The sequence below is a fragment of the Ochotona princeps genome, chromosome 9, assembly GCF_030435755.1.
Source record: "Ochotona princeps isolate mOchPri1 chromosome 9, mOchPri1.hap1, whole genome shotgun sequence".
Classification (NCBI taxonomy): Eukaryota; Metazoa; Chordata; class Mammalia; order Lagomorpha; family Ochotonidae; genus Ochotona; species Ochotona princeps.
This window is the reverse complement of record NC_080840.1, coordinates 24,562,719-24,634,807: the sequence shown is the minus strand read 5'-3', so window position 1 is coordinate 24,634,807 and position 72,089 is coordinate 24,562,719. Positions and strand designations below refer to the sequence as shown.

Genomic DNA, 72,089 nt, shown 5'->3' with positions numbered 1-72,089 from the left:
TTTTCTTGCTCTTTATAGAATTCAATGCACCTCTTAAAGTGAACGAATTTCAAATCCCTCAGAGATAGGCACACCTTCGTGAAGATTGGGAAGACATTTATGGTAGACTACATTGGGATGCTTGGAAATGGAAACAAATTTCAATGTATTGTGCCAGGACACAGGACCTTTAACTTTGTGCTGGGCATGAAGGAAGTGATTTGAAGCTGGAAGTTGGAGCTGCCCAGCTGAGTGTGGGTCACTGAGCCAAACTGACCATCTCCCACATTATGTCTATGGTGTTCAGGGCACCCAGCACCGTTTCTCCACATGCCACTTTATTTAATTAAAGATATATTTATTTATTTTGGAAAGGCTGATTTAAAGAGAGAAGGAGAAACAGAGAGAAAGATCTTTCATCCACTGGTTCACTCCCCAAATGGCTGCCACAACCAGAACTGAGCTGATCCACTGCTGGGAACCAACAGTTTCTTCTGGACCTCCCAACTGGATGCAGGGTCCCAGGATTGAAGCAATCCTCTGCTGCTTTCCCAAGCAACAATCAAGGAACTGGATAGGAAGTGGAGCATCTGGGACATGAACCGATACCCATATGGGATACCGACACTTGTCAGTGCAGGATTAGCAAATTGAGGCATGCCACTTTCATTTTTGATATGAAGCTTCTAAAACTAGAATGTTAAGCCACTTGATTGTGGTCAGGCATTGTAGCCTAATGGGTAAAGCCTGAGATGCCAGAATCCAATATGGGAGATAATTCACATATAGGCTATTCCACTTCTGATTCAGCTGCCTACAAATGGCCTGGGTAAAGTAGGTGAAGACTGCTGGAGTTCTTGGGCCCGTCTGTCTATGTGTGAGACCAGGATGAAGCGGCTGGCTCCTGCCTCTGACCAGCCCTAGCCCTGTCTGTTGTGGACATCTAAGATATGAACCAACTAATGGAAGATCCATCTCTCCCTCTTTTTCTGCAATTCTGACATTCTGATAATAAATAAATCCTTTAGTAATTAGTTGGTTCTATTCTGTGTAGCACACAGGAAGGTAGGATGAGCTTGAGATAGGCTTGTTTTTATCAAAGTACTGAATGTCAGTGGTGATCTACATCAAATGAATCTTTCTTTGACAATAATTATAATAACATTCACCAATTAAATTCTCAATATCCAATAAAATGATATATCTCAATTAATGGCATGTTTATACATTCTGTGTCCCATTCTGTTTCTCATTTTGCTTTTGTTCAATATGTATAGACTCAATACATTTATTTTTTTTTCTGTTGATTTTCCCTCTGGAATTTTACAATGAATTCCCTGTTTGTTGGATTGAACACGTTTACAACTCCAATTACTTTTGTTTTTTTGTAACTCAGCTTCAATTTCAATTTTCACTTGAAATGATGAGAAAATGCTGCATGTATAAATATTTAAGAAAAACATAAAAGATTTTTCTGAAATCTAAGGTTAAAAACATTCCATATTTCCTAAATGGAATTGACTTTCTGTAGAGAATTAGTATGCATGTGTCTTGATTAACTGAGGCTGTGAATCCACTAAACTATCACGCAAACCTCAAAAAGTCCGTGTCAAGAAGGCAGCAACTCAAGTCACAGTGTGATTATTCAATGACAGATCCTGAAATAGCTGCCTCAGGAGACGCTTCCGGAGATGATAGATGGATTCTGTTTCTTGGGTCACTGTTCGTGACCAGGTTATGTTTGTGATCCAATGTAGGAAATGACATTCCAGAAGAGGGGAACTTTAAAAATGCTTTTGAAATACTCAAAATCCCCTTTGATTAATTTTATATCTCTGGGGAAAGGTCTTTGTTAAAATATTCTGCTTTGTATCATATTGTGTTACAAATAATTTACAAACAGTACACAGCTGTTGGTATGTACTGTCACGTTTAGTAGAACCAGTAGTTGTGTAGCAAACCCACGTGTTATTTCCCTACACATACAAGGCTTCCTTAAAAAGATCATACAACATATAAGCAAAAAACAACATGCATTATTGCAAAGGTATGTGAAAAACACACAAATTCCAGTTTTCCTCAAAATTTTTTGAAGAATCCTTATATTTTTAGCCAGTTCAGATATTCCTGTACTTTATATGTGTCCACAATAAAGCTCATTTTTTCTTACAACCTGTAGGTATTTAGCTTTTCTCTTACATCACTTAATTTTGAACTATTTTTTACAAGCAATAAAGTGGCTGGGTGATAAGCTGTTTTGGTCTAACATCATGTATGTTACCCTGCACATACAAGCAGTGGGAGGTCTGTAGCGTGTTTGGGGCACCTTCACCGCCTGCACAATCATGCGTGTTTCTGTACATTTGTCTATGCAGAGTTTGTACTTGGTTATAAAAAGGACAGAGGGAGATTTTTGTTTGTTGTCTTGGGGTTTGTTCCCTATCATTAACTTGATGCTGATTTTCCTTTGTTGAATCCATCCAGTTTACTTTCCCATCTTCTCCCCAAAAGCCTTTGCAAAGGGTGCCATAGAAGTGCTGGTTTCGACTTGAATGTGTTGCTGGTTCCTTTGTGGGTTCTTGCACCGCTTGACCCTTCTTTGCATGGGTTTGTTTGTGTTGTCTGTCCTTGTCTGAACCTACTCATTTGTTCTGCTTTCCTACAGAGAAAAAAAAAATCATAGACTGATCTTACCTGGATTTACACATCTTTACTGCTTTCCAACAGATCTCCAAAATACAGGAACTTTGCTTAATTTGACAGAATTTATTTTTTTTAATAAGTAAGTGCTATCTACTTATATCTTAAAATTATTGCAGTTATTAAATGGAAATTTTTTAAAAATCCAAGTAAGAACCAGATATGAAAAAAATCTTCAGCTTATGGAAAAACTGAAAATTTCCTAGTACAGTTTTTCAGAAACTTTCTGGCAGGCATGACAGGCATCTTTATTAAAAACATGTGTTTTAAAGTTTAATTTTTAAAATTTTTAGATATTTTGCTTTCTTTTTTGTTATAATCGGGATTAATGCTCCATTAAGTAAGATGTTTAGCAAACCAAGAACAAAAGACCATAGTTCAGCAGGAACAGAGGTAAGGGCCATTAGCAGCAATCAATGAAAAGACATCAACTTTAATAATATACAGTAAGCTTCAAAACAGTCACACATCATCAAAACTATAGTAATATATAACTTCTTGCTATTTTTCTGAAAAAAGATTTATAAGAAAGTTTGACAAAACACTATTTGTAGCAAAAGTAATAGATGCAAGGTTTTCTTTTTTGCTGTTTAATTTTTATTTTAGCTTCAGTGTATGAGGGAGAATATGTATAGTTTGTCTTTCTGTGTCCATCGTATTTCATTCAGCATAATGTCCTCCAGTTAGAGCTATTTTGATGCAAATGGTAGAATTTTATTCTTTCTATGGTTGAATAATATTCCATTTTGTGTATTTTCTTTATCCAATCATCTGACGGTGGGAAACTTTTATATATATATATTTAAACTGACATTTGCTCATTATATGTATTTTAGGATCCGTGTGATAATTCAATGAAGGAATACAATTTGTAGGAATCAAATCATTGCAATTAACTAGTTTCATCTCCAGGCACCAAAAAGATAAATATTGAATTATCTTATCTACCTGTGGAAGCTAAACAAGCAAAAATATACATAGAAAATTTGATAGAGCATTAGTAATAAAAGGCTGAGGAGCCCAGGAGGTTCAGGAAACAGAGGCTATTGGATGGTAGACATTCAAATACGCTTAGGTGAAGCAAGTTCTAGTGTTCTCTATTCATTGTAGAGTAATAATAGTTTACAACTTACAGATTTTTATATTATATATTCTTATCGTCTGTAACAAAGATGCAGATACCCAGCTGGAGGTACTAGACTGATGGGCCACCTGCTGGAATAAAACCCTCTTCCAATTAGCAAATTAACAGGCAAGCAAGCAGGGCAACACATACTTATTTCTTACCTTGTCAGCATCCTTTACTCCTCTGTGTGATAACACAGCCTGTATGTACAGGGGGAGGCACCTCTTCTTCATGGTTACAGTGCATGTATGTCAAGTTCCCAGGAAATTGCACATGAGGGCATACATGCTTTAAGTCACATTGTGATCCAATTAAAACAAACAGACGCATGCAAGACTGAACTAGTTGAAAAGAGAGCTTTTTGCATTCACCATTCCCATTCCTATTATGCTATCACACCCCACTCACTCATCAGTGCCTGGAACTGCTGCCCAAATTTTGAAACTCGAAGGAAAAAATACATCTGAGAGTAAAATCAGCCAAATTGAGAGAACATGGAGGGGGCAGAATGGAGTTTAGGTGCATTGAAGTTCTGTATTATACTGAACTTGAAGATATCTTTACTCGAGTATTCAATCTGAATTTCTCAGGTGCTAATGCAGGAAGCTAGATTCGGGTCAAACAGTGAGCTTGGAGACATTTGTCATCTCCAGGTCCTCTTTTATTTACTTTGCCTGCATCACAGCCACTCCTCTTATGTCCCTTGTTCTGCTTTTCCAGGAAAAGTTTTGTTAATAATGAACAGACATTTGGAATTAGAATCTACTTGTCATGGGCTGAAACCCATGAAAAACAATGCCATTTACCCAAATATCCAATGTTCTTCAGGAACTGATAAACTCTATTTAAATATAGAGGTATCTTTTATTTTTAGATATTGGAGTGAACTACTGGTTTTCACATCAACATTTAAGAACTTTCCTAGCTGGTGTTAAGATTTTGATCCACAAAGAGGGGGCCCAATGTCATTGAGTCTGTAGCTGTGGAACAATTACAGTTTCTGCCTGTTATTCCTAGCTGATGTCAGATGTGGTGAGAACCAGGATAAAGATGTGCAGGGAGGGACCTGCAAGTCTGGTGGGGAACAGACCTGGGCAGAGCTTCAGGGGAATGTATATAAATTTTGTCCTGCAGAATCTAAGCAAACACAAGGAGATTTGTCATACTATAATAGTATCACATGGTTAAAACTGAGGCTGTCTTTTATTGATCAGCAAAGAGAGCACATAAACTTTAGTGCAATGGTCATTGTGTTGTTCTTGTGCCTGGATTTTTCAGGTGGGTGGTAGGGACTCTAATACTTTTGGCGTTTGTTTCCTTCCAGTCGTAGAAGCAGAGAGCTGGTTTGGAAACAGAGCAGCTGGAATTTGGAGTGGAGCTCCAATATGGGATGCCAGTTTTGCAAGTGATGGCTTAACTTGCTGTATCACAAATGTGGCTGAACACTACAGAGGTTGTAATATTTTTCCATATTCATTTAGCATGTGGATATTTTATACATCTGCAGTGTGATATTTTTTCTTGAAAACAGTAATATTAATACATAAAATGAGAATAAATGATAATGATCATATGTGAAGAAAAAGCATACTGTCACAGAGATGATATAATCTGATAAAGACAGTATGTGTAATTATACACCAAATAATATAACATCTATACAATTTCTATGCTCTTTATTATACCACAGAAAAGAAAAAATACAATGCTTGTCTTTCTGTGTCTGGTCTATTTTACTCAGCATCATGATCTTGAGTTTTGTTTTTTCTTTGTTATGGTTTAGTAATATTCCATGATTCATATTTACCGGGGAGTAAAGGAAATTCAAAGTTTCTCTCTGGAGTCATTGATGAGTCTCACGAATTCACAATTTGGCTCAGAAATTATGGCTTGCTTTAAAACATTTTTTGATATTTCATAGGTAATTAAAATCTTATTTCATCACTTACAAAGTTTTTATGTGTTTAAAAATTTTACATATACCAGGAATAGCTTGCTTTGTGCTTGAGAAGAACAAATATAGGCATTACTCATTCTACATTAGATATAGTGTTTGTCAAGGAGAAACATTTGATATTAATAAACATCAAAATGAAATATTCACTTTATGTTTTTTTCTCATTGATATAATATATCTTCATTCAAGATTGTTGATGTTCCAAACATGCACAATGTAATGGTTGCAATCTTTTTTGGGAAAAAAAAAGCCCATGTTGGTTACTTCTCAAATCTGGATGTACTGTCTTAGAATCTTAAAGTTGTGCTAGTGTGTTGAAGGAGATTTTGGAAATGATGGAAATTCAAAGTATTGGATCACATATCTTTATTAGTACATTAGGTGCACTATCCTTCAAGCATCAGAGGAAATAAAAATATGGAGAATCATCAGAACCATACTTGGTAAAACGGGAATCCTTTCAGTTCAACATTCCTTTGGCTCATGGTGGTGACAATGATTGCCTTTGTGTAAACTTTTAGAATAAGAATCTCTTGAGTCTATTCTGAGTGTTTTTCTTTGTTTGGTTTATGTGTATAGGATTGTGTTTATCTGATTGCTGAATGGTTCCAAAACAACAGTTAAAAAATCTCATCAAGATATCAATTAACTTATTTGCTTGGGATTTTTCAAGCACCATAACACATAAATTGATCCTATTCTTTGTTTTTCAGATTGTCCTTGGAAAGCAAGAAAGTAAGACACTTGTGATGAGCACTGGAGTTATTTCCAAGGAGTTAGAAGGAAAGCAGAAGAAAGCTACAAAATTGGATTTCTTGGAAATTGTTGAAAGATGTGTTTCTATGCTTTGATTTCTGATTATATAAAAAAAATTTCCCTAAGAACACTCACACATATTTAAAATCTGTTTTCCATTTATTCATGGGAGACAACATTATCAGAGGTTAGCTTTTTCTACTACATAATTGTAATCACTAAATTGGGCCTATTTGGAATGTAAGCAGGCTGAATATTGTATCCCCTTTCTTCTGCAAAAGTAATTTTAGGTCCATTAGATAATGTATTTTTGTATAATGTGTGAAAACATAGCATTATCAATTTTCTACTTATAAGCAAATGTTTTTCAGCCATCCTGAAAAAGTTATATTTATTCTGAGGAATAAAAAAACTTTATTAAATGTTTGGCTTTTATTTTTAATTTGAAAATAGTATTTATTTTTCATTCATATAGAATGTATAGATGTCACATTTTATAGTGCAGATTTAGAAACATGAAGGTTCCTTCCTACCCCTCCCTCTTTTCCCTAATTCTTCTCTTATTATTTTTCTCCCAAATTATTACAACAGCATATTCATTCAGTTAACACTAAATTTCTGATATAACAAGGTATCATGACATAGCAAGTAGAGGAAAAAGAGAAAAAGTGTCCCAAAATAAAAACAGAAATTCTATTTATTATTATGTGTATTTTGAGCAGTGTGAATCAAATAAACTGTTTTGAAAATGTTGACATATCAGGATTGCTTATATATATCTTAGATGTATTAGGTGTGTTAGATCTTCGCAGTTCTAAACATAAAACTTACACTACTTTTACTACTAGAAAATAAAATAAAATTTTTATTTTTTATGATGCAGTTGCTTAGGCTCAGGGATTCCCCCCTCCACCAATGATATTTTAAATATTCAAAATTCCTTACTATTTCTTTTGACACAGGAAAAAACAGTCACAGAGGCAAACATATCTTGCTCTTATTCATTTGATAGAGGAGAAAGAGGACCGAGGGGATAAAAACAAGGAAGAAGGGAAGAGGGTGGGAAGAGGGGCAGGGCAGCACAGAGAGCTCCCACCTGTTTGTTACTTCATTCTCAAACACCTGTAGAGGTTGGGATTAAGTGGGACTGAATCAAGGAATCAGTAACACAAAGGATGTCTGCCAAATGAGTGACAGGAACCCAAGTCTTTGAACTGTCATTGCTGCCTCTTAGGGTGTTCAGGAAGCTGGGATTAGCAGGTACCCTGATGCAGAATGTGGATATTTTAAACGCTCAGTTGAGCCCTCAAGCCCATAATTCCTTTTCTTGAGAATGTTTCCTTCCATATGAGCACAGTGGGATTCAGAGTAAAGTACTGTGAACTGTTAGAACTTTGGCTTTCTGGAACTAATTTAGGTGCATATACAATTTTATATAAAGGTATAGAGATCTGCTGTTGAGATGATCAGGTTGTAACAAAGCTAGAAACAGGCTGTGGATGTGTCTTTTTCTCTACTTAGCTCTAGAAGTTGCTTTATGTAGTACATATTCATATGAGTGAATACATTACTTTTTAAAATGGATGTAGTTGTTTTGGAAGCATGGTTATCTTAAATGTTATAACTCACTTGGCTATACAACTTACTTAGTGTTGGATTAAACATTTTCTAAAGTTGGCTAGATACATAGGGATTTCTATATTTGGTTCCTCTGAGTTTGTAACATCTCTTGTTTTCTAGTTCTTAATTTATGGTTGTTAGTGTTTCTGTTATTTTTACTCCCTGTCTACTGCTCTTTGTTAGGGCAATGTAATTCTTCACAGAGACTTGAATATTGCTTCTTGTTATTCCTTTATTATCTGAAATGGTATGTGCTTACTCCATACACTATGAATAAATGGATAAAGCTTGCAGGACTTAACTGGAAAAGTCATTTATGGCAAATGGGTACAAATCAAGGCCAATGAAGGAATGTTTTTGTTCAAATAAATATCCGTTTAAAATTTTTTGGATCAAAACAATTGACATACAGTAATTCAGTCTATTTTATATAAAGAGTATATTGTTAAAGAGCTTATGGTCTGCAGTGATATTGAAAGGGGAGATGTACACACAGTTTTTTCTGTGAATTTATATAATCATACAGATGGGCATTCTCCAAATAAGCTTAACTTGAGATGATAACAAACAGTATACAAGCAAAATGATAAATATAACATTAAATACTAATCATGCAGTATCCATAACAAATTAGGAAAAATCATTAATATCACGTGGCTATGGCCACTCACGGTGATATACAGATGGAATTTATAAAACAATTGGTAACTATTTTATAGAAAAATAAATTATTGTTAATGCTTATTTAGTCATGTAAGTAATTTATGACAGGTGTTTGATTCTTAAGACATGTTATCTGGTTATCTGATCACTATTCCATCAGTATTTAATACAGCTGTGTTTACAAATTTGTGTAGTCTAGATTAATGTGATTGATTAATTTTATAAAAGAAACTTCCTTTCTGTGTGTGTGTGTGAGAGAGATGCTTGTACTACATTGTCAATAAAACAGTTTGAAGAGGTTAATCTCACTGTTGTGGTCATATATTCTCCCATTCAAACTTGGACCATAACCAAGAACAGTTTTACAAAATCCATCATTAGAAATAAGAATATGGTACCATATTGTATCAAGGAATTCATTAGTCTGGCCCATACAGAAGAGAGCAAAGAAGCTAGGAAAAACAAAGTTGTCAACGTCAAGCCTCTGACAGGTAAACTAATCCAGTTTAACAACATCAGAAATTCATAGTTCTTGAGGGTTTTTATTCTTGCCCATCAGAAAGTTTCAGTATTGTAGATCAAATATCTGGTGGGAGAAAAGTGAAGATGATCATGAAAACTCATTAAGACTTTACTACTGCTTTACATGAACAGATATTTTCCAGTTTCAAAAGGACAAGTTATTCAAATGTGTAGCATATATCCAAATTAAAGAGAAATATGCATAATGAAGGGCACAATTTGATTCTAATTGTTCAAATTATATAGAAAGATGGCACAATTTTGCATAATTTATAAAGTTGATGAGAAAAATACCCATTAGGGTACATCATCAATTAACCTAACAGTATGAGATTATTACTGCAGGCTCACTCTTAATGGTTTTATGAGGCCTAACTTTACATCATCTAAATTTTTCTGGTGCTTTCTGCAGATGGTGCTGAACTTCCTCAGTATTTCTTTTCCTTTGTGGTTTTTCTCTGTTTTGTGTCTTTAACACCAGTACTTAAAATGAGAGTAGATAATTCTTAGTGGTGAGGACTTTGAGCTCACCATCATTATCTATTCTTTGGAGTTCTATAACTCACTTGTGATAAGGCCTAGAGAATGAATAGCACCCTGGCTTTTAAAACTGTTGGAACATTGAACTTACTGTTTCATTTAACTTTTTAACTCTGTGGTTATTAGATTTAAAGAATATAACTTGATCATATCTGTGCCTTTGGTATTTTAAACATTTTTATCCTATAGATGATTTAAAAAGTGGTTTATATATAATCAAGAGCTAAACTTCAGTGTTATACAATGCTAAGAGTCAGGAAATTTTGTTAGCAAGATATCCATTTAGGGTTTTTAAGATGAAATAAAAGTAACTTCAATTAAAATAGAAGTTTGTTCAAATTATTGCACCCTAAGATAAGCCTGAAAGTGTAAAAAAATGGTAGATTGATCAAAGCAGCATTTCAAAAAGATTGTGCATGAATAGTTAAGTATTTTAAAGAAATTTAGTTTTAAAATCTTTGGTGTCTGTGAAAGCATACTCTATTGACATTTAAGAAATCTAGAATTTTAGTATCATGGATAGGTTATGTTAACTTTGATCTCCCTTACATTTATTTGTAAAACACAAGTAGCCTTGGGGTGGTGTATTTATCTAAAAAATAATGAGGTATAAACTTTCAAAAATTCACATTTAAAAAAGTTAGAGTTCTAGTTTTATGATATTATTACACACAGCTAATTCTCACAACCTGGTTCTTTATCGTGAGCTGAAAACACCAGACACAACAAGGTATCTTAGGAGGTTTATTCCAGCGGGGCAGGAACTGGACAGGGTTGTGGGGAGGAGAGGAATAAGGAGGAGGAAGAGGAAGGAGGGGAGGAAGCCAGAAGGAGAAGAGAGAGAGCCACACCTGGGGGTCTTTTTGTCAGTCAGGTGGGCTTGCAAGGTGTTGGAGCAGGAATTGGGAGGGATTGAGGGCAGGTCCCAGGGGATTGGTGCCTGAGACTGTTACAGGTGATTGCCTAAGGATGATTGTTGAGTGGGCGGAGCTGGGGAAGGGGCTGGGAGATTGGGGGTGGGATTCTTAGGTGAAATGCCTGATTGGTGGATGGTTGGACTGGTGCGAATTTTGTGGGCTGTGAGGAAGATGCAATGGCACCAGGTCCAGGGTGGGATATTTGGATAACTCCTTTCTAATTGTGCTACCCAAGATTAATTGAAGTGAGTGTTAGTTTTCAGATGAGATGAATATTTTGATTACAGTGTGTTTCTGGGATTAGAAGTGACCTTAGTCTCCTAATTTGGTAAATAAGAAGATATTCTTATAGATATTCTTATAGATACTTTTTAGGGCCATCCAATAGCTACATCACAGGAAAATTGGAATTTTTGTGTGTTTATTTCCTTATTTTCATCTTAACCACTCCTCACTAGTCTCTTAATCATATAAATTGGTCTTTTTTGAAATGAAAATGTTGAATGTTGTGTTTTTTTCCTTTGAGTTGTTAAGTATTTTTGAAACTTTTTCACAAACATTATAATCACATAATTCAAGGATGTATTTTGAAGATATGTCTTTCAAAGATAAATCCTTCAAATGAGCATGCTGTGATACCATTTTACTGACATATAATGGGTTTTTACAATTTCATGCATTTAAAGAAAGAACATACTGTCAAAACTCCGAAACTACAATGAAGTGGAACTCAAATGTTTAATACTTGAGAGAAAGAGCTATAGTTTTTTAGTTTAGTTTTCCTTTTCCTCTATCTGCAAGGGCATGTACCATTTGCCATTTGAAAATTCTCACTACTCACTGAATAAAATTACACATTTTCTGTATTTGAGGAATAATCCTGATATGCCTTTTATTTGTATCAGAATTATAGAAAATAACCAAAGCAAATGAACCAAATAGAGCAGTGTTAATTTGTTAATTATGCAGTTTTTGTTTTCTCAATCCTTTTTTGAAGTTGGGCAAAACACTGTCCTACTAAAAAAGATGAAATGTAAGTTGATGTTCACTCAGGAAATGTGAAGTTTAAAAGATTTCATTCAACTGAAAGGATAACAAGTTAGCATACAGGTGCATTTTATCAACAGAAGAAGTTTAAATTATTTTTTTAAGATTTATTTTATTTTTATTTGAAAGGCAGTTTTTGCAGATAGGAGAGACAGAAGGGAAAGATCTTCCACCTGTTGGTTCGCTTCCCAGTTTGCTGCAGCAGCTGGAGCCAAACTGATCCAAAGCCAGAAGCCAGGAGCCAGAGGCATCTTTTAGGTATCCCAAATGGATGCATGGTCCCAAGGCTTTGGGCCATCCTCCACTGCTTTACCAGGCCACAAGCAGGGATCTGGATAGGAACTGGAGCATCTGGGACATGAATTGGACCCATATGTGAGTCCTGCACTTGCAGACTAAGGATTAGCCTGTTGAGCTGATGCTCCAGCCCCCACAAATTTAATTATGGCTAATGGTTTTGGAGACTCAAAGTGTAAAGGGCACAGCACAGGCTCTGATTAGGAGTCCCCTTTAGAAGTCAGTGTCTCTCACACAGAAGAACAATAAATGTCCTTCAGGACCAGGGAGGAGAGCTTTCTCTGGTCCGAGCCTGGCTCCACCTCTGGACCCCCGCCCTCCCTCGCAATGACCATCGGGATCGCTTCGAAAACCCCTCACAGCAAACAAACAATCATACAAACTAAAAAAACCTAAAATAAATAGACAAACAACAGAAAGTAGAGCTTGAAATCTGACAGGAAAGAGCTGGCATGGATTGGCTCATGCCTCGCTGGGTGGACACAAAGATTAGTCACTCCTCACCATGGTGTTGAGGATTTTCCTGCACACCCCGCCCCCCCCAAAAAATGTTCTGCACCTTAAATGTCGACAAATATCTTGTTAGAGTTACAAGCCAGTCTAGATTATCCCAAAATCTGCCAAGATCAACAAAATTATACTTCAACACAACAAATGGCTAAATACTAAAATGAAATAGACACGAGACAGCTGAATGGTACCCTATAGCCATTTTAAGGTATATAGCAGCCGATCCAGTCCTGTATATAAACTAAAATTGAGATGTCAATGAGCTAATCATAGGTTGTGGTTAGGACTTGCTTTTTTTTTTTTTTAACATACTGGTTACTCAAAACCATGTCAATTCCATAATATTGCAAATTGCTGTTGATGTTATATTGGGACTCTTAATTGACTGGGATGATATTCTACCAGCTCTGACTTCGGACCAGAAATGGTCTCCCCAAGAAACTGTTCAACCCATCTGGACAATAAGTAGCTGGACTCCATGCTTGGTATATGTTTGCAAGGAAAGAATCTTGATTGAATTTGAACTGTAATGCTGCATCAAGGTGGAGGAATCCACCAGGGGGGAGGGGAGGTGGAGGGGTGGGGGGATTCCCAGAGCCTATGAAACTGTCACATAATGCAAAATGATTAATAAAAATATATATTAAAAAAAAAAGAAGTCAGTGTCTCCATGACAGAAGGCACATATTTCTCTGCCAGTCCTGCTGGTCTTGGAGTTTTGAAGTTCTGTTATGGGGGGGGTCCTCTTCTCAGGGAAGGCTTGCCATTGTCAAAGGATCCTGAAACCTGACTTGTAGGCTCTTCAAGCTTGCGTGACCTTGGAGAATCTCCAGACTGATTTTCTTTTCTCTTCTTTCCAATGTTACTCAGTTCATATTGACTCTCTCTCTCTTTTAAGGTAGAACATAGCATTTTATTTAGATCTTCATTAAACTGTCGGAATTGAGAACTAGACATCCATAATAAACCTCCAAAAATAGATCCCGAAGGGCACTTTCTGCTTAGGGCAAGCAGTCATGAAATAAGCATGTAAACAAGCTGGCTTCTCTGTACCACACCAGCCAAGTGCATTCTCTCCATGGCCAGCTGCACCAGCTCTGTCCTCCCTTCTATTGACATCAGCCAGTCCCCTGTATGTCTAACCCAAGGTTTTTCTGTAGGACACCTTGGCCTAACTGGAAAAGCTGCAAACATGTTGTTAAAAGAATCATGGTGTTGAGAGAAAAAAAAAACCACTTAAAAAGCTGCCATCTAAGGTGATGGCTTCTCTGTACTTAAACCATACCTCAGAATTCAACAAATAAGCAATTAAAAAATGTTCAAGGGATTTCCTCCTCCCCGCCAACAGCACTGATCTCTGAAGAAAGCTGGTTTTGCTGTAGCCACACCAGCCAAGAAGGTTATCTGGTATCAAAGTGTGTACAAACCCTCAGGTACTACCTTGTAACTTCTCTGTATGACATTACAGGAGTGCCAAGTGCCTGTTTTTCTAGAGCTAGAAGTTGGTGAGGTTAGGCTAGTGCTGAAATCATGTATAGGATTGGTTGCTAAGTCAAAACCTTATTACATAGTCCTCCAAAAGACAGCTGAAAGTGGAGAGATTTAATTTGGTGCTGTTAGAGGCAGCCATCAGAGCATAAGCACCAGGGAGATGGTTTAATAGTAACTGTCTTTTTTTGTGTTTGGCTAGAGCTCCAACTGGAACTTGTGTTAGATGCAAGATTGATTGGATATGGACACTCCCTGACAAAGAGCTATATAATTAGAAATGGGTTGAGTTACAGGGAGGGTAAGGAGGGGTCATTATCACATTCATAATAGAGCTCAAGACATCACAAATTCATGCAGACAGGGTTGTGTCTCTGCCAGACAGAAGCTATAGTGAACTACAAATACTTCATGTGCACAGTGCAAGGACTTTTTTAGCATCTGGTGGGTAAGTCAATGCAATTAAGACTTTGGAGGGTTGGGTATCAGGGCACACAGATTCAATTTCAAAGCATTACTATTACAGTGTTGTTTCTAGGCAATTACATAGATCACCTATGCTTACTAAATTCATTATAGTGGTGGACAAAACACCTAGGGACAGACTAGCAAGCTGAATTTACAGTCCCCCACAAAGGCTAAAATTCATGTCATTGATTAGAGTGACTGCAACTTAGCAGGAGCTGAAAGGGGACAGGAAAATTTCCCTTAGAGCTTGAAGATTTCTCTGTAGCCTACACTAACAAGTCTGAAGAAAAATGGCTAACACTTTCAATATTTTGGTTTCTTGGGCAGTTCCCATGGGAAGCTGTCCTTACCAAAGTAGCCATTGGCTTCAGTCCTCTGATCAGTTGACTTGTTTAGATGCAGGTCCTTGACAATGACCCCTTGGTGAAGATCAAAATTCTTCACAATCTCTAATAGCCCTCTCTCATTCTTCTGAGAGGTACCATAATGGAAAATGGAAATGGACAATGAATGAGAAACTCCAATAGCATAAGAGGCCTGAACAAGCACCCTCCTCTACAGACCTCCTTTAACAAGGGATTTTGCCACACAACGAGCAGCAAAAACAGCTGAGTGGTGCACCGTGGTATAATCTTTTCCTGAAAAGGCACCTCCTTCATGAGCTCCCCAAGCATCATAAATATCTACAATGATGTTCCGGCCAGTCAATCCTGCATCTCCCTGAGGCCCACCAATGACAAATCTTTCACTTGACTGTAGGTGGTAGATTGCATCTCATTTCAAGGTATTTTTTCAGGCACAGCAGCTTTGATGACCTACTCATTTAGGGCAACCCTCACCCATCAAGACAAACTTCCTCATCATGCTGAACAGAGATAACAATTTTGTGGACTCTGATGGGAAGCACAGCACCTTGATCCTGCATATACTGCACCGTCACTAGAGTTTTAGAATCTGGGCGTAACCAAGGCATACACTCCTTTGTTTCACCAGTGGCATAACCAAACATTAAACCCTGATCTCCTGCACCAATGTCTTCCTCATTCCAGTCAAGATGAACACCTTGACCAATATTGGGTGACTTGTTCCAATGCTACCAGCATAATACAAGTCTTATAGTCAAATCCTTTGGAAGAATCATCATATCCAATGTGTTTAATGGCTTCCTGAACCACTTTCTGGTAGTCAATAGCAGCTCTGGCTGTAATCTCCCCAGCAGGAAGGATCATGTCAGTTTTAGCAATAGTTTCTCAGGTTACTTTGGCATCAGGGTCTTGCTGAAGGTATTGACTATTATTGGATCTTTAGCTTTAAGTTTCTCTGGTTTTTTTTTTTTTCTAATTAAGTAAGCTATAGCTTGTTTTTATTTTTTACAATTTATCATATTTTTATTTGAAAGGCATGTTTAATGAAAGCGAGAGAGAGAGAGAGAGAGAGAGAGAGAGAGAGAGAGAAACAGAGACAGAGACAGACAGGTTTTCCACCTGCTGATTCACTCCACGATGGGTGTGAATGGCCAGAACTAAGTGGACATGAAGCCAGGTGCCTGGAGCTTCTTTTGGGTCCAAGAACTTGAGACATCCTTTGCTGTTTTCTTAGGCCATAAACAGGGAGCTGGATTGGAATCAGAGCTGCTGGGACAAGAACTGGAACCCATATGGGATACTGACATTGCAGGTGGAGGATTAGTGTGCTATGCCACTGCACCAGCCCCTGAGTGAGCTATACTTTGTATTCAAAGAAGATTATTACTTTTTTATCAGGTTATTTGTAACTATGCAGTGGAAGACATCATATAGCTTCTGAGTACATAAAGGTGAACACATTATAGTACCTGCATTAGAGAAGTGATTGTCTACAGTAGAAAGACAAACTAAGAAAATGATTATCATGTGTTATAAGCATATGCTTGCAATCTATACAGATTGAAACCAGTGAAATGATTCAATTCTATTCATGGGTCAGGAAAGCCTGAAAAAGAAGAAATTGAGTTCTAAAGATAAAAGGTTATAGAGCAGCTGGATCTGGAAATGGTGAAATAAAGAGCATACCACGGTGGAAAAAATATTGTGAATTGACATGTAAAAGCAAAACTAAATGTGTCATGTAGACAAGCATTAATAACTCACTATGCAGGGAAATATGATTTGAAGAGAAGTTGGATTGTAATACCCAGACATGGTTGTGTAACAGGTTATAAAAGTTGCAAGCATCATACTAGGGAATAATTCTGTTTTTACAGTGACCAACAATTTTCACACTTATTTTCTCAATAGGGAAATTTTTTTAAATGAAAAGCTTTCATGCATTGAATATTTGTTTATTCACTTGAAAGACAGGTAGGAGGAGGCACAGAAAAAAAACAAAGAGACGGATCTGTTGTTGCTGGTTCACTCCCAGCAAAACCAAAGAGATGGATCTGTTGTTGCTGGTTTACTCCCGGCAAAACTGTCAATGGCCAGGTTTGCCCAGACTATAGACAGCAGTCAGAAAAATCCATTCAGGTCTCCCACATGAGTGTCGGAAGACCCAGCACTTGACTCTTCTTTCTCTGCTTTCCCAGGTGTGCTAGCAGAATCTGGATTAGAAGTGCCGTGATTGGGAATAAAATCAATACTCAGACATGGGCTGCCAGCATTACAAGCATCAGATTAACCCACTGCCTTATAATGCCAATCCTATCAGTTGAAGCTAATTGCTTTGGGTAATAATATGCACAAAATGATAGTGTGTTATGCCTCATACTATCTGCACTTATTAATGATTAATCTAAGAATAGATAATAGATGGAAGAAGTAATTCTGCAGAGGCATCAGCAGTGGCAGTTGCTTCAGGAGAGAATTAAAGAGGACCTAGGATATTAAGGCAATATTTATAGGAACAGAAGGTATGAATACAGATATATTAAGGAAGTACTATTGGAAATGGAGTCATTCAAATTCTTATAATTGCTATGGTATGTTTACAGGATAGGTACATTAATGGAGCCTTTCTCCAGATTATTAATAAGGGTGGAACTATACAATCCATAACTATTACAGTTATAAACATGATGTTCTTTTACTGAAGTAGAAATTTACTTGGTAAATGAATAATGTTTGGAACAAAGAAGAGAGGTTTTTGCCATGCAATAAAGAATTGGAAACTATTCCTATAGTCTTTTTGTGTTTCCTGATTCTTTCATTTCAGAAATTGATTAATTTGAAAGGCAGAAAGACAGAGAGAAAGGGAGTCAGAGAGAAAAAGAAATCTTTCACTCCTTGGCTCACTCCCCTGATGGTTGAAAAAGCCAGGACTGGCTGAGGCCAAAGCCAGCAGCATGGAATTCCATCCTGGTTTCTCACATGGGTGGCAGGGGTCCAAGTACTTGGGTTGTAGTCTGCTGCCAGCCCAGGTGCGTTAGCAGGTGCTTGATTGTAGGCATAGTAGCCAGTATGCAAACTGGCATGCTAATGCAGGATACTGGCATCACATATCACAAATGCGTCTTAGCACATTGTGCTGCATTCCAGTTTCCTTTCCTGATTCTAACTGGATCTTACTGTTTCTTAGTTTGAATCCCCTTCTCTAAATAACTCAAATTATTATTTTGAAAAAAAAATGTTTTTATCTATTCTATTTTAGCGAGAGGGAGTCATGGGGACTAAAGAGAAAGCTTTCACCCCTAATTCATTCCTCAAATGTGGGTTGACAGGGTTGAAAATTTGAAATTCAGTCTGAAACTTGTATATGGGTGAAAGTTACTCAACTACTTGAGCCATGAATTGCCACATTTCAGGTTGTGCATTCTTGGGAAAGTGATGTCAGGAACAGAGCCAAGACTCAAATTCCATTATGAGTATTAGCTGTTTAATCAGTGACTTTTTGCTAGGACAAGCACTTGCCTCTTAGCTCAAATTACTGTTGAAAGACTCTTTGTTGGAAATTTTTATGCCAAAATAATTTTTCCTCAAAAGTGGGACTGAAATAATTTCATATTTAAAAATGAAATTGAAATGCTTTATGTAGTTTATTGAGGGATAGGATGTGAGAAAGTTGATGGGTAGGGATATGATGTGATTGAGAACTCAGAGCTATAATAAATACACTTAAATCCTGTCCAGTTTAGGTGCCAATTGGTGGAGAATAGCTATAGAATCATGTTTATTGTTGCCTTTCCCATTTCAAGAGCTAAATTTTCACATCTAAAGAATTAGATGGGGAGAGTGTATCATTGCTGTTTCCTTGAGGATCAATTAAAACCTCATAGTGGGAGAACAGAACTTTTTGAAGTTGAAGCATGCAAGGGTGATTGTTCAAGGGTGAGTGGAATGATGAATGGGATGTCAGAATTTCAGGAAGGCATGGGTTGATCAGAACACACTCAAGCAAGTATGTCGTGACTACTTTGGCAACAGTGTTTTGAGATTACACAGCAAAGCTGAAATTGATAGAAAGAAATATAATTGACGAGCTGTAGAGACTTTTTTAAAAATGTAGGGAAGGCACTGTGCTTTCTCTAAATTCAGGAACCAGTTAAAGCCTGGACGAACGGATCTAGAGCATCTCTGCTATTTTCTCAAGACACAGAAATCGACAAAACACCCTCTTCTTGATAAGTGATTCCGCCCCGCTCCCCACCATAGAATCTGAGTAGTAGCAGAGCCTTAACACAGAGAATTATTCTTCAACACCTTTAATGCCATGATTTGAAAAAAATAAAGAAAATAAAGGCAGTAAGTAAGATGAAAGCTACACTTAATTTATTGAAAGTTAAATGCTACATGAACCATAAATGATGCATTTTTGGAAAAAACCCAAAATACTTTGGTAAAAGAAGAAAGCTTTTTTTTTCTTTTTTGCACATCTTCTGCTGCTTTTCACTGTCAGATGAAGATGGAAACAAGCAAATTCTCTTGAAAAGGTCAGTTAAAAAATAGCTATCATTACATAAACTAAATACTCTGACATAAAGTCATGCTAAATTTTTTGACCTTTATAATCTAAGTGATCATTTTTAGTTGAATTTAGAACCTTCTGTTTGATTTGTTATGCATAATCAAGCTCCTTGCCGTTAAACATTTATTTTTAAATTCAAGATACAGGACAGAATGGATGCCTGTGCCTACCTTCAGAGCATCACATGGCAGTTGACTTTGAGGGAATTTCACAATAAACACATGGTGTTATTTGAGTGTGACATTTCCTTTGAAGAAATAGCAACCATTTTGAGAAGTTCATCACATCCTAATGCTTAGGTGGTAATATAGTAACAGAAGAAGCATATATGTACTAAAGGAACCAATAAAACTGATTTCCTTATTTTTACTTCGGTATTCCCAAATAAAGATGTCTTAAAGGTATAATTATTGCCCTTGCAATTGTATAACAGGTCATTCAGACTAATCATACTACTGGTCCTGATGCTAATTCAGTACAGTACCTGAGTTAGACTTGTACTTGTTAGAGTTCCTATTTTTCATTTTGGGAAACAAACAAATGTTATAGGCAAACAATTACTTGTGAAGAAAGTGAAAGGGAGACTTTTTCTTTTTCGTTTTAATAGCATTTGACTGGAAAAGGAAGTGTGAGTTTTGGTTGCATGTATGTCCATTTTTAGTGCAAAATAAGAAGCTACCAAAGATGAGATATGGCATTTTGCACCTGAAGAAAAATTTAATTGGTATAAAACGTAAAGTGAATTTCAGATTGAACATTTATTTGGAGTATGTGAGTAATGTATGCATTTCTTTGTAAAAAAAAAATAGGACAACCAAAATTACAAGGGAAAGCTTTGGGATTTGGAACAATAGTGGTCGCTTATGAAGAAAATCATTTGAAGACATGCAAAATTTAAAATACTTTAGTAAAGCATTTATTAAATTTTTAAAAATTTATTGGCATTGGAAAGTCAGATATACAGGGAGGAGGAGAGAGAGAGAAGATCTTTAGTCTGATGATTCATTCCCAACATTACAGCAATGGCCAGAGCTGAGCTGATCCGAAGCCAGGAGCCTCTTCCAGGTCTGCCATGTGGGTGCAGGGTCCCAAGGCTTTGGATTGTTCTTAACTGCTTTCCCAGGCCACAAACAGGAAGTTAGATGGGAAGCGGTGCCACCGGGATTAGAACTGGCATCTCTATGGGATCCCAGCATGTGCGAGGCAAGAACTACAGCCGCCAGGTTACTGTGCCGGGTCCAGCATTTATTATCTTTATATTAGCAATGATAAGAGTGCAAATCAATCTAATATATTGTTTTGTTTCTGACTAGTAGAGATGCAAACATGTATAGGAAATGTTTATGCTTATAACATTGATGAATTCATTTATAAGTGTTAGCTGTATAAATTGCTTCAGTTTTTAAAAAGATTATAACAATTATTAAAATTATTACCTGACGCATACATTCATTATTTCATTCTGCATAAATTATATGCTTACTGTGCTAGAAGAGAATTTACTGTGTAATGCTCAGTAGTAAAAAAAAGATGAAGAGAAACTTGAAAATCAAGAATGCTTCTTGGTATTTGTGTAGGTTCATGTCTAAAATATACAGTTACATAAATAAAGTTGTACATATTAGATTGGTCTGGATAGTATTTTGCTGCGTGAATTTTTTAAAGGATGTTTATTTTATGCATAGAGGATCTGTGAAAGGACACAGGAGAAATGAAAGACACTGTTTGCATTGGATCACCTGAAGGCCAAGCTTTAGAACAGAGTCATTCACCCTTGTGAATTCAGTAAGTTCTTTAATAAGTTAACTATAAATGAAAGAAACCATAAATGGAATGAATCATAGGCCTTTATACTATTTGAAACAAATAGAAATTACCACACATGATCATAAATACGTATAGGACTGTAGAATATAGCTAACAATTCCCTTTTACATTTGTGTTTTGTTATGTGTAGAAAAATTGTGCATTTAGACTTAGCGCACCTTCCCTACAGCATTTCAAGGTTTCACAAACATAATTTTTAATTATTGTGAATGCTATTGTATACTTGCTGAACAATGCACTTAACTGTTTCAGTGCTCATCACTTAATATATTTAATTTTTTACTCCATAACTCACATTAATCAAAACATTTTGCTTGCATTTAGATTGTGTATTTACAACTGACTTCTTATAAAAATGTGTGCATTTAGTTAGCATATTGACAATATATAAAAATACAGTGTTCAACCAAAGTCACCATTTCTAGCACTGGTAAGCAAAGTGTGATATTTCATGCATGTATTTTAATATTACCAATTAGATTACTTAAGTATTTCTTCATCTGCTCAGTTAAAGATGGTATATATACAACTGAAAAATGAAAAAAAATGGACATATTTAAACTGTAGACTAAAAATCTTTTATTTGTATTGATTTCAGTATCACATAAAGGTTAATTTAACTTTCAATTTTGCTGTTTAAATCAATATAGTTAACTTATTATAATATATAGCACATTTAATTTACATAGCATTTTTATTCCAGCAAATCATGTACAGACTCACACAATCTGTCATGATATTTTATTTCGAGATAGGCATCCTTGGGAACTTCCCCTGCATCTCAGATTGGGAAAGTGGGACTGGAAAGATTTTTGCTGACAATGGTATTATATTGCTGTCTATTAACAATAGGTTTATACAGTACAAAATATAGAACATTGATGAAAATATTTTTTTCAGAGGACAATGGTAAAACAATCTGATTTTCATACCTATCTTGGGATAAACAAGTATTTTTTTATACTTTATTTTATTTTATTATATTTTTGACAATCTTTACATAGTTAATTAGGGTAAAAAGGCACAAGGGCCATAGGGAAGTGGGTAAGACTATTTCCATGTTTCCTTCTTATATCTGAGGTAAAGGGAATATTGAGGGAGAAGCCCCACCCAGTCTCCCACCCACCCCAGGTCCCAGATGTGGGGCATGCTCTGAGATACTTGCTCAAGTGGTTTTGATACTTCACCAGTTATGAATTGCTGCCAATCTCGCCACTCCAAGACGATGAGGTGTTGAAGAATCCACTGATTGACATAGTCCATCATAGTCTCCATTTGTCTTGTATGTTCTAGCAAGTTCGGGTCCGCCACAGTCCATCGCCCCAATCAGCTGGTGGTAACAATTACTGGGTTGGTTCTGTTTTCAGTCCCGACTTCCACTGAAACCAATGGGTGTTGCAGTCCAGCCTGGTTCTGCCCAGCACACACTCGGCCCTCACATAAGCCAGTGGGAGCTGCAGCCCAGTCATAGCGACCCACAATAACCCCCACCAGGCCCGGCCCTACCCTGGTTTGCCAGTACATGTAGCAGACTAGTCCAGTCTGCTCTATATCCCATTTGGCTCTCGTACATGTCGATGGGTATTGAAGCTTAGTTCCATCTAACCAGCTCAACTATCCAGCTTTCACGGATGTTGTTGAGTGCCTCTCTGTCTAGCCACCCCAGCCCCTGTCCTAGTTTTTTTGTGCCCTCCCATGGGAGTGGTCACTCAAGACGGAGGGGCCCATAAACAAGTATTTTATGCATGTTTGCTCTATTGTGTTCTGGAAAGTGATCCAAATTAAGCATTATGATCACTTGGAAAAACAAGCAGAGGCAAATAGTTTGATCATATCTCATTTTCAAAAGCTTGTAAATTATCAAATGTTTTGTAAGGCATTGACTACTGATTTCAGTCAGTGATTTTTAAAACACATTAGTGAGCTTTGCATGAACCTATGAAACTATTTTTTCTTTAAGAGGATGTGCATTTTAATCAATAGCACAAATCAGTCACCTATTCTACACTTCAGAATTAATGACATAATGCTATAAGTAGTAGCTTATGCCATGCTCATATTTATTTGATAGCTGACATGCTGTTCCATTGGGGTTAAGTCTGAAATTAAGATAACTAGAAGAACAAAAATGTATTACCTTACCTTCTTCATCAGTGTGATTTTTGACTAATTTTTGAGAATTAAATGAGTCAATCCATGTTTAAAGCAGATCATAACTTGAAATACAACATACAATAAAAATTAAACAGAAGCAATATTTTAAAAATGATAATATACTCTTTTTATACAAAAGCAAAATGCAACACAAGAAAATTATATGACCATTGAAATCGCAAAATTGTTGCATTTCAAAATACACCTTAAAATTAGAAGACAAAGATTTACTAGGAGAAAATATTTACAAAACAAAGGGGCTTTAATGCTATTGATTAAGCTTTCATCAAAAACAATGCATGAATGATTAATAACCATCTGAGAATAATTTCAGCACCTTTTGTTGTAAAGGATGTGTAATTTGAAACCTCAACCAGATGCTGCCTCATACCCACCAGGATATCCCCGATTGAAGACACTTGACCGAACTTGTGGTGGCTCAGGCATAGTCACACATTGTTGTTGGGAATGTAATGCAGCCCAACCACTTCAGAGAATTTTTCTTCAATGTTAATGAAAGCAAATATTCACACAAACGCTGTACCTAAGTGTTTGTAGCAACATTCTTCATAGCAATAGAAACCTGGGATTAGCATGAATGCTAATCAACTGCTAACTGGAAACAATATAATCTTCACATAATGTAACACAAACCCCTAATGAAATGGGAAAGGCTCCTATGGGGTACAGCATAGGTGAACCCAGCTATGTGAAATAACCCATCTAAGAGATTACATGTTGCACTTGTCTACTTATACACAGTGTCCCCAAAGGCAAGTTTATAGTATCTAAAAGTAGGTTAGTGTTTTTCTTTTTTCTTTTTTTTTTTTTTTAAGATTTTATTGTTATTGGAAAGTCGGATATACAGAGAGGAGGAGAGACAGAGAGGAAGATCTTCCATCCGATGTTTCACTCCCCAAGTGAGCCGCAACGGGCCGGTACGCGCAAATCCGATGCCGGGAACCAGGAACCTTTTCCGGGTCGCCCACGTGGGTGCAGTGTCCCAATGCATTGGGCTGTCCTCGACTGCTTTCCCAGGCCACAAGCAGGGAGCTGGATGGGAAGTGGAGCTGCTGGGATTAGAACCGGCGCCCATATGGGATCCTGGGGCTTTCAAGGCGAGGACTTTAGCCGCTAGGCCACGCCGCCGGGCCCGGTTAGTGTTTTTCTCTGTCTGGTGGTAGAATAGGGATTAATTGTAAATGGGCATGAGAGATACTACCGAGGAGATAAAAACATCCTAGAACTGAGCCATAGTACTGGATGTGGCATTAAAATAAAGACAGTCAAAATCAATTTACATGTTTGAGATGGATAGATATTATGAAATATATGAAGGCATTTACTTTGTATTACATTCCTCTTTTTGGATGGATTCAAAATTGTTCCTCATGCCTGTTCGAATCCAATGAATGTGGTTACATTTAAAAGCACTGGTTGTTCATATCTATTCCAAAAAACTAATATTCCAATACTAATTTTTGAAATACTGTCATGATGTCAGAAGTAGAAAATCCTACCCCTGACCATATGTGACAGTTTTAATTGAAATACAAACACAATAAAAATATTGTCTAACATTACCTTCAGGCTATGTGTATGAGGTATATTTGAGACATAAATGAATTCTATGCTTAGAATTAGGATCCACTCCTAAAGTATTCTTTATTGTGGATATGCAAATATTCCAATCTGAAAATAAAAACTAAAATGTGAGGCTGTTTTGGTTCCAAACATTTCAGTAAAAAATACTCAACCAGTAGTTTTTCTGATTTTTAATGACTTAATAGTGCTTTTGAGCTCTGATCAAATCACCCTATTTATTGATGAAGACCATCACTAGAGAAAATCAGGTGCTTCAAATTTCTCTAAGAGCTTAGGCTTAAATTTACATGTGTATGTGTTTATAAATATTCAGATTTTAATACACACATATACATGAGTTCATTGCTATCACATCTTAAATAAAGGTACCTGAAAATTTCAAGTAAGATTAGGTTCTTGAGTTGTCACCTTTAGATACTTCTAAAATAAATTGCTTTAAAGTGATCCCATTAGAGGAAGCATTGAGGACCCTAAGAGTATTGTTTGTGTTCATTTACCACTTGCCTTCAACTAAGGAACGAGATCACTTCTTAATAGAAGGAAATTTGGAACAATATATTTTACTACATACTGTACTAAAAGTCATGTTTCAGAAGGTTCTGAGAAACTTGAAAAACCATGTATCTCATTAACTTTGTCTTTCAGTGCAATGAGTGACAATAGTAGCATTTTGATACTGCATAATATTTTATACTGCTATAGACTGTACAGATGTCAACTTGGCCATTATTTGTGAAGAGTAAATAACAGTGTTCAGTTGTCCAAATGACTTCTCTTGAATCCAGAAAAACAAATCTCCCTCACAGTTCTAATGATTTTCATGAAGACAAATTGTGGAGAATGTGTTTTGTGGGTGAGAAAACAAAACAAAAAAAAATGGCAATAAAATCATTCAATTTATATCAAAGAAAAAGTGAGCAAAAATATTGAATAACATACTTTTTTTTGAAAATGTCTTGAAAGAGATGTCTCCTGTTTTCAGAAATATCCTCTTTACATTTTTGGTGTGTGGTTTTGTGATTTGGTGGTATCCAAGTTTGAATTACTGTCAAGCTGCCAGTAATTACTGGTTTACTAAAATGTTCACTTGCTCTTGGGTTTGGGGGTTTCAGAAAAAGATTCAGTGGCAGAAGAGGGGACTGTTGAGACACTAAATCTGAAAAACATGTGACTGAATGGCTTCATAGCTAATGAAAAGTACATAAAGCACCCTTTAAAACTCTCTTATTATGACAGATCTGCTGACATCCTCCAGGGCCCCTCATGCCAGAATCCAACAGCCCGGAACCCTCTTACAGCATCTGCCAGGAATCACATCAAATTCTACCCAGAGAATGGGAAAACATATGAGTAGTGTACTTCTGTAGGCAAGAGACAAAATACAGTAAGGGCATCAGTATAAATTTAGGAAATGCCTGAAAGGAAATACTCCTGTGCATCTCCTTAGCTATGGAAGAAGAAAAGAATAAAAGATGATTTTATTGTTTCTATATTAGTAGCATTTCATCAAAAAAGAAAGGAAAACCTTGGATTTAAGCAGACTAGCCACAGTTCATTTTAATTGAAAGGAAAAATCAAATCAACATAAAAGTAGCAGATCACAAAGAAAGTGAGTGATTGCATTGGTTGTAGGTGTAAACGAGGTTCTTGAGGGGTTTTTTGCTTTCATTAAACCTGCATGTGCCATCCTGTGTCTAACTGAAACCGACAATAATCCCTGGTGTATGCACATGTTGGTAAAGGTCAAAGACCTTGAGAAACTGATTTTAAATGGAAAATGTACATATTGTTTTATTCACTATTTATGCAGAGATGCTAGTGTTTATTTAATTTTCAAAATTATAAAGATATGTCATACACATATTAGTTTCCTATTGGACTAGCAAACTATTTTATTGAACTGATGCTTTTCTTCTTTCTCATTAGGAAATGGTTATGCCCCAATTACTTGATACTTGAAGCAAAACTTAAAGAACATAGATTATTACTGAAACTAAAGAATATAAAATGTATTTTGCAAAAATTGAAATAATAAGTATCCATGATAGGTTGTGCTTTAACTCTGAGGGTAATAACCAGCAGTTGTGTCACAATTCTCCTAAATGGTAACTTTTCAGCCTACTTTAGTCTATAGATGAAGTGAGTTTAATATGTGATGTCTGCTTTACCAAAGGTGCTTACATAATGAGGACTACCTTATATCACAGGTAGTCTTGAATTTATTTTGGCTTACGTGTATCAACAGCCTCATTCCAATGTGATTCAAATGCCCATTTTCCCATCTATTTTTCCATTTTCTACCAGTACGGATAAAGAGCAAGGGACTAATGATCAAGAGATGGGGAGAATGGCAATGAGTCCAGCATGCTATTTTCAAGATATACTTAACAGTTTCCTCGGGAATCCATCTTTGATTTGGAAGTAGAGCTGTATAGTGCACTGTATCTTCACATCTTGATATGATCGTCTTTGTTACATAGCTACTATATATTCCATTAAATGAAAAGCCATAAAACAAAATCAACAAGAGGAAGAAATATAGAAAATTTACAACACCATGAAGTTAAAAAACATGCTACTGAATGCTCAATGTGTCACTTAAGAAATGAAAAAGGAAATAAAAAACCTTTTCAAAGCAAATGATGCTACTGTGTGACCTGAGTTATTGAGGTAATTTTGTCCACACCTACAATGACAGGATACACTTTTATAGCAAAATGATGGAGTTATGATTATTTATGAAGGACTATACTATTGTAATATTATAGATGTAATCAGTAGGTGGGGAGTTTGGGGAAGGACAAGGAGAAATCCCAGAGCCTATGGAACTGTATCATAAAATTGAAAAATATATTATTTTTTACAAAAGTGAGATAGAGAGGCCTGGACTTGCTATAGCCATTAGAGAAGGCATTTTACAACTATTCCTTGTGAGCCTGATGTGATTTTCCTACTAGCTTCTACATGACATGATTCTTCTATCACATACATTGCTTTGCTTGGTAAGGACTGGGGAGTTTCTGAGATATGTTTGTACCTCAGCCTTCTCACATTTAGTTGAAGCTTTCTTGTAAGGTGTTCAGTCTCAGCCATCAGAAACATAGACACTCATGTCTCTGAGGTCCTATTAAATTCAGTTCATTTTGGTAGAGAGTTGGAGGTCATTACCACTGTTGTTCATTGATATGGTTCTCCAATACTTTGAGCAACTTTCTTCAGAGAAAATTTTTAAATTTTCTATTTTCAATCCTTTGTAGTGTGCCTATTGTATTCTACAAACATTTATTGAATTATTTTGATATGTAGGAAGAGGAACTCGTTTCTATATAATCTTGGTCTGTTAACCTCTTTGTTCCTGTTGTCTTAATCTTGTCTGGAGTAAGGATGGGCATCAAAAAGCATTTGTTCAATACAGAGCGTCAGGTCAAAAATTAATTCGCCAACATAGGTTTTTCACGAATTGGAATACAACAGAGAGAGGTAATTATCCTGTTCAATCAAGTTAATGAAAAATCCAGTATTTTTTTTTTTCAGAATTTTGAGTTGAATGCTTCTAAGACTATGCTTTCATGTGAAATAAAATATTTATTGCTTTCACTCCATCCCAATGTTAATGAGACAAAGCAGTGGCTCTAACTTGACCATCATAACAAATTATATTGTTGATCTATCAAGTTTTTATTTTTTCAGCAAGTATTTTTCGACTTTTGTTTGATAGAACTGTAATGTAAGGAGTTATTTTCTCCTTCACGCTCCCCCACCTTCTCTCCCTCTTCCCTCCTTCTCTTCCTTTCTTGCTCCCTTCATTTCCTTCCCACTTCCCCTACCCCTTTTCCAACCTCTTACCCCACCTCTAATCTTTCTTCCCTTCCCTTCCACTTCCTTTCTCTTTCTTTGTTTTTTTCTTTCTTTTTCCCTTTTATTATCTTTCCCCCCATTTTACCATCCATTCAATATTTATGTGGCAAGGAAAATGACCTCAAGACAGCTGATAAATGAAGAAAGGGAATACATAATCCATAAGACAGTGCTAGAAGTTAATTTTATTATCTCTCCTTTACAGGCTTAGTAAATTTGAATTCATGAATAGTTGAGACAGAACCTTGATTGATGTCAAGCTTTATTTGCTTCTTAACCCACGTGCTCTTGAGTTTATTAGATTCACAATTCCCCATGAAGACATGTAGCATTGATTTAGATTTCCCTCAAAGAGGGTGCTATCTAGTTTATGTCATCGACAATATTTCCTAGTCAGCAGCTTGGGATTTTCTTATCCTTACAGAAAATGTTATATATTTAATCTGTGGAATTAACAGTTGCAGCTAGAATTTGAGTTCATTTTGGGCAGACACTACATTTGAACAAATGCTTCTGAGTATATTCAGTTATGTATACACTCTCCCGTGTGCTATTGTCTGAGCGAGTTGCTATTTATTAATGCATAACAGTTCCCTCTAGCTCCACACTGTGCTGTGTAAAATCAGAAAAAAAATATATGAAAGCCTCAACTAGACTTATTAATTTCAGAGATGAATTTAGCAGGAGAAAATGGCCTGAACTAATGGGTAGCATTTGTAGATTTCAGGATTGTTCATTAGCTTTCAAAAATACAGGTATTTCTTGGAATGTATTTTGCAAATAAATAGTTGTCAATTTGATTTAAGAATGTAATGTGTATGCGTGAATAGTTCTGAACTCACATATTTCATGAATTATTGTAGGAGCACTGCTAACCTAGTGTGCTCATTTTAGGCATATAGGCTTTGATTTCAGTTGTCATGGGAATCATTTGCTTCACATATAAAACCTAAACGAATTGCTTTTTTTTAGATCTTATAACAACAAAGAATGTGTTTGTAACTATTCAACTCACTAAATAAAATGTCTCCTAGATATTTTTTGGTTGATTAATGGTAATATTCAAAGATATAGCTGATAAAATCTACAGGTCCCAGTTAACAAATAGATTGCTCAAATTCTTAGGTGATGAATTAAAATTCTTTTAGATGAAAACATGAGAAATATGTACCTATATGAAGAAAAGTATAAAATATTGATGAGTACCAATAAAGACAGAAACTAACAACTTGAAATAGTTAACATTTTCTTCTTCCTTCTATCACCTAAACATTTTGGAAAACCTGCTTTTAAAATTTTGTCTGTGTTTGTTCTTACATTTCCTATACATGAGATTAACCATTTTTTTTTTGTTCTATGTGGTAGTATGATAGCAGCCGATAGTTTTGAGGTTCCAAAAATGATTTTCAAAAGTTCACAGAACTCCACAGTATAAAAACACTGTGCATGGATTTCAAGACTGTTTGTTCCAGATAAAGCTAACTTGGAAGCTCATTTTTCAACACGCTTTTGAAGTAGCCTCATATGTTTTTTCTTTATCTGTTTCAGTTCCAAATTTTAAGGAAGATATTATTGGCTGGATTTCATCATATTCCCATGCTTATACGTATTATCCTTACCTGAGAGTTGAACTGTGAATATTAATTTTGCTACTGCACACATTGACCTGGATCCAGGACACTTGTGGGTGTACGTTGGGGCACAGACCTTTATTTTCCCTGATGTATGTAGAATAAGCAATTGCATGCATGTGTTACATCCAGGACTGACTCAATGCATTTCTCTTTTCTGAAACATTAATTTCCAGGCTTTTAACACTTTGTTTTGTAATAACTACCTTAAAAAATATGTCCTGTTAAGAAATGATTTATTTTACTTTTCTCTTGTACCACCCACACCCTGCTTCTTCTAGGACACTCACATCTTATTCTATCATAACTGCTGATATCTGAGATTTTCAATGTTTATGATTACTTGTTGGGTAAACCACGATCATTCACTCTCTTTCTCTTCCTAAGTGTTTCAGTGTGGAATTAACATTTGCATGTCTATTAATCTGCTTTGCTACATACTTGTGTTCTTTTTACTCAAATAGCATCATCTAAGTAAAATTCTTACCTGCTGCCCTGAGATTGTTTTCCTGTAGGATGTGATTTATTCTCTTTCCAGAAACCAATTCTTTATTTCCATGGTCTTAGAACTATCAGTAGTGGCTTTAGCAGGTGTGTGGCTGGTGGTTGCTCTAATGTCTGCCAGGTGCAATTGTAGCCAGCTGCAGTAAGAAGAGTCTAAAATAGATACAGCTGGTAAACGCCAGCTGCATCATAAAAGATACATGGATATTTGTGCATATGTGTATGTGAAGCAGTGTGTGTATATACATACATACGTATATAAATATAGAGACATGCATATATATATATAAAATTATGTGAGATGACTTTAAAAGAGTAATGAAAATGTGAATCTTTAAGTTGCATTTTTCCATTTTAAAGTACAATAGAATATATGAATATATGGATGTGTATTTGTTGTCCTTACATACATACATTCATTAGCTACTGCATATCACATCAGATGTACTGGAAGCATTCCCAGATATCCTTCTCTATATGTGACAGGACAGACACATGTCTACCATTTCAGAAAGAACACACTTTAGACTTTTCTGTTCAGTCATTAATCCAAGTGGCAGAGTCTGATTATGTAGAAACTGGACTTACTTTCCCCGAACAAGGATGTTCTGACAGACCTGTTTGCTGTGTTCTGGATCAGTGCTCACAGGGAACGAGTTTCTGGACGGCCTCCTTCTCCCACTGGAACGACATCAACTGCTAGATAAATCTGTCAGAGGAAATTACGGTAGTTTCACAGAAACCTCGGAAAGTTTCTCTCATGAATATAGAACACCTTTAGTGGAGGCTTAAATCTCTATTCCTTAATAGTAATAGGAATTTTTTGAGAATAAGGGCTACTTGATGCTTTGTAAATTGTGGGCCTTTAAAGTGGCAGCCCTCCATGAAGCTCTCATCCAGAGGCTATGCTGAAGCTGTGACATTAAACTTTCTTTCCTTTTTTATAAAAGTCAGAACAAATCAAAATGTTTGCATTTTAATCTCCAAATTAGGCCTTCAATTTTATGAGAGCATTCTGGCTTATATAAGATAATTTTATATAAAAAAAAACAAACATGTTTTTGTTTGGCAGCATTTATGTAATCAATTCCTGAAAGAGCTATCATTTTCATGATTTGTTCTACTCTGAGTCTAACAAGGGTAAAAGTGAGTTAGAATTTCAGTTATAATTATGTGGATCAATAATTAGTTTAGCATCATGTTCAGAAAAGAAACGCAAAGGCTTCCTTACAGTGATAATGGACATAATTCATATGGAGGATAATCCTGCTAATAACCAAAGGAAAATATGAAGTGAAACATTGGCAGTAAAATGCTAGTAATTACCTGTTTTATGATCCAAGCAGTTCCTTTCTCTGATCACAGGAGAGCACTGTTCATCTGTGGAACATTTTGTTTAAATGGAACAAATGAAACATTTGTGATCCAGAAGAGGTTTGATGTGGCAAATTATATAGCCCCTATGATCGAATCACAGCTGTAAAAAAGAAACAATCTTTTCATAGAAAAATGAATATGTGTGTGTGATTTGTAAGCTGTCAGTGTGCTGGTCTTGAAATCATTTGACAGTGTTACACATAAAAGAATCTTTCTCATACAGACACTGTTCTCTAAAAGCCCCAATAATGTGCCACATTCTTTTCTCATCAGAAAAAAAAAATAAAACGTTACCGCATCATATTCTGTAGTTTGTTTCATTTAAGCACTGATCTCAACTAAAGCTACACTAGTAACACTTACCATAAGTATTCAGCAAAGATAAGCATCTTTTTACAAGATGTGAATCATCTCAGTGGGTGTAACATCTGGAAGATAGCATCAAGATAGCAATTCAGATTTGTTTGTTTTTGTGTTGAGATGTGTTTATTTGAAAAGCAGAGCTACAGAGAAGCGGGGGAGAGTCTGGTGAGTGTGAAAGGTAGGAGAGAGTCTCTTCTATCTGCTGGTTCACTTTTGAACTTGCTGAACAGCCAAGTGGAAGCTGGGAACCTGGAACTCCAGCAAGGTCTCCCATGTGAATGGCAGAGGCCCAGGAACTTGGTCCATTTTCCGCTGCTTTGCCAGGAGCTGTAGGAGGGAGCTAGCTTTTGCTTATACAGATTGCTGTGGTTGTAGGCAGCAGTCCAGCCCACAACACCATTCCCAATAATCAGTTATTCCAAGAATCATGAGATTTAGCAAAGATATATTTATTTCTCATGTAGACAATTTCAAAAAAATTTATAGTTTTCATAAGTCATGGATGCAGAGTATTACCCTTAAATAGTATTTATAACAGTTATACAAATAAGTAATAGTATTTCTAATTAATTTAATTTGTAGATAGCAAATAAACAGGGTTTACTTTGGATCTTACATTTGCCCTATCATTTTATTTGAAAGACAAAGCGACAGAAAGGAAGAGCGACAGAGAGAAATCTTTAATCTACTATTTCATTCCTCAAATGTGTGTGGTGGTTAGGGTAGGCCAGGCCAGGCTGACACCAGAAGCCTAGAACTGCATCTGAGACTCTTCCCATATGAGCTACAAGGACCCAAGTACTTGAATCTTTACCTGCTGCCTCTCAGTGTACATTAGCAGGAAGTTGGATCTGAAGCAGAGGACCTGGCTCTAAGCTCAGGAATTTTACTACCAGATAGGGACATCCAAAGCAGTGTCTTCATTGTTGTACCACATGCTTGCCCCTCTACTTAGTCTGAATATCACTGATGATTAATTTCTATGTATGGCTTTCTTTAGGTACCATCATCACATTATGAGCTTATTTTGGCTTTCAAAGGACAATATGAATGTGTACCATAAAATATGTAAAAGCTTTGACTTTTGCAAATAGATTCCTTTATACTTATATTTTCCTATTTCAATTTTGTGCTTATTTCCCAAAGCACAGGGATAGAGATCTGTTAAAAATCCAATATGGGATGAGCTACAGAGTAAAATAGACTCTAGTTAAGGCATATCATTATCCTTGAATCTTTTGAAAGAAAAAGAGCCCCCAAAGGCTAGTTAGTTGCTAATTTTAGATTTTGAGTTCTCTGAAATTGATTTTTTACTTTAAATAATGATTTTTCTATTATATCTTATGTGTGTCATATTATATTTGCAATGTTAGAGCTTTAGTTAATTTATTTTTTTTAAGGTTTGTTTATTTTTACTGCAACATCAGATATACAGAGAGGAGAGACAGAAAGAGGAAGATCTTCCTTCCAATGATCCACTCCCCAAGTGATCAAAATGGCTGGAGCTGAGCTGATCCAAAGCCAGGAGCCAGGAACCTCCTCCGGGTCTCCCACACGGGTGCAGGGTCCCAAGGCTTTGGGCTGTCCTCTACTGCTTTCCCAGGCCACAAGCAGGGAGCTGGATGGGAAGTGGAGCAGCTGGGATTAGAACCAGTGTGCATATGGGATCCTGGTGTATTCAACGTGGAGACTTTAGCCACTAGGCCACGATGCTGATTAGTGCTTAAAAAAAAAGAATGCATTTTAACCTTTTAAAACCATTTGTAGTCAAAGATTGTTTTAACTATAATATTAAGAGAAAAAAAGTCCAAGAGAAACTCACAACCTTCAAACCTGAAGAAGAAAAATGAAAACTATTATTAGATTGTACTGATTATCACAAAACTGGGATTATGATACTATAAAAAGGTGTACATTAAAAGCACACATGCATAATATGTTCCACGTCTTGCCAAAAAGATGAAGATAGGCTTTTTTCGATATTCACTGAGTTGAGTTGGTTAAACAGGCTCCAACTCTTAAAATATAAATGGAGTTAGTTTCCCTTTGAAGTTTTCCACTGATGCTTAGATGTAGGCTGTACATCTCTCAAAGCTCTTTTCACCACTAGTCTCAAGCTCTCGGCACAGAAAGTGTAGAGAGGGAAAACAAGAGAGTTTGGCAGTCTTCACAAAGTCTTGTTGAGCTCCTGGTCTTGATGGACAAATAGGAGCTCTGCTGTTCAGAAAACTTACAAAGCCCCACTTATGCAATCATATTTAATCTATAGAAAGATAAAAGCTCTTACTACCATCAAACAATGCTCCTCAGTATTTGCATTTGACTGTTGAACAAATGCAAAACAACAGAGTTTTTTATGTGCTCTATTCATGTAATTGAACTCACATAGATGTTTATTTAACTTTTTGAGTTATAAAGTACTTTCCTCATTAAACCCTACACCTGTGAACTGTGTCTAATTTGTCTTTGCATTGGCTCACAACAAATAAGCACAAACTGTCTTTGTGATGGCAAGCAGATTTTTTTTAACCTCTTCTTGAACTCTTTTTCCTTCCTCTTCACCTGATTGCCTGTCTTCTTCTCTTCCCTGCTTTCTTCCTTCTTTCAACCCCTTTACATAGCTCACTTATGGTTGTGAGGCATTCTGTGAAATAGTGGAACAATTCCTGAAATTACGGTTGTGGGAAAACAGACAAATTGCTTTATATTCTCTGATGCTCATTGTTTTCATCTATAATACATAATAAGAAAAATACCTGTTTTTAAAGATTTCATGTGAATTTCCTGCCACATGAGTCACCTCAAAATGGATGGTTATTGTACTATTATTTTTCAGTACTTATAATATTTGTATTCGTGTTATAGGTGGTTAAAGATAAGTAGGAATTTCTTGTGTAATCTTCTTGAAAAGATATAGAAGTACTTGTAGAGCATTTGCAGTTGATGCTACATTGGCACTGACCTTGCAGGCTTAGTTCGGGGTAAAATTAGGGCACTGTGGAGGCTTGTGTTGTCTTTGGTAGTTTTGTATATTTTACTTAGGAATGCAACATACCAAATCTCCTGCCTTAACCTTTTAGGTGAATCATGCACTTATTACCAGAATGCTTTTCAGAGATGGGAGGAAAATAGCCTTCTGATCAGAGAACAATGCTTTTACAAATCTTTGCTGCAACTGTCATACTGGTTGACTGATATTTGGTAATTCTTAAATATCATAGAATATGTGTTTCTGCACATGGTATAGAGATGAACATCCAATTTCTTCATCTGAGAGGAATGGCAGCAATCTGAAACATGAAGTGTATAACTGGAACAGTGACTTCAGATAACAGGATTTCTATTTTAGATTCCTTTCACAATAATGAATTTGACCTCTTGGATTCTCTCAGGAAATGTGTAGTTAAGCTGCATTAGAAAAGCTACGTTTTATAGACTGTACTGAATAGTTAACGTAGATCAATTGCGCATTCACAGTGCAGCTTTAAATTCTTCTCACATAGGCTTTCATTGCAGAATTGCATTTTTAGGAAACAGGGAGCAAGCACACGATGCTACCTTCAAGAAAGCTGCAGAAGGTACTGTTGTGTAACAAAAATTCTTCAATATGTGCCATTCATGTTGACTTTCAACTATTAAAAAGAATACCTGATCCATTCAGAAGTAATGTTTCTTCAAGAATTAAATAGGGCTTATATGAAAAAAAATTAAGATAAATTGCTCTTAACATTTATTGGTATTTCTTTATAGCTCATTCATGTGGAAGAGATATATCAAGAAATGGTAAAGAACATGTGAAGAGTATGCTAATACCATTTCATGCATATTCTAAGTATTTGCTAAGTGTTGCAAGATAAAAGACATACTATTTCATGTATTTTCATGTTGTGAGCAGAGACACACCATAGAAATCTTTTATTTGTTCATAAGGAGCTTGAATGTTCATTAACAACAGTACTTGCTATTGTAACATCTGATTTTGGGATTAGTTTGCTCTTCCAGACTGGGGTTTGGGGAGAGGATCTTCTGTTTCCTGCTTCAGTCCCCAAATAATCACAATGACTAGAGCAGAGCTGAATTTTTTGGTAATAGCTTGGTTACTAATCTTCACTGTCCTTAACAGTTGAAAGCAAATAAAAGATATTTAAGGTATAAAAATTTGTTATGAGAATGTAAGGTATTTGTTATTTTTAATTGTTTTTTTTTAGATTTATTCATTTTTATTGGAAAGCCGGATATACAGAGAGGAGGAAGAGACAGAGAGGAAGATCTTCCATCTGATGATTCACTCCCCAAGTGAGCCGCAATGGGCCGATGCGTGCCAATCCGATGCCGGGAACCAGGAACCTCTTCCGGGTCTCCCACCTGGGTGCAGGGTCCCAAAGCTTTGGGCCGTCCTCAACTGCCTTCCCAGGCCAAAAGCAGGGAGCTGGATGGGAAGTGGAGCTGCTGGGATTAGAACCGGCACCCATATGGGATCCCGGGGCTTTCAAGGCGAGGACTTTAGCCACTAGGCCATGCCGCTGGGCCCTAACCTTACTTATTATAAACAATTCTGGACAAATACGTCAGGAGGTTTAAAATCCATTTTTTTTTACTCAGTTGTCATGACATTTTGTAGAAGAAGAAATGTGGTATCAGTGAAATCTCTCTGGGGAACAATGCCAGTGCTTATACCTTTCCCACTGAAATAGATAGCCTGTTGTAACACAAAGAAGAACAAGTAGTGAATGCTGCCAAAAATCTCTAGTTAGTAATATGGAGAGCTCCTTGGAAAGATACTAACATTTCTGCAAAGGTGTGTATATCCACACTGATATCGATCTTTACGTACATGTCTATGCATTCATACATGCATAGGTATATGATGTTGCATGTGTGTATACATTAATACCAACATGTATGTACATATGTTGAATGTAATAGAGCAATATGTTTGCAGATTCATGCACACTTTTTAGATGGAACGGTATTAGCAAAGAATCCACTGTGGAATTATCTGATGACTTCAACAGGGGTTGGGTCATATTTTATTCTTTAACTAAACAACTGTCCCCAAGTTAAGACAGCTTAAACATTTACCACTCTTTATTGGAATTCTCAATGTTTTTACAGATATCTGCTTAGATACAAGCTATTATAATACTACTAAATTTTTCATTTTACACCCACTTTTAGGTACTTCATATACATTTAGTAAAATCCTCAAAATTCTATATTGACATGGCTGTAATTATAAAATATGAATTAATTTCATATACTTTGAATGATGGTTATGGTACCACTGATGTAGCAATTTTTTGGACCCACTTCTGAAATCAAGAATAATTAGTTGTAAAAGCCAAATATTTCATACTACCACAGTATATGCCAATTATATGATAACTTTAATGAGATATTATTTGGTCAAACTGTTTTTTTCTATGGGAACTACATACAAAGAGAAACAATGAACACTTAACTCTTTTCTAAGAATAAAGTAGTAACATGCTGTACAATACATTATCATTAAAAGAAAAAGAGCTCTGGTAGCTACTGTATATTTCCTAGGGATGAATAAATTTGTGCATTAAAAATATTTATTGACTACTTGACCAAGAAGTAATACTGACAATTAAGTAGTCTCCAAAGAGCTTCCATTTGCTTTATTTCTTCCCTTATTTCAACTGTTTGAAAGTTGCACAAGACTATGCATGCTGATTTACATAAAGGAGTTGCTATAGAAACCTTTGAGCATCATGCTAGTGACAACCAGCAAACTGTAACCTTTATCTTTATGTGAGCAATATTCCTTACAGGTTGTGAGTGTTGTGTGTCATTCATGTCCTCAAGGCATTTGCTGTATTATGAAGGTAGAATAGTTTAACCTTTAAATTAGTCCCTTATGAGAGATTTCTGTTTTTTTGAGAAAATAAAAAATTATGACTTCATCTTAATTTAGACTCTTTGAAAATACAACAGAAAGGCATCAATGTTTTAATGTTCCTTGGGAACTTAGCATATCTATAGTTTTTCTGTTTTCCAGTTTCCTCACTTGCATTTATTGAACACTGCCTTATTTTTTTCAATATTTTTATCATAAAAATAAAGTAGAAAATTACATTACTGAACTTTGAGACAAAACATGTGAATATTCCCTTGTCCACATATCATTTTGTGTTTTATAATGATAATTTTTCATGTTAATGTTATTAGCATAGAGAACAGATTCAGTGTTGTTTGTAGATACAATTCTCAGAATAATAATTCCTTTTTTCCGCCCACGCTTCTCCACCCTCGCCATCTCTTTCTGTTCCCTACCTTCCTTTTCTTCCTCTCTCCCTTCCCTCCTAAGTTTTTAATTTCTTAGGTAACATATAACTATAATAGTAATTAGTATTATTTTCAGAGAGAAGTTAGGAATAGGAGAGACAATGTATGACAAACCTATACCTAGCATCATATGGAGTAAAATAATACACAAAGATTTCTATCACCATGGAGTCACCCTACTAGCAACGCACCGCTACACAGAAAGGGGCATACAATTTTCCCTTTTCTAAGCCACTATTATTTTAGTTCTCTTTCAAGTAGTCTAACTTATACCTTAACTTATGCACCCACAATAAGGCAAACGACAACACTGTTTTTAGTAAACTATCCTCTCTATCTCATTCACCAGTTATTGTCTTTCTGAAGTGAATACACACACACACACACACACACACACACAGTGATTTTAAGGTTTCATTAGTCACACAATTCAGAAGCTAGAATTTTCTTATCTATTGTCATCATTCAGATTAAATGACAAACATGAAAAAAACAAATGGTCTGGTTACTAAAATACAAATTACAACCTTTCAATATAGATGTTTTGTTCTTAATAAAAATGTTAATGTTAATAACATAAATAAGTATATTACAATCGTAAATTTTATTGTTGATGCGCAGAACTATTGTCTTTGTTGCTTATACAAAGTTTTATCACGAGAAGAGAGAATGCATTAATCAGCATGTTTTTAAACTAGCTTTCTAAGTTATTTTCTGCTAACAGAATGAAAATAGCAAGACTAGAATTAAAAATCCTTTAATTCTTAATTCATGGTCTTTTATAATTAGAGAAAGAAATTTGCTTTGGGGGATATTTAATTTTTCTCGGCAGTTCTTAAATTCTGATGACTTTAAGTGTTTGTAGCTCTTATTAAATAATTTTTATTTGAATTTAGTATTTTTAGGATCAATTAATAGATTTTCATAACTCTCATTAGGACACGTTAAGTTATTTTTTAAAGGTTTGTGCTGCAATTTAACTAAATTTTACTCATTCATCAAGTGCCCATGGAATACTAATAGTCTGATTCTTACAAATAAACATACATTTTTCAAGAATCATGGAACTACTTCCAAATTCTCCATTCTATATAAGAAATAACTTTAACAGATGGGGATAGCATAATTTGTCTCTTGTATTCTTGCCCAGTATTTTCAGCCAGTTTCCTTCTGGCTCTTTAGATTTCAGAAACATCACAGTATTTATTCCTTAAAGATAAAATATTCCTCATGCTTTCACATCTTTGTACATGAATAGTACTCTCCATGTAACATGGGTTCTAGGATCTCTGTGTTCATGGTTTCCCCTATTCTTGCAGGACTTCAATTTCCTCCTTGTTTCCACTTCTTCTTTTACCTATTTCTGTAGTCATTCTTACCAGTTTGTGTCATCTGTCTGCAGCAAATTTAAATTGTATGACAATGATGGAATGAATCTTCCATTTGCTGGCCACAAAAGCTAGGGCTGGGTTAGGGCAAAGCAGGAGCATAGAATTGCATCTGGGATTCACACAAGGGTGGCAGTGGCCTAAGCATTTAGGTTATTCACTGCTGCTGTAGGAGGCATGAAAGTAGGGATCCAGATTAGGGCAGTATTTACATGGGATGTGAGAGTTACAGTTGGTAGTTTATCACAACACCAACCCCAATTAGTTTAATCACACTCCTAGCACGGATTCACTTTTCCCTGGTAGCAAAGTAAATCACAACAATGAAAATACACACAAAAAATGTGAAGCAAACATAATTTTGGTAACAAATAGCTTTATATATTACCAAAATAAGTGATTAAGAGTTCTGAATAGTTGAGCTTTAGTTTGTGGTCACTAACCCAACTCTATCAAGCAGATCCAATTAACTTTATATGCTTAAAATTTTCATTTTTCTTCCAGTCACATGTTCCAAGAGAAATGAAACTCCTTTAATGTTCACAAAAATAATTTTGATGACAAACAATTGCTCAGCAAAACATCTGTGTTCTATATAACACAAATATTAAATTTTATGCAAAATCATAATTACTTGAATTATATGTTACTAAAAACTGATTCCCTTTGCTTCATTTGTTTAGATTTATTTATGTATTCATTTGATCATTTATTGCAAAGTCAGATACACAGAAAGGAGGAGACAGAAAGGAAGATCTTCCATCTGATGATTCAATTCCCAAGTGACCGCAATGGCTGGAGCTGTGCCTATCCGAAGTCAGGAGCCAGGAACTTCCTCTAGGTCTCCCACATGGGTGCAGAGTCCCAAGGCTTTGGGCTGTCCTCGACTGCTTTCCCAGGCCAAAAGCAGGGAGCTGCGTGGGAGGCGGGGCTGCCGGGATTAGTACTGACACCCATGTGGGATCCTGGTGTGTTCAAAGCTAGGACATTAGCTGCTAGGCCACTGTGCTGGGCCCTTTTTAAAAGATTTTTGAATTTTATTGAAAAGGCTGATTTACAAGAGAGGAGAAATGGAGAGAAAGATCTTCCATCTGCTGCTTTACTCCCCAAGTGGTTGCAAAGGCTGAAAGTGAGCCAAAGTGAAGTCATAGCAAGATTAACTGGGTATTCCATGTGTGGGTGCTGGGTCCCAAAGCTTGGGCCTTCTTCTACTGCTTTCCCAGGCCACAGGCTGGGAACTGAATGGGAAGTGGAGCAGCCAGAACATGAGCCAGGGCCTATGTGGGATCCTGGTGCATGCAAGGTGAGACTTTAGCCACTGGGCTATTTTGCTAGGCCTTACTTCTTATTTTTTTACAAAGATTACCTATCACAAGGATTGAAAAGTGCACTCATAATTACTTCTCAGTCTTTTGGCTAAGATAAAGTTGAAGGTGCACTCATTAGACATTAAGTAAAGTGGAATATTCCCGTTTATATGAGCACACTTAAAAGTAAACACACTCTACTGTAGAACACTCATGAACTGTATGCTTTGCTAACACTGGGAGATGGACAATGGCTCATCTCCAGGGTTAAAGATTTGTCCTCTTTCACTGAAGAAAAACTTACTGTGGAGTCATTCTAATGTCACAAGTAATCAAAATCATTTCTAAGTTTGAGGGAGGTCAAACGTGGTTTGTAGTGAGTAAACTGCATTTGCTGAATCAAGCTTCTTAATCTAATTAGTTTAAAGGCTCTGTGCATACCCTTATGACCTTTGGAACCATTATCTATCCAAAAAGTTTTTGGTCCCCTAGACCTTTGTGAACTCTCTTCAGCATCTGACAAATTGAATAAATATATTTATTTCAGTTTCATTTTTTTGAAATAAAAATTTTAACAAAAATTTATCATTTAGGTTAAGGTTACAGCTAAACAGAAAAGCACCGTGCATTATGATAATGTTAGAATAGCTAAAATTTATCATACAATGGAAAAACAGAAAAAGGAAAAAAACAAAAATATAGATCAGGCAGTGCTAAAAAAAAAAAAAAGGATAAAAATAATTATTTCCTGGTTTTCTAAGCTTTGGAATTTCTTCAGTGTCAGGTTGATTTTTATTAAACCAGGACTTACAACTATAAATAAAGCAGATATCAAATATACTATTTGAAAATTTTTTCAGTGTTTTCAGCCACTGCTTCATGATTCATTCTAAAAGAGTTGTGAATTTATACTTTAGAGAGAATCATGTGATTCTTATAAAACAACTTTTTTTTTAACTTTAAGAATATTTCACAACAATGTGGAACTGTTGACAAGTGTAATTTGTGAAGTAAATCTCTGGTATTACAGCAGCATCACAGGAACTCCTCAAATAAGGAAATGATGTCATCATATTTGGTTGGAATTGAGTGTATGTATGTGTATGTGCTCTACCTGCTCGGCGACCACAAAAGTCAATCAAAACAATAAATGTTATCAAGGCACATCTAGCTGTCATCCAGTGATTGAGTTATAAATGTCAGTATCTTTGGCCTTTTATATCATTTGATCACATCATAACCACTATTTATTATTTATAAGCTTCTTCATACATCGCTTCCAAATATTTGTATATATAACTGAATCTTCATTAAAAATTCTATCATTTACCATGCAGGCAATCAGGAAATTGTAATTATTGTTTTAAAAAAATACCTTTAACTTCGGCCTCTAGTGATGTAGTTTGTACTATATAATCCCACTGGAAAACACACACCCACACATTTGAAATCTAAACAAAATCTATTGACTGAGACATTACAAAGTAACCAAAACAACCATATCCGGGAGGCATAGTTCAGAAGAAAAAAATTCCGGAATAGCCTCACACCTTCTCATCATTTTTACCTGGAATTTTCCTATACTTGTTGAAAAAAGAGGTTAAAATTAGGGTTGGGAGGGCCTGGCGGCATGGCCTAGCAGCTAATGTCCTCGCCTTGAACGCCCCCAGGATCCCATATGGGCGCCTGTTCTAATCCCAGCAGCTCCACTTCCCATCCAGCTCCCTGCTTGTGGCCTGGGAAAGCAGTCAAGGACAGCCCAAGCCTTTGGGACCCAGCACTCATGTGGGAGACCCAGAAGAGGTTCCTGGTTCCCGGCATCGGATTGGCGTGCACCGGTCGTTGTGGCTTACTTGGGGAGTGAATCATCAGACGGAAGATCTTCCTCTCTGTCTCTCCTCTTCTCTGTATATCTGACTTTGTAATAAAATAAATAAAATCTTAAAAAAAAAATTAGGCTTGGGAGTCAGAGTTTCGGTGTAATGGGTTAGGTGTCCACCTGTAATACAGTATACCATTTAGGCACCAGCTTGAGTCCTGGATATTGTACTCTTCTTATGTAGCCCCTTGCTAATGCATCTGAGGAAAGCGGTGCAAGATAGCCTAAGTGCTTGGGCTTCTGCCTTTATGTAAAAGATCATGGTGACGTTTCCTGGCCCCTGGCTTTGACCTGGTCCAGCCATGAGTGTTGTGGCTATTTGGGAAATGAACCAATGGGTGAAAGATCTCTCTCCCTCTCTCTGTATGTTTGTGTCTCCCTCTGTGTAACTCTTTCAAATACATCTAACTCTCTCTCTGTCTCTCTGTCTCTCTCTCTCTCTCTCAAATATCTTGAAACTAGAGCTGTTTAACAAGGCAAAGAAGTTAATATTAAAAGTAACCATACCATATCTAGGAGGATATTGTATAAAAGGGAATGGGCCATTTCTCTTTTATCTGTCCTGCATGGCCTGCTTCTTAGCTGCTCTTGCAGGGGAAAGAAACTGGAGCACAAAGTTGGAGAATTAGGCAGAGATGTCAGCAATCAGCAGGTGCTGGTGGAGACTTTTCACACTCACAATGAAATAATTACTCCAAATATTCCTTGTGCCTCTTGAGGACCTCTGGAGATACCCAGTGCGGAGTGGGTTAGGGCTGTGCCACGACAACGAATAGTTACCCGCTTCTTAGCAACACGGAGTTAACTTCATCACTATCCATTGTGGGCTTTTACTAGCCCGCCAATTATATTTCTTATATTTTTAAAAGCCAGCCATAACTTGTTGCTGTTTTGGTTCTTGCTTTATGGAGTTAGATAAGCTGCAGGTAAAAAGAAAAAAAAAAAAGGAGTGGAGCAGAGATGTTGAAACGAAAAACCTTCAGGCTATGTTGTTTATTTTTAATCCTTTACATAAACAAAATGTTGCAAAAAGATGGAGAAAATGCTCGTATTTTGGGATAAGAATGTTGTAACTTTGTTTTTTGGAGACAAATAGAAAAAAAGGAAACAAGACTACCTCAATCTTTTTTTTTCAAAGATTTATTCATTTTTTTATTACAGCCAGATATACACAGAGGAGGAGAGACAGAGAGGAAGATCTTCCGTCCGATGATTCACTCCCCAAGTGAGCACAACAGGCCGATGCGCTCAAATCCGATGCCGGGAACCTGGAACCTCTTCCGGGTCTCCCACGTGGGTGCGGTGTCCCAATGCATTGGGCCGTCCTCGACTGCTTTCCCAGGCCACAAGCAGAGAGCTGGATGGGAAGTGGAGCTGCTGGGATTAGAACCGGCGCCCATATGGGATCCTGGGGCTTTCAAGGTGAGGACTTTAGCCACTAGGCCACGCTGCCAGGCCCCCAAAACATCTTTCAAAAGCAAATATTTTGAAATTAGAATCATCAAAATATAGCAAAGCATTGAGTATTGTTACTGGGAACTGGGGAAAAAAATCACATTGCTAAGATTTAGCCTTTGTTTATGAAATGAAATAAAGAAAGGATGAAAAATCCAAAAAAAAAAAAAAAAAAGATTTAGCCTTTGTTGATTGCTACAACGGTTTCTAAGATAGTTTAGATATTTGCCAATAAAACATATGATCATTAGAGCAACTATTTCAGAACTATTGATTTAAAACCAGAAGTCAATTCACACAATAAATAAATTCACTTGCTAAAGTACAGAAAATCAAAGATGAAAGGCTGATATATATTACATACATAATATTTGAGTTTTTCCATAATAAGTAAAGAAAACAAAATGAATAGGGAAATTATTCTGTGAGATGAAGGATTAATGACAGAAAACAAAATTCATTTTTTCTTTTGTTTTTTTTTTAATTATTTTATGATACAGTTCCATGGGCACTGGGCGGTATCCTCTCCTCCCTCACTGATTTTCCTTATATTATTACAATGGTATAATCTTTCATAAACAGTCATAAATCCATCATTCAGCTATTTAAGTGTATCCTGACATTGTAGGTATGGTTCATGGCAGAGAGTCCAACATCCTGTTGTTAAGATATATTAATGGTTTCCTTGGGAGTCCATCTTTGATTTGGAAGTGGAGATGCATACTGCACAGTATCTTCACATCTGAATATGACAGTCTCTATTACACAGTTACTATATATCCCCTTAAATGAAACCCCACAAAACAAAATCAACAAGAAGAAAAATAGAAAATTTGCAACATGAAGTTAAATAACATGTAACTGAACGAAAGTAAAAAGAAAGTAAATGTGTCCCCGCAAAAAGTAAAAATAAAATAAAAAATCCTCAAAGAAAATGGTGCTACTGTATGACTTATGTGTCATTGAAGAAACTAATAAGAAAAAAAGTTTTTTGAAGAATGAAAATAAAGCCAAAAATATCAAAACCATGATATGCAGCAAAATCAGTATGGAGTGGGACATTTATAATACCAGGTGCTTGTTTGAAATAGAAATATCTCAAATAAATGATCTAATAATACATCTCAAATCATAGCAGAGATAAATGAAATTGAAACTAAAAACCTACAAATTGAAACAACAAAGAGCAATTCTTTAAGAAGATAGGCAAAAGAAAATTTTAGTTAGACTAGCAAAAAAAAAAAAAAAAACAAGAGAGAAAAACCAAGTAAAATTAGAGATGAAAAAGAAAACATTCTAGGAAACTAGTAAGATGTTTTCTTCTTGCTGGGCAGATCTTTTGATCATTATATTGTGTCCTTCTTCATCTCTTTTAGTATTTTTGTCATGTCAAAGTCAGCATTATCTGATACATGAATGACTACTGAGCTCATTTTTCTTCTTTTCCATTAGGTGGAATATTTTTTTTCATCCTTTCCTTTTCAGTGTCTGCACACCTTTATTGGTGAGATGTGTCTCCTGTTGGAAACAGATAGATAGGTCTTGCTTTTTGATCCAGCCTGCTAATCTATGATGCTTTATTGATGTGTTTAAGTCATTTACATTCGTAGTTAATATCAATAGGTAATAATTTGGTCTGTTCATTATTGCAATGGGTTGTTCATTGTTATTAGTGTTCAGCTATTTTTTTACTGGGATATTCTTCACATTTGCATTTGGTTTTGGTGGGTGCTATTTCTTTTCTCTGTCAAGAGAACATCTTTAAGTATCATTTTTGTAGAGCAGGTCTGGAAGAGGCTAATTCGTTGAATTTTTCTTCGCTGGGGAAGAGTTTTATTTCACTTTCAAAGTCAAACGAAAGGTTTGCTGATTAAGTTATTCTCAGATGATAAATATTTCCTTTTAGAATCTGGAATGAGAACACCATTCTCTTCTGGCTGTAGAGCTTCCTGTGAGAAGTCAGCTTTGAGTTTGATTGGGGATCCTCTATTCGTCAATTGATTTTTTCATGTGCATATATAAGTGTCTTTTCCTTGTGTTCAACAGAAGAGAGCTTGACTATCATGTGACAAAGATTGCTTTTGGTCAACCTGTTTAAAGATCTGTGCCCCTCCTGTGTTTTGTTTCCCAATTCTTTCTCCAAATTATAGAACTTTTCCTTTATTATTTTATTGGATACATTTTAAATCCAGTTTCTCTTTCTGTGCCTTCTGGAACTCCCATAAATCTTATAGTCAGGTTGTAATAGCTTCCTTCATTGAGTACTTTTCTTAGCTTGACTCAGTTCTTGTTCTGGCTTTTTGATTGTTTCTCCATTTTGGTTATAAATATCTTCCAATTCTGAGGTGTTTTTCTTCTTCCTCACTCTATTATTGAGGCTTTCCACTGAATTTGTATTTGCTCCATTATGTTTTTAATTTCTGTTACATTGGTTTTCATTTGATTCATTGCTACTATTTCCTATATATCATATTTCTTAAATTCCTTGAACTCTTGAATGAGTTTCTGATCCTCGAAAAAATGCTTTATAAGTTCTTTACCACCATTTTCTTGATATCTTTCTCAGTTAACTTTGAGGTTGACAAAGGCTTTTGCTCATTTGGGGAGGCATGAGTAACATTCTCTGTGCCTCTGTCTCTTCTTTTGCTCTTGGCCATTGTGGTTCTGTTTAGCAGATTCTCCTACTTGTGGCCTGTTTCTAAGTTGTGTAGTTCACTGATTAACAATTGATTTTACTGGTTTCATTCAGTACCCAGTTCTTCATTTGTGTTACTTGTGCCACTCCCTCCAGTAGGTTTCAGGCCAGGCCCTTTTGCTACATTTCAACCATTGTCTCCGTAGCCCCAGATCCTGGCTCACAACTTTCTACCCTGTGTGATCTTTACTGTGGCTGCATCATGGAGTGTACAGCCTTTCTTCCACTCCCACCTTGTACAGTGCCTAGGATTGGGGAGACACCAGCTGTCCTAAATTACTGCACTGTAAGCAGTGTTGGTCTTGCTGTATCCTGCTGGATATTTAGTTTGAATGCCATTTGGACCTATTTTGGATAGAATCCATAGGATGCCAAATCAACACTATTGTCTCTGTGACAGCATTGCAGTGCATTGAGCCAGAAGTGATTTCTCTTCTGGCTTAGTGCCTGCGCAGTCACCATTGCTCCTTCAGTCCCACATCTTTTTTATAATTACAAAAATTATGACTGATGTGGCACTGGTGGAGATCTGGGCCATGAAATCCACCAAGCTTCTGCACCCACCAACTTGGGTTCTGCCACTCTACTTCAGCTGATGGTTGAATTAAACAAATCAGTAGGATGGGTAGTTCTAAACCTGTGTCTACTTCCTGGGCTTCTGGTGAACTCCCCTTCCCGCCTGGGCACTGGTGGAGCTCTAATCCCTAATCACCAGCCACCACTAGGGTATCTGGTCACTGAAGCACTGCTCTGCTTATTCTGCTGCTTTCCCATGCCACCTGGTCTCTAGGTATCCCTCTGCTGTTGGTCTGTCTTTTCCAAGTCCCAGGATCATGGCCTCTCTGTTTCATACTGACTCATGATTTTCTGTCTGCTTAAATATATCCTTATCCTATTCCACCATCATGATTCTCAGGGAAATTCTTGAAGAAGAAATTTTGTAGGACACTAAGGATCAAAAATTCAGTGAAATAAAATGAGTACTAGAATAGGAAAATAAGATTTGGTAATGACAATATTGACTATATTGAGAACAGATATTTCCATGCTTGTAATTTTCATATCTGTATATCCTTAGAAAGTACATGAGTTTATATTATGGAATCTATGGCATATGTGAAATGATAAGATAAATGTACTAATTAGCCTGCCACATTTCACCTTCTCAACAAGTCAGAATTACCTTAGTGTTCATGCTTGGTGAGGTCAAATGATCTGCAATTAACTCACTGTGCTACGATAGGACCTAATTTTTCCTTCTCAAAATATTTTGCTTTCCCTTTTGTGTTCCTCAATTTCCTGTCAAGATTCAGTCTCACTATTATCATTCTCTGTTATCACAAAATTTTATGTCTGGTGCCTGAAAAAAATTCTGATAGCATGAGAGAAGCTAGGGGGAATAAGATTGGTAATACAGAGCCGAGCAGCAAAGGTTAAGGAAAATACATTTCTCAAGAGTCAGGCATCAGGGCTACTTATTCACTGTTCCAAGTTTAGAATGCAGTATGCAAGACTGCACTTTCCAGCTTTCTTCAGGTCACCATGGTCTGCTAGTACTTCCCTTTTGAATAATGCATGTTTGGCCCAGAAAATAACCTTATCTGATGCTTAACATCTTTCATGTTGAAAAGTTTATAGCATTCAAGTCCAACTGAAGAACTTTTTAATAAATACTTTTCATTCTTTTTATGAATTGCTATTTTAAAAACATGCATCATAAAGGTGCAATTTTAGTAAATGAATGTGGAGATGTGAACTATGTCAACATCTCAGATACATTGTCTCAACTTTTGAGTTAAAGCACGCAATTTGGTGATATAATTTTTCAAAATGTGTAGGTAAATTTTTTAGGGGATGTGGACTTTTTGTTCCTGCTGCTAAAAGATCAAAGCTCCCTGCCAGCTAAGGCCACTTCTACAGTAGGCTTTCAATGTCAAGACATTGATCAATATTTCAATTAAATCACTCATTTAATCTCAAAGTGACCTTAAAGAGTATATTAGGTATGACAACCTGAACTACATGAACTACATGAACACAATAATTATGAAGTACATATCTTTATGCTACTGAATAAATATTGTGACATGAAAACACGGAATAATGGTGTGAAGCCCATATCCAGATTCTGAAACCTAACCAAATTTCTTTTGTGCAGCCTTAAACGTTATCTGCTTTTAAAGGTCTCTATTTTCTCTAACTAGACTTGATTTTTTTCATTGCTCTGAACAGTAAACATTGGGAGAATTTTCTATTTATTTTATGAAATTAAGCAAATTGACCTTGAGGTAAAAGGTGGATGTCTAGTACTTTTGTGCACTCCAAAAGATTAAAGACACATGAAGGTATAATCATGTTTTTCTCATTAAGGGGAGTGTTATGACACTTAATTTCTATATCATACAATCATTGGTGCTCAATCAAGGATTCTATTTTGAAATAAAGGTGTACATGTTTTTTTTAGGGAAGGAAAATAAGATTGATAAACAGGATATACAGGGAAAACTACATCTCTCCTTCCAAGAATTGTGTATATTCCTTAATTCTGTGTTGTTCTATCACCTACCACTTTCCCGCTTCACAGAAACACACTCCTAGCGTGAATTACATTGTTCTTGAAAAACAATGCCTTATCTTTTTGTTTTTGCAGTGTTATTCTTACTGGTTGGGATACTTGGACATCTATGTGGGAGCATGTGCATACATGCAGGCATGTAGGAGATGAATGAAATAGAAACTTTTATAAAAATAGGTAAATATATAGTGCTGCCTTCATTTAAACACAGACACAAACATAAGTGCTAACAGATACATTATAATTTGATTTTTCACAACAATCTTATGGCTTAGCTACCGCTTTAATTTCTTTTGGATAAATAAAAATAATGAGAGCAAAAATATTTTATTAATATGTCCAAGGTCATACAGGCTGAAGTGGCAATATGCAAGCTAGCACCTGTGTTAGAGATCAATCCTGGCAGAAGGCTTGTACTCAGTGTAGGCTGCCTCCCTTGATGGTTAAGAAGTCTATTGAACAAGACAAAACCTCTTAGTCATGTAAACAGTTATCCTGCTCTTTTGTGTCCTTTTCAGAGTTACAGTGTCAAACACGAAATCATTCAAGTGTCATGAAATTAACAAATATATACATATATGTTTAAGATTTATTTATTTTTATTGGAAAATTAGATATACAGAGAGAAGAAGAGGCAGAGGAGAAGATCTTCCATCTGCTGATTCACTTCCCAAATGGCTGCAACAGCTGAAACTGAGCCATTCCACAGCCAGGAACCAGGAGCTTCTTCTGGGTCTCCCATGCAGGTGCAAGGTTCCAAAGCTTTGGGTTGTCCTTGATTGCTTTCCCAGGCCACAAGCAGGGAGTTGGATGAGACGCAGGCCCACTGGGTTTAGAACCAGTGCCCATATAGAATTCCAGGGTATGCAAGGCAAGGACTTTAGCCAGTAGTAGTCTACCACGTCAGGGCAAAATATCTTTCACAAGGTGTGTCTACTTATTTGTTGCTGTATCAGTAAGCAAACAATGAGGCTATGTTTTTATAAAAAATAACCACTAACTATGCCCACATAAGTATTTTCAGGCTATTTACTTATTGATCTATTGTGCAATGGAAATTTCTTTACAAAATTTTCAATAAAGGACCTATACATATACAAGCCTTTTACTTTGTTCTTAAAGCCGCCCTTCTCCCCCAACCCCTCCACCCCTTTGTCATTGTTTTTTGCTTTTTCCATGGTAAAAGTAGTTATTTTTTCCAGTGTTCTTGGAAGGTTGTTAGACAGCTAATACTCCATTCTTGGATTCCTCTAGGGACTAAAGATGGTGAAACGTACAACTCAAAATTAGATGATGAAGGGCATATTTTCTGCTTAGAGTTAGTTGTGCTTGTGGTTTTTCTTGATTGGTTGACAATGCCATGTTTTTATGACACATTTGTGTTTTTAAACAATTCTTGAGGGATAATTTACAATAAAACTACACATAGTTAGTATGTGCATTTAATGAGTTTATAACATGCAATACCTATGTAGTTTTCCAATTTAGTTAAATACTGCTTTTTCAAATGTGTATCTGTTTTTCAAAAATATTACAACAGTATGTGACATTTTTTTGTATTTGTGTGTTAAAGGCATAAAATTTTTGGCTAACATTCCGTAAGTGAATTCTTTATAGTATTCGAGAATCTACATTTCATCGTCATTGAAGGTCTTAATATTAAAACATACCAAGGATAGAGTTTAATATATTCTATAAGAAACCAAAATATCTTAGTATAATTATAAATTTTACTTAAGTGATAGATGTAATCATGTTTATACCATTAAAGAAAACTAATTTTGCTATTTTAAAGGTATCAATTTCCATATTTCTGTTTATTTTTAAGCAGTTTCATTTAATGTTTTTAGTTAAACATATACTTTTTTTCATATTTTCTTTGGATTCCTCAAAATACTTGAATATGGAACATTTGTTCATTTCATGGAGTACAGTGCAGTATTTTAACAATGCACACAATTTATGATAGAACTAGGCAATTAGGTTTTTATCTTTTTATCACTTCTCTGTGTTTATAACTTACAGAATTTTAATCTCTAAAGTGCACTTTAACATCGTACTCCTTTTCTCCTAATAGTGTTAATGACATTATATATAGAGGCTAATTTGTGTTTTGTAGTTGAGACATGTCTAAATCACTCCTCCACACCACCTGGCTTACTAGTTTAACTTGTTCATTATATGTAGATTTTATCTGAATAGATTTCCTGGAAGGCATAATCTGTAGTTAGTTTTTATTTTTTTCAGTTGAAAATTAATAATATAAAACATGAGAGACATTAGTTACCTTTTAACTATTGCACTTATTTGCTCTTATCTTTAATTTTCTTTAATTATTTTCTTTAGTTGCCATGTAATTAATATTTACAGACCCTCAAAGGATCATGACTCTTTTTTTTAAGAAAATATGTTTAGAGACCAATTTCTTCCATTTTTCTAAACCAAGTGTCCATGTTCCTTAATGAAGAATGCTATCTTGTTCCCAGTTTTTCATCTAGCACCAGCTCCTGTGTTTTTCCCATTTATGTCTGAGTCTTGAATAGATTCCCATCATGTTTTCTGTGAATATACCTCGGACCTCTGTCTTTGCCTCTGTTGTTCAGGCTTCCTGAAACACTTTGACTCTTCCTGTTACCTCATTATCTCTTTTTTATTCTTAAAGCTCAGATCAAGTGATATTGTATGAAGAAATAGATCATTTCCTTAGACAGAGTTAATCGCTCACTCTTCTGGTAACGTTATATGTTTTGTTAGTTTCACTTTTAGAAATTAATTCCTAATACACATGGGGTTTATTTAAGTAAGGATCATATCATTTCTTCACTTTTAAATATTTGGGAATAATACAATATTTAATATGCTACATGTCATAATAGTAAACTTTTTCATTTGATATTTCATCTATATTCAAGGAAATATAATATGCCAGGAAGTAGGTGTTTTTACCACCCATAATTTAATAGTGCACAAAAGTTTTAGACAGAGTATTCTTCCTGAAGTCATTTGGTAGTGAATAATGCACAAATTGAGCTCTTTTAAATTCATCATCTCACAAGAAATAGTAAGTAACTTGTGGTTATTTCTTGACAAGATGTGGTATATGAAACTATGTAAATTTTAGATAGGTGTCAAGAATATAACTCTAAGATTAATCAGTGAAAATTACAAAGTTATGGTTTATTTTGATATAAATCTATTAACATGAATATTTTGTATTCCAAGAAATTATTCATGATTCAAATTGAAATGCAAAGTGAATATCACTGAGGTTGGTTCTTAAGGCACAATGAATAGCTTTGACATGTGACAGAACTGACTTGACTGTCACTCTGCAGTCAAGATGTGTCTGACCTTTGTGCACTGTAGTGGCCAAGGCCATTGCAAAAATTACACCCGCATTTTCCACGAACTGAGAAGGCATTTGACATCCACTATTCTAAGTTCACATATGAATCTCAAGACAGGCACTTCCCAATCTGATTTTACAATTAAAGATTACAATTTTTCTCCATTCAAGGAAATTTGAGATTAGGGATCATGATATCCCTAAGAATTTTTCTATCTTTTCTTCTTGTCTTTTAGTGATATTAACAGAAGATGGAAAGGACTACAAAGTCTGACTGTTTTCTGAAGATTGAGCTATGGTTTTTATCCTCACCCTCCATTAATTGGTAGCAATAGGAGCAGTTTTTAAAGGAATTTCTAATTGTGTTTTTTATTAAATATTTTACCTTTTAACAATTTGAGCAACATGCTATATTTGCACATTTAATGAGTTGTAGTGCAATATGTCAGAACACAGACAAGGTGCAAAAAAAATATGAAACCAAGCACACTAGCTCTTCCATCTCTTTTTCCTTTTCTTTGCGTTTGGATTCTATCAATCCTTATAGTTTCTTATACAACATTTAATTAAATATTGTGAGCTGTTGTTGCCAAACTAAGAAGTGGAACAGAAGAATTTTATTTGAAATGTTTGTTACCTCACAGGCACTTCTATCTCTAGTGCCTTAATCCATTTCAACCATTTGAAACCATTATTCCAAGCCCATAGAGACACTTTTTCATAAAATACATTCATTTGGATTGAAAATAAACAGCCCAAAGATCATTGTGAATAAAACTACCAGCCACCTATATTCTAGAAATTTGCTGCAAAGAATGAAGTTATGGCAGTTGTCAGGGAGGGCAGTTGTTACTATTATTGTCATTAAACATTTTTAAAAATTTTTTTTGGAGATACAGGGGAACAGAGGAAGAGAGATCTCCAATTATCTGGCTTACCTCCCCATTACACACAAAAGTCTGGACTGCCCACGTACAAAGCTGGCAGTCAGAATTCAAATTGGGTTTTCCATTTGGGTTGCAGGAATGCAAAGACTTGAGCCATCTCTTCTGCCCCCTAGGGTTTCCATTGGCAGCAAGCTAGACCTGGGAGCTGCAGCCAGGTTTCAAATTGAGGTTTTGCGATACCGGACAAGGCATCTTAAACAGTGTCTTAAATTTCCAGATCAAATGCCTGCCCAAAGCTTGACAACTATTGATCTAGATATAGCCTCACAATTGTATCCATTATAATACTGCATATTTTGGCAGGACATGGCATGTTGATTAACAAAATCAATTAAAAATTGTGATTCAGAGAGGATTCCTAATATAGTAAGCAACCAATTAGCTAAATATAATGAGTCCATTTTATCTAAGAAATAAATAGCTGACATTTTTATTTATAAACTAAAATGATAGTTGTGTATTGCACAAGAGCTATTAAACCTATTAAGATGTATAATAATCTGAAAAAGAATATTTGAATATTAATCTCTGAGAATCTTACAAACCATGTTTTATTTCTTAAACATTTTATTGAAGCAGCATACAGACAATGAAATGCATATGAGAACAGAGAAATAAATTATTTGTCCTCTGACCACATTCATAAATAGCACCCAAATTAAAGCTATCTTTAACACTGGATTGAGAGTACTTCTCTTTTGGAATTGTTACAAAGAGTATAATAATGAAAAAACTTCCCTTTTGCTTTTAGTACTTAGTGCACTGGTGCCTCTAAGACATGTGATACATGTTTGTACCAGTTACTCTGAAACAATCAGCATTTAAATGGAAGGTGTTAATGCTGAGGTTTTATTTTTGCAGCCTTGGAAATAAGCTGAGTGTGTAGTTTTGATTTCTAATAGAACATCATTGCTATGCTAGGACGTGTATCAGTGAATTACCCTAATTTCAACTATTTGGACTCAAACTGAATTAAACCACTGGCTTTCCTGGCTTCCCAGCTCTTTGAACATAACGTGTGATTACTTGAACTCCATAACCACATGATTCAATTAATTATAACAAATTTCCTTCTCTCTCTCTCTCTAGCTTATTTTTTCTGTTTCCTGGAGCATGCTGAGATTTGTAGCATGAAGGAGGCTTGTGATGATGGTCCTGCTAAATATTGGATTTGGTGGTACAGGAAGCAGTGCAAGGAGTTTCTCTTTTCTCTCTCTGTCCTTCTGCCTCTTTTTCACACACACACACACACACACACACACACATACACACACACACATATGCATACACACTTAGCTACCAATGAGTACATGTATAACTGAAAAGGTCTGAAGAAACTCTAGAATGATAAGAATGCCAATTTTGGATTTTGGATATTTTAATTATTTAAGATGTTATTCTGGAATATATCTCTGTATTGATTTTATTTCATTTTTAGCAGCAAGTTTATTGGGTAAAACTTGCAACAAAAATATAGTTTACTTTTGTTCCATCACATAGCTGGATGATGAACTATTGTACAGTTAATACTAAAACCTTGAAACTGAGATGCAATATATTAGTTAAAATTTGAGTGGATTAATCTCTCTCTCAGTCTCTGTGAAATTATTTTAAAATAAATGTTAAAAGATATAATAGTGAATATGTACCAAAACTATTATTCAGGTTAGCAATGTATGCAATTGTTGTCATATATAGAATATCATATTTAACTCCTATAGTATAGATTTTGGCTAGAAATTGCTACTGCTTTTTTTTTTTTTACAAATAAAGGAAATGAACTTTTGAGCAGCTAAATATTTCCTGAGAACCATATAGTTAAAGAAAAACAACCAAAATAAGTATTTTAATTTATTCTATATTTGTGAGGAAATAAATATCTTAGCTAAATGTAGAATACTAGAACACATATCAGCTTTGCTGCTCATAAATCTGCCATTCTGTCATCCAGATTGGCAGTCTTGCCAATGGCCAATTTGATGCACAGGCATTTCAGTCATTGTGAGAGGGGTTGAGACAATGCTAAGCCTACAGCAGTGTTATTAATGAAATTGATTTCTAAAATGCTGTGCATACAGATTTATAATGGGTTATAGCTTTTTTCATAATGACATTTATGCTCAGAAAGTGATAGTGAGGATTTCTTACAAATTATGAGCTAACACTGCTCATATATTAATGAAATATTTCATTAAAATATAAACTAGATCGGGGGGAGAGATGGCCGACCGCAGAGAGCTGGTGTAGGGTGGAGTAGGGAAAGAGGGGAACTGATCCAGCAGAGAAACAGGCCAGGAAACACAAAATTGTAGGGAGAAGAGCAGGAAGGTCACTGGAGTTCACTAAAGCAAGAAGATCTACACAGCATGAAGGAACAGCTGCAAAAAGTGGGAAAGAAAATACAGCATGCTGCAAGAAACTTGGTGAGTCACGATCCCAGGCAGGGGGAAGGCGGCAGAGTCTCAACCATCCCAGGGAAAACAGAGGTGGCTGGAAGGATAGGCGCCCACACCGACAAGGGCACCAGTCCACTGGAGGGTAGGAGCCCCGAGAGGAGGCTACTGGACTGATCATAGGGGGCATCATCTCCTGCAGAAGTGGAGGACAAGCAGGGGAGATTTCCCAGAAGCATGCCTCCCAACTGCTCAGCAGCTTTGAGAGAGTGCAGAGGGAACTGGGGCGGCGTTGTGGGACTGGGGCTCAGAAATCCCCATATCAGCTCCGAACAGTGGACTGGCTGCTAGAGAATCCAGTGGGTCCTATTGCTTGGCTCAGCCTGAGCTCCAGAGGCTGGGCAACACTCAGCAGAACCTCACGACCTGGGCAGAAGAGCAAACTAGTAGGGGCACGGCTGCGTGCCCCTCACAGCTCTGTGCCTCTCAGGGCTCTGCTTCCACCGTTGAGAAAGTGCAACTGAGAAAGTAGCTTCGTATAGGGGCCAGGGCTGTGAATTCAAAGCAGAGAACAGCCACTGCCTCAGGCAGAATCCCCTGCTGGGCTCAGCTGGAGAGGCCAAACCAGAGCCGGATCAGCGGAATCAGCCAGTCAGGTTCTCCCAGAAGGAGCCGGCTCAGAAAAGCCTGCCTGCCCGGTGGCAGGAGGCAGTGTTGCACCTTTCAGCAGAGCAGCACTTCTGAGTGGGAATTCCGGAGAGCAGAGTTCGGCGCTGAGGCCCGCAGAAATTTCCAACCCAGCCTGTGGTTGGGGATTTCAAGTTTCAAGCAGCAGAGGCCTCTGCTGTGCTAACTTCAAGCCCTGAAGGAGAGTCTCGGCTCGGCACTGAGGCAGAAACCCCCACTGTGCTAGGCTTGTGACCCAGAGCCGAGGTGCAGCTCGGCAGAGTGAATCTCAGTGGGGCAACGCCTTGGAATGGGAGCTGTAGGGAGAGGGGCCCGGCACTAGGGCTGGCCCACAAAGCCTCCTGACCCAGCTCGGGGATGTGATCTACAGACACTGAACAGCAAATAGCTGGTATCTCAGGCAGTACGCCCTGCCGGGCTCAGGCGGAGACCCCAAATCAGAGCCGGCTCAACGGAATTGACCAGACAGGTTCTCCCAGTGGGAGCCCGCTCACAAAAGCCTGCCTGCCCGGTGGCGGGAGGCCGTGTTGCACCTCTCAGCGGAGCAGCACTTCTGAGTGGGAATTCCGGAGAGCAGAGTTCGGCGCAGAGGCCCGCAGAAATTTCCAACCCAGCCCGGGGTTGGGGATTTCAAGCTTCGAGCAGCAGAGGCCCTTGCAGTGCTAACCTTAAGCCCTGAAGGAGTGTATCAACTCGGCACTGAGGCGGAAGTCCTCAGTGGGGCGACGCCTTTGAGAGGGCGCCGCAGGGGAAGGGGCCTGGCACTAGGGCTGGCCCATAAAGCCTCCTGACCCAGCTCAGGGCTGTAGATTACAAACTCTGAGCAGCAAGCAGCTGGTGACTCAGGCAGCACCCCCTGCTCTACTCAGCTGGAGCCTCAGAGGTGCAACTGCCTTTGAGAGGGAGCCACAGGGGAAGGGGCCTGGCACTAGGGCTGGCCCACAAACCATCCTGACCCAGCTCAGGGCTGTAGATTACAAACTCTAAGCAGCAAGCAGCTGGTGACTCAGGCAGCACCCCCTGCTCTACTTAGCTGGAGCCTCAGAGGTGGTGGTGCACGTAGGACAACTCCTAACCAACTAGCTGCAATGGAGCCAGGTGGCAGAAATATAAACCCAGGCTCAAACGAAGCAACCCAACAACAACCCCACCATCACCTGCTGTCCCCAATAGAGTAAGAAATATAACGCTTATGCCAGCACCCCATACAGCAGCAGCTAGATCACACCTCCTACAGATTACAGCACTGAGGGCAACAGCTGTGGACAAACAAGTCAGACGCTAAAATCCCAAAACAACAAGAAGCAAAAACACAATGAGGAGAAGTATCAGAAAAAGCACTGACCCAGAAGAAAGATCAAGCACTCCCTCCCAATACAACCAAAAACTAATCTCAATATCTGAGATGCAAGATGAAGACATAGAGGAAATACCAGATAAGGACTTTCAGAAACTAGTGATGAAATTCATCAGAGACAGTGAGAAGTACTAGGAAGTGCCCAAGGTATTCGAAAACCATGTCACTGTAGAAATAAATCAAGTCAAAAAGGGAATCCTCGATATAGAACACAAAATTGAAAGCCTAACCAACAGAATGAACACAGCAGAGGACAGAATATCAGAATTGGAAGACAATCAGAATGAAAGGCAGCAGCTCATCAAACAGTTGGAGACAAATCTAGAGAAAGCCAATAGGTCCATACAGGAAATGAAAGACAACCTCAAAAAATCAAATATTAGAATAATAGGCCTTCCCGAAGGAGTGGAAAAGGAGACAGGCTTGCAATGGGTGCTCAATGAGATAATACAGGAGAACTTCCAGAACACTGGAAATATAAATCCAGCACAAATCCAAAAAGGACAAAGAACCCCCAGCAGATTCGATCCAAACAATTCCTCACCCAGATATGTGTTCCTCAAGCTACCTTCAAGTGAATACAAGGAAACTATTCTAAGAAAAGTACGAAAAAAGAATAAGATTACTTTCAGAGGAAGGCAAATCAGAATCACAGCCGACCTATCAGAAGAAACGCTCCAAGCAAGGAGAGAATGGGGTAAAACCTATCAAATCCTGAAACAAAACAACTGCCAACCAAAGCTCTCATTTGTATTTGAGAATGAAGTCAAATACTTCAACAGTAAAGAGAAACTAGAAGAATACATCAACACGAAACCAGCTCTGGAAAATCTCCTCAAGAACGTGCTAAACCCAGAAAGAAAAAATGAAAACCAAAATCAAAGATGGCAAATGGGACGACCTCCCCACTAAAATCCATGCAAGGAAAGTCAACCAATCAGAAACTCTAATAGTCACAAATACACACTTGCACACTTACACACACTCATGGAAGCCCAAAATCACACCCTCTCAATAGTCTCTAAACACAAATGGACTAAACTCACCAATCAAAAGACGTGGATTAACAGAATGGATCATCAAACAGCACCCAACTATATGTTGCCTACAAGAGACACATCTAACCAGAAAAGCCTGTAAGAAATTCAAAGTGAAGGGATGGAAAAAGACATTTCATGCCAATGGATGAGAAAAAAATGCTGGCGTAGCTGTCCTAATCTCAGATGACCTAGACTTCAAGCTGACAGACATCAAAAAGGACAGAGAAAGACATTATATATTGGTGAAGGGATTGATCCACCAGGAAGTAATTACAATCGTGAACAAATATGCACCTAATTCCAACGCACCTAGCTACATGAAGCAATTACTTACAGACTTAAGGGGAGACATACATATACACACAATAATAGTGGGCGATCTTAACACTCCGCTAACAACAATAGACAGATCAACAAAACAAAACCTCAACAAAGAAACAACAGAGCTAATACAAACTTTAGAACAACTAGACTTGGTAGACATTTATAGAACTTTTTATCCTAAGACCACAGATTATACATTTTTTTTCAACAGTGCATGGCACCTTCTCCAGGATCGACCACATGATAGGACACAAAGCAAATCTAAATAACTTCAAAAAGATAGGAATCATACCATGTACCCTCTCAGACCACCACGGAATGAAACTGGAAATCAGCAATTCAAAAAGCCCCAGGAAATACAGAAACTCTTGGAGATTGAAAAATAGCTATTAAACGAACAATGGGTCAGGGAAGAAATTAAAGATGAGATGAAAAAATTTATGGAAACCAATGAAAACTCTGACACATTTCCAAACTTGTGGGACATGGCCAAAGCAGTGCTACGGGGTAAATTCATTGCAATTGGAGCTCATGTCAAGGCCCAAGAGAGGCGCCAAATACAGGAACTAAGCACACACCTCCAGGAATTGGAAAAACAACAGCAGATGAGCCCCCCACACAACAGGAAACAAGAAATCATCAAAACAAGGGAGGAAATCAACCAGATAGAAATAAAAAAAAACATACACAAAATCAATGAATCAAAAAGCTGGTTTTTTGAAAAGATAAACAAAATAGACAACCCCACTGGCCCGACTGACAAAGAAAAAACAAGAGAAGGCAAGAATTAACAGCATCAAAGATGAAAAAGGCAACATAACAACAGACATTACAACCATTAAGGACATAATTAGAAATTACTACAAAGCACTGTACTCCAACAAATCAGAAGACCACCAAGAAATGAAAAAGTTCTTAGACTTCTACCACCTGCCAAAACTTAGCCCAGAGGCAACAAACGACCTGAACAAACCCATAACTGAAGCAGAGATTGAACCAGTGATTAAAGACCTCCCAACAAAGAAAAGCCCAGGCCCAGACGGCTTCACTACAGAATTCCACAAAACATTCCGAACAGAACTGACCCCAATCCTCTACAAACTCTTCAAAACAATAGAAAAAAAGGCAACCCTTCCAAACTCATTCTATGAAGCCAACATTACCTTAATCCCAAAACCAGACAGAGATCCTACAGAGAAAGAAAACTACAGACCTATCTCTCTGATGAACATTGATGCTAAGATACTCAACAAAATCCTAGCCAATAGAATTCAAAAAATCATCCGACAGATCATTCATTTGGATCAAGTAGGATTCATCCCTGGAATGCAGGGATGGTTCAACATAAGGAAATCCATAAATGTGATACACCACATCCAAAAACTGAAAAACAAGAACCACATGATAGTATCAATAGATGCAGAAAAAGCTTTCGACAAAATCCAACACCACTTCCTACTAAAAACCCTAACCAAGGTAGGCATAGATGGAAAAACCCACAACATAATTAAAGCCATACACGAAAAACCCAACGCCAGCATCATACTGAATGGAGAAAAGCTGGAACCCTTCCCACTGAGATCTGGAACAAGACAGAGATGTCCACTTTCTCCACTGCTATTCAACATAGTCCTAGAGGTACTTGCTGAGACCATCAGACAAGAAAATGAAATCAAAGGAATCCAAATGGGAAATGAAGAAGTCAAGCTTTCACTATAGCAGATGACATGATTCTTTATATAGAAGAGCCAAGAGGCTCAACACAGAGACTCCTAGAACTTATACGAGAGTTTGGTAGAGTGGCAGGGTACAAAATTAATTAACAAAAATCAACAGCCATAGTGTATGCGAACAGCCCCAAGTTGGAAAAAGATCTAACCAGCAAAATACCATTCAAAATAACAGAGAAAAGTATGAAATATCTGGGAATTAACCCAACCAAATATGTAGGAGACCTATTTGAGGAAAACTAGAAACCACTTAAAAAAGAAATTGAACAAGACCTCAAAAGATGGAGTAACATCCCATGCTCCTGGATAGGTAAAATCAATATCATTAAAATGTCTATATTGCCAAAAGCAATATATACATTCAACGCAATCCCAATCAAATTGCCAAAAACATTCTTCATGGAACTGGAAACAATGATCCAAAGGTTCATCTGGAAACAAAAAAACCACGAATAGCCAGAACAATCCTGAAGAACAGGAAGTTAGCAGGGGGAATCATAGTTCCAGACCTCTGGACATACTATAGGGCAGTGGTTATCAAAACTGCCTGGTACTGGCACAAAGATAGAGAGGAAGATCAATGGAGCAGAATAGAAACACCAGACGGGAAACCCACACAGATACAGCCAAATAATCTTCGACAAAAGGACAAACGATAATCCTGGCAAATGGGAAGGTCTGTTCAATAAATGCTGTTGGGACAACTAATTGATAGCGTGCAGAAATAAAAAGATAGACCCACATCTCTCACCATACACCAAGATCAAATCTAAATGGATAAAAGATCTAAACCTACATCCAGAAACCTTTAAACTTTTGGAAGAAAATGTTGGAAATACTCTACAAGATCTAGGGGTAGGTCCCTACTTCCTAAAAAGGACTTCAAAAGCAGCAGAAATCAAGACCAAAATAAACAAATGGGACCTCATCAAACTAAGAAGCTTCTGTACAGCAAAGGAAAAAATCAATAAAGTAAAAAAGCAGCCCACAGAATGGGAGAAGATCTTTGTGCACTACGTAGGTGATAGAGGGCTGATCTCCAGAATATACAAAGAACTACAAAACAGCCAAAATGTCAAAACAAACAAGCAACTCAAGAAATGGGCACGGGAAATGGGCAAACACTTCACAAAGGAACAAACCCAAATGGCAAATAAACATATGAAAAAATGCTCAAGTTCCCTGGCTATAAGGGAAATCCAAATTAAAACATCAAAGAGGTACCACCTAATGCCAGTAAGACTGGCCCACATGAATAAAAGCACCAACAACATTTGTTGGCGAGGTTGCGAGGAAAAGGGAACCCTACTCCACTGCTGGTAGGGCTGCAGGCTGGTACAGCCTCTATGGAAATCAGTATGGAGAACATGCAAACAACTCAAATTCAACATGCCATATGATCCGACAATAGCACTCCTAGGAATATATCCAGAACAATTGTTTTATGAGACACCAACATGCACTCCTATGCTCATAGCAGCACAATCAGTATTTGCAAAAACATGGAAGCAGCCAAAATGCCCATCAGCAGAGGATTGGATAAGAAAGCTATGGTTCATCTACTCCATGAAATACTACTCAGCTATTAAAAAAAACAAAATGCAGTTCTTTGTGGCCAAATGGGCCAAACTGGAAACCATAATGCTAAGGGAAATGAGCCAATCCCAAAAGGTTAAATACCACATGTTTGCCTTAATTTAAGATGATATGATGTTATGTATAACATGTTATGTTATGTATGTTATATGTTGTGTATAAACTAAAATTGAAATGTCAGTGAGGTGGTCACAGAAGGTGGTTAAGAACTCGCATTTACTTTTAACATATTGGTTACTCATTACTATGTTAATTAATTCCATAATGATGTAAATTTTTGCTGATGGTATGTTGGAGCTTTTAATTGATCGGGATGATACTCTGTTGGCTCTGTCTTCAGTCCAGAGAGGGTATAGCTAAGAAGCCGTTGAACTTGACTGGACAATAAGATGCTGGACTCTAGGTTTGGTATACGCTTGCAATGGGGGAATCTCAACTGAACTTGAACTGTGGTTATGCAACAAGGTGGAGGAATCCACCATGATAGGAGGGTTTGGGGAGGGGTAGGGAGAATCCAAGTACCTATGAAACTGTGTCACATAATACAATGTAATTAATGAATTAAAAATAATAAATAAATAAATAAATATAAACTAGCCCCTGGCAAGATACCCTAGTGGCTAAACCCTGGCCTTCCATTAGCTGGAATCCCAAATGGGCACCAGTTTTTGTCCCAACTGCTGCACTTGCCAGCCAGCTCCCTGGTTGTGTCCTGGGAACAAAATAGGATGGTCCAAAGGCTTGGGACTCTGCACCTGAGTGGGAGGCACTCAAGAAGTTCCTGGCTTCGGATTTGCTTAGCTCTGGATGTTGTGGCCACTTGGAGAGTGAGCTAGTGAATGGAGGAATCCTCTCTCTCCCTTTCTCTCTGTGGATGTGCCTTTCCAAGGAAAATAAATAAATCTTTATTTTATACACACACACACACACATACACACACGTTTGAGCATCTAAATATAATTGTCTTTGGAGACTGTTGAGCCCTGGAGTTTCAAAACTTTTAAAAAATGATTCATTTATTTATTTATTTAAATTGGAAAGTCAGACATCCAGAGAGGAGGAGAGACAGAAAGGAAGATCTTCCATCCGATGATTCACTCCCCAAGTGGCAGCAGCGGCTGAAGCTGCGCTGAGCAGAAGCCAGGAGCAAGGAGCCAGGAGTTTCTTCCTGGTCTCCGACACAGGTGCAGGGTCCCAAGGCATTGGGCTGTCCTCATCTGTTTTCCCAGGCCATGAGCAGGGAGCTTGATGGGAAGTGGGGGCGCTGTGATTAGAACCGGTGCCCATATGGGGTCCTGGCATATGCAAAGCAAGGACTTTAGCCACTAAGCTACCACACTGGGCCCCAGTTTAAAAAGTTTTAGAAGAAATTTTGAATATGGGAGGCCTGTAAAATAATTTCTAATTTGAAGAATCAGTGAGTGATGTAGAAGCCATTATACCATTAAGTGTGTTAAAATAGGACGATTGCTGTTGGTTTGTGTGAGAAATTTATTACTGGATATATATACACAAATCATGGATGAAATAGTTCTTCTTGAATAAAATATCCCAACATGTATGGAAAAACAATACCTCTCATACTTACATGCATTGCCTGAAGCTGGATTCAACAGCTAAATTAGGTAAGAAGGTTTTCAAATCCTCCTATTTCTAGGAACTTAATTGGATGTGACATGACATATGTGGAGTGATGAGTTTGACCGGTACTTAAGATCCACCATAAACATATCAATTACAAAGCTGTATCATCCTTTAGCATAATGAAGAACAACTAAGTGATTAAAGCAGGTCTGGAATGGCAGAGTAGGGATATCACTCCTCCACACCAAGATATTAAATTTTACCTGTAATAATTTGGGTTTTTGAACACTCCAACTGCTCTCAAACATGATGTTTTTTGTTACTCAAATTACTCCTAAGTCATAGCTGTAATCACCTTCTTTTTAAATTGGGTGAAAATGAAAGAAAAATGGTATATGGCCATGGCTACTTTAATAATCAAAATAGTGATTGAGATTCCTCACTGAGAAATAGAGGGATTGAAGTTCAAGCCTGGTGTCGGGGCACACCTGACAACATCTGGAGTTCTGAAGCTCTTTGTTCTCTTTATATATTGATCCTTTGGTATAGTGCGGCAGCTTCAGCACCTGCTGTTGCATCTAAATTCTACCTTTTTGCTTTGAATATTTAATTTATCTGAAAGGTAACATTACAGAGGGAGAGGCAGAGAGAAATGTACTCCATCTCTTGGTTCATTCCCCAAGTAGCTGCAATGTCCAGGGACAAGGCAGGCCAAACCAGGAGCCAATAGCATTTTCTGGTCTCTTACATTATTGCAGTCATACTTCACTGCTTTCCCAGGCCATTAACAGGGAACTAGGTTTGAAGGGGAGCAGGCTGCACTCTAACTGTAGGAGATGCTGTTTCTGCAGGTGACAGCTTTATCTGCTGTCCCACAGTGCCCACACCATGAATTCTATCAATGGAAAGAGTACAAATAGGAAATGCAGAACATTCTACTCTTTTAAGGTTCTTTTAAGAACCTAATTAGGTATTTGGTACACTAGGTTGAATCACAATTCATTATTCAAAGTATAGAAGTAATCTTGTCTAATTACAAGGGAAGGGTACTTGGGGAGGAGGTAGACCACAGTACCTATTGAATTGCGTCATAAAACGAAATAAAAAAAAGTTTATAAAAAATTGAAAACTTTCCAATGTTAGCCAGTAGGCTATCATGCTGGGTCCCAGAGGTACCTACTTGTAAGGTGCAGAGATAGGCACTTAGGATATTATGAATAGTGTCTGGTAGTCAATTATTCAACTGGCTCAATTACTAAATCCTCACCTTATAAGCGTTGGGATCACAGATGGATGTCAGTTTGTCTCCAGGCTGCTCCACTTCCCATCCAGCTCTCTGCTTAAGGCTTGGGAAAGCAGCAGAGAACAGCCCAAAGTCTTGGAACCTAGTACCACATTGGAGATACAGAAGAGGTTCCAGGCTCCTGGCTTCAGCTCAGCTCAGCTCCAGCCTTGGCGGCCACTTGAGGGGTGAACCAACAGAAGGAAGATCTTTCTTTCTGTCTTTCCTTCTCTCTGTAAATGGAACTGCCTTTCTAAGAAAAATAAATAAATCTTTTTCTTTTTTTTAAGGATATTATGAGTAATAATTTGGATTTCTATCCCTGGCACGTTTAATTTCTAGTTGGAAAGAAAGATAGTAATTAATAGACTATTGTGACTTCTATTAAAATATTATTGTAATAAATCATATGGTAAAAACATGTAATACATGCATTAACTAACATATTTTAGTATGTAAGTATGTAACTTATCTGCAATTATTGTTAGTATGGTCTTTTGAACTTCAAATTTAGCAGAATTAAATGATTTTAAAGATATATGAGATATCTTGGAGGTGGGACACAAATCTAAAGGAAAAATTTATTTATGGTCATACATGTTCTACATAGAACTATATATAGACAGCCGCACTGATATTTTATATAATCTTAGTATATTCTTTATATTGTTGAAGACTAAATCAGTACCTTTAACCTTTCTTATAATTATCTGCATTTATCACTAGTTTTATTCATAATATTTATTTGTGACTTTACATAATAAAACTTTCATTCAGTTATACTTGAAATTTTTATTACTTTTTTCATGTGCACAGTTGTATATTTACCAAATATTCTGTGATTACTGACAAAAGACTGTAGCTCACATTAAATGACATTGCATTTTATTACATTCTGATATTCTATCTATTAAAATTTTACTAGCATACTCAAAAACAACCATTATCAGTAAAGTCAATTTTTTTCCTATTTGGAGCTATCCAGTAGAAATGATATCTTTAGCAAGTATTTTTTGTAAGCACTAGAATTACTGTCAAAGACTATTGTCAGCAATATTCATAGCTGTACTTCAGTATGACAACTATGAATGTGTTTTTTGTTGTGCATTGTGTATTTTCTTGGTGTTTTTACATCTTAAATGCATTTTCCTTACCTGCCACTTGCAGTTTCCATGGTTACATACTTATTCCATTTCTTTTTCTGCCTTTAAGAGCCCATACTGCTACACATGGTAACGAAAGCATAGAACCAGCAACTTAACCCTAAGGCTGCTTCTTTAGCGTTTCAACAAATCTTAATATATAATTAACTTTGTATTAGTAAATTTACTAACATTATTAAATATTAGGAACTTGTACAGAAAGTTGTGAATTTTTCTCCTTATGCCTTCTTAACTCTGGAATAAATACTTAGACCATGGCAGGGCCGTTTAGTCATGGTCCAAGTTTTCAATGTCTTTTTGTCAGGGAAAGAAATTCTTCCAAAATACTGAGATTTCTATAATTCTCCCACTTTTGAGCAAAAACTTAAAATGATTGCTGTGTTAAATTCATTCTAACTTTGACCAGCAATGTTCCCATGAATTTGGAATTAATATGTGGTAAACAACATCCTTGCTTTTGGGGTTAAAACAAACTGATATACCGTAGATCTTGTGTAATCAAGGCTTGTAATTCAGACAAATTACAATAAATGTGAGCTGGATTAGTACTAAACAATCACACTCAACAAGATGGTGATCAATGAGTGTTGTGATCATTACAGGAAGCTCAAGAGAAGCACTGGGCTGGAAATATCCATTATAATTATACAAAAGCTTCTGGTAGCTAGATGGAACAGACTTATACTCTGGTGTCATTAATACTTCCTGTTGTTCCTGATGTAAGCACAGTGGATGTCTGGAGAAAAATACATTATGTTAATCATTTGTGATCTAAACCAATGGAAAGTCATAGAAGCTGTTGGATCAAACCCACTGCCTATTGCCTTCATGCTTATTGATTATTCTGTTTCTGGATGATTTGTTTATTTTTATTTGAACAGCAGGTTTAGGGAGAGAGGAGAGTGAAGAGAGATTTTTCTTCTGCTATTTCACTTCTCTAATGGCTACAATGAATGACAGGAGCTGCACTGATCTGAACCCAGGAGCTAGAAGGTTCCTCTGGATCTCAATTAGGGTGTAAGGGACTAAGGGCATGGGTCATCCTCAGCTTTTTCCCAGCAGTGTTAACATGGAGATGTATTGTCAGCGGAGCAACTGAGACTTGAACTGTTGACTATATGTGATCCCAGCACTGCAGGTGGAGGTATAGAATGCTACACCACATTGCTGACCACAATTAATTTTTAAGTTAAAGATCACACACACACCCCTACACACTGCTTTCAAAAGTTTGAGAGGAATATGTATTTTAAAAAAATTATCCATGGAGAAAAATACATTGTGCTTTCTATCTTCAATTATCGTTCTATCTGCTTCTAATTAAATTTTCAGTGACTGAAGAAATCTTTCCTGTTTGTGTGTATGTGTATGCTTGCTTGGTGATATTAGATCAATTCAATATCTAATGATTACTTTTTGCTGATTCAAAATTTCCTATAGTTCTTTACTTTAAGTATTCCAAGTGTCAAGCATCTAGTAATGCACATTTCTAATTATTTACCTGTGTTTCTTCTCATATGCAAAATGAGCGTTATATTCCCTTTCTTTCCTGCCATATTTGGTTGGCCTAACGGGTGTCATGTGACTCAAAAACTGATCTTGGTGTTAACATATATTCAATATCTTGTACTTTTTTTATTTTATTTTAAATCTTTCCATTGTTCAAGACAAAAACCTGTAAGCATTAACTCAGTTTTACTACTTCCTATAACCTATGAGATCCTCCAGTCTGTTTGGGTAGAAAGCCTTTGGTCTTCTACCATCAAATGTTATCTTGTCCTTGGGTTTCATATAAATGTCTTAAAAATGTTGAAGAAGTTTCCTTCTATTCTCAGGTTTCTGAGAGCTTCAATCATAATAGGATTTGAAGTTTGTCAACTGTTATTTCTATAGCAATTGAGGTGATTATGTTACATTTTTGCTAACTTTCTATGAATGTACTGCATCACATTGACTAATCATAATCTGTCTCTGCATCCTTTTTATATATCCCATCTGATCATGATGCATACTCCCTGTTAAGATGTCCCTGTGTTTAAATTGCTAGCATTTTGTTGAGTTTTTTTAAATTTTTTTTTTTTATGTTTTCAAATAGCCATTCTCACTGGAGTGAGGTGAAACCACACTGTGGTTTTTATTTGCATTTCTCTAGTGGCTAGTGAACCTGAGCATATTTTCTTATGTCTGTTACTCATTTGTATTTCATCATCCAAAGACTCCCTGTAGTGTCCTTCGCCCATTTTATAACTGCATTATTTATTTTACTGTTACTGAGTTTCTTGAGCTCATTATAGATCCTGGATATTAATCCTCTGTCAGTTGTATAGTTTGCAAATATTTTCTACCATTCTGTTGGCTTCCTTTAAAATGGTTTCCTTTGCAGTACAGAAGCTTCTTATCCTGATGTAATCCCATTTATTTATCTTTGATTGCCTGTGATTTTTGTGTCTTTCTGAGAAATCTTTCCCTAACAGAGTTTTCCATAATTTACCTTAAGTTTTCTTGTAATAATCTAAATCATGTCTTATATTTAGATTCCAAACTAATTTTCAGTTGATTTTTTGTGTAAGATGTAACTAGTGTCTTGTTTTATACGTCTGCACATCTAGTTCTGATTTTCCTAACACCATTTGTTGAAGAGATTGTCCTTTTTTCCTGGATTGATTTCAGTTTGTCAAAAGCTAGTTGACTGATGTGTGAAATAATTTCTAGGATCTGCATTCTGTTCCATTGATCTCTATGTCCAGTTTTGTGCCAGTACCAGGTCTGGTATTGTGATGATTTCAGCTTTATTTTTGTTGCTTAATATTGCTTAATGTATTTGAGGGCTCTTGTATTTCTACTTAAATTTTAACATCTTAATTTTTCTAGATATGAGAAGAATGCTATAGATGGTTTGATTTAGATTGACTTGACTATGTAAACTGCTTGTTATGCAAATTTTCATGATACTAATTTTACTGATCATGACCTTGGAAGACTTTTCACATTTTTTGATGACTTTTCTATTTCTTTAAGCATTTGGAATTTTCTTTGTAGAAATCCCTCACATTTGAGTTAAACTTAATCCAAAGTATTTGAATTATAAATGGAACTGATCATACAAGTTCTTTCTAAGTCATGGAATTGTTTGTTTACAGAAAAGCTGCTGATTTTTTCTGTCGATTTTATTTCCTGCAACTTCACCAAACTCTCTTATTAGTTGCAAGTGTGTTGGTAGTCTGCTGGTTCCAGTAGGTATGGAGAAGCAAGTCATCTGTGAACATACAAGCTGACTTCTTCCTTTCATATTTGTATCCCTTTCACTTATTCTTAATGTCTCTTGCTAAAGTTTCCAGCTTGTATTGAACATCAGTGATGAAAATGGACATCCTTATTTTATTCCAAATCTTAGTAAAAATGCCTCTAGCATTTTCCTATCTAATATAGTGCTAATTCTGTATTGGTCATATATTTGAGGAATGCTCCTTTAGTATCCAATCCACTTCAGTAGTAGGATTCTGAATACATGCTATTGTATTGGTAGCTATGTTCAATACTGGGACAATTGAATATTAGCTTGCAGAGATAAGAAGCAAGACCCCTACCTATAACCTGATGCAAAAACCAGCTCTAAGTGAATCCAGGACCTAAATCTGTACCAAGAAACCATCAAACTATTAGAGGAAAATTGGAAAGCACTCTGTGAGAAATAAACATTGGTAAAGACTTAGAAAAGTGACCCAGAACATAGGAAATCAAAGCTAAAATGGGATTGTATCAATCTGTAAAGTTTCTGTAAGCAAAGTAAATGATCGTAAGAGCAAAAAAAAAAAAAAAAAAAAAAAACCAACAGAATGGGAGAACATCTTCACTCACTATACAACAACTATGGGACTAACATCCAAGATTTACAAAGAGCTTCAGGAGCTCAACAACAGCAATACAAACAATCCTATTCAGAAATGAGCAAAGGAAATGAGAGGAACTTTTCACGACAAAATCGAAAAGAATTCAGGTGGTTAATGGACATATAAAAAAAATGATCAGGCTCCCTAGCTATTAAGCAAAAAGAAATAAAAACTACATTGAGATTCCACCTAACTCTGGTGTTAATATCTCATCAACATTTGATAGAAATGACCACTTCTGAAAGCATTTCATTTTGAACTTCTATTTGTTGGAAAGGTTTTGATCACAGAT

General features: G+C 36.6%; 1 pseudogene; it reads right to left on the bottom strand.

Annotated features, from left to right (window-relative positions):
• Positions 1-14,893: 14,893 nt before the first annotated feature.
• LOC101527041 (S-adenosylmethionine synthase-like) lies at positions 14,894-44,554 on the bottom strand (annotated as a pseudogene).
• Between the last annotated feature and the right edge of the window lie 27,535 nt (positions 44,555-72,089).